The 72089-nt window shown below is 42.5% G+C and overlaps 2 protein-coding genes across 6 annotated transcripts; both read right to left on the reverse strand.

Annotated features, from left to right (window-relative positions):
- Positions 1-9453: 9453 nt before the first annotated feature.
- LOC142585605 (uncharacterized) lies at positions 9454-26069 on the reverse strand. 3 transcript variants are annotated; one of them, XM_075696495.1, is made up of 8 exons: positions 25780-26068; positions 22377-22494; positions 21072-21118; positions 16370-16565; positions 13014-13256; positions 11901-11972; positions 9842-9930; positions 9454-9742 (listed from the first exon to the last, which is right to left on the reverse strand). In XM_075696495.1, the coding sequence occupies exons 1-8, from the start codon at positions 25933-25935 to the stop codon at positions 9719-9721; spliced, it is 945 nt and encodes a 314-aa protein (XP_075552610.1). In that variant the 5' UTR covers positions 25936-26068; the 3' UTR covers positions 9454-9718. The 3 variants fall into 3 exon arrangements, with proteins under 3 accessions (XP_075552610.1, XP_075552627.1, XP_075552618.1); XM_075696512.1 differs by lacking the exon at positions 25780-26068 and adding an exon at positions 25662-25748; XM_075696503.1 differs by lacking the exons at positions 21072-21118; positions 22377-22494 and having other exon boundaries at positions 25780-26069.
- Positions 26070-44486: 18417 nt separating this feature from the next.
- On the reverse strand, positions 44487-61073 carry LOC142585617 (uncharacterized). Of its 3 annotated transcripts, none has more exons than XM_075696527.1 (8): positions 60786-61073; positions 57384-57501; positions 56079-56125; positions 51379-51574; positions 48048-48290; positions 46932-47003; positions 44873-44961; positions 44487-44773 (listed from the first exon to the last, which is right to left on the reverse strand). In XM_075696527.1, exons 1-8 carry the CDS (start codon positions 60939-60941, stop codon positions 44750-44752), a joined length of 945 nt encoding a protein of 314 aa, XP_075552642.1. In that variant the 5' UTR covers positions 60942-61073; the 3' UTR covers positions 44487-44749. The 3 variants fall into 3 exon arrangements, with proteins under 3 accessions (XP_075552642.1, XP_075552658.1, XP_075552649.1); XM_075696543.1 differs by lacking the exon at positions 60786-61073 and adding an exon at positions 60668-60752; XM_075696534.1 differs by lacking the exons at positions 56079-56125; positions 57384-57501.
- Positions 61074-72089: the final 11016 nt, after the last annotated feature.

A 72089-nucleotide genomic window follows, 5' to 3' on the forward strand; every position in this document is an offset into this window, starting at 1 on the left:
CTAGCCGGCCACGGACGCGCCACTGGTGGCGGCCTTGCTATGTGCACTCTAGCAGGAACGTAGCTGTCCGTCGTAGACTGTAGTAGTTTTGTGGATCGTAGCTCGTACTTGATCCCTGTTTGATTCACATTTTCGTAGCGATCTAAGCAGTGCCCTTCTCATGTATCTGGTGGCCAATGCTTCAGGGCTTGTCGAAAAACAACTATTGTGCGGTAGTTTCTTGAATACCTGGACAAACTTGCCAGCGACACGGTTCTAATCATTTCCCACGACGTCTTATGAGCGGGAGCAACGACAGCAATCGCATGAAACACGGAAGCAGCTATTTGCTGTCCAAAGGATGTCTTGAACAGCTATTCAAAAGTGTGATACCTGTTTTGATTAATACAGTTTGTAGCCGTGCACGTCTAAAAGTACTCCAGTAAGCCCTGCTAAGGTTACGCTAAAGGTTGGCTAACGGACAGCTTGACAAGAACAACTGAAGGATTTTATTAGAAATTCCCACAAATTTTTGTGGATGAGAAAAAAAATTATATGGTCGGATAGAGTGATGCGCAGGTGTTATTCTCAGATGTGAACCATGGGAATAGTTTAGTACAGCTTATTGGTCGATTAGTGCATTTTGCTCAGAGCAAAAAATTGAGTGCCGCCTGTCGGAATTATTTTGCGAATAAAACAAGATATATATTGCATGCTGATAACACGCCAATGTGCGCCCACTGACTGAAACAAGAATGCCACCTCCGCATGAAGCCCATTATTGTGAACAAAACTTTGCTTTGCGGGGTCTCCACCTAAATGAAATAGTTTCTAGCTGGGAAACATTTTGTCAGTGATGCTGCAGTTCAGGCAAAAATTACACCCTTGCTTCAGTTACAGGTGGCAGGATAGTATACGAAACCAGTATACGTAAAACCAGTATACGTAAAAACAGTAAAACCAGTATACGAAACAGAACGCCGTGCTATGAAGTCTTAAAAAATAAAAAATAAAATAGGTCACATTTGGAAAAACGCTCTGTGCACCACTCTATCCTGCAATAGAAATATTTTTTATTTTGATGTCCATGCCTGATTTAAAAGTAAATTGCAACTTTGTGGGTGCCCCTTCTAAGGTATCGCCATATGCTTGCATAGCACACCGCCGAAATAATGGCCAGTTCTTGGGCATACAACCCATTAGTGAATTCCTTGCATGTTACATGCTACCAGAACTGAAAGATAAATCATACTGTGCTGTTATTTTTTGTTTTTTGATACAGTGTACGTTGAGGTTATGCAGAGCGTAAAACATGATCGCAAGTGAAAAGGCAGCAAGACATCGGCTTCACAATGTGACATAATGAAACTTTACCTAAAAATAAGAAAAGAAGCAGAAAGTGTAATTAACAAGAGCGACAAATAGCAGCAAAGGTGGTCATGCAGGAAGCTTGAAGGTGATTGGCGCCGCTGGCAGAGCAGGCCAGCCTTCGCAGGAGAGCACTGGTTGCCCAAAAAGCTTGGTGTCACAGGCCACGAGTGCAGGTTCTTGTGTCTCGACACAACAGTTCTTGCAGGCACAGGCAAGCAATATCTGCACAGAAGAGAAAAAAAGGCGAGGGAGGAAATGAGGGTGTGCAAATTGTAACTTCAATTAGCAATATGTGCCAAGCAAGAAGTTTGGCTCACATTAAGAATAATTTGAAGCATTCCATTCTCTTAAATTACGGGGCTCTTAAGGTATGTATGTGATGATGTTTGAAATTACTAGTATATTTCCTGGCATATAGTTTTAAATTGCAGAGTATCGCCAGCCTTCAAATTAATATATAGTGTTTTGCGGCTACGAAGGCACTTATCAACTTGTCAAACAAGTCTGAGAACCTGCCTGCTAAATATAATCATTTTAATACAGTTATCCATTTTGCAAATAAATGATGTATTATCTTGATTAAAAGTTAGTATGTTATATTGTTAAACCAAAAGCAAGGTCGGCATTTTGCACTGTCTAGCTGTTGCTTGTTTTTCAAACTTAAACATGACGTGTTACAGGGTAAGCACGTAGCTTGCAAATGACTGGTGATAATGTAGTATCCCAAAGCAACATTTCTAGGGCTGGATCAATCACTTTTGTTGACATATCTTTATGTGACTTTAATTGGCTTAGGGTAATAGCTCACACTAATGACACATCACCTTGGATGATACGTCATACAGACTTGAAATTATCTCATGATGTGATCAAACGAGAACATTGCTCCCTGTCTTGGAAGTGTTAACACGCTGTTTGCGCCAGAAAGTGCAAAGTGATTTATAGAGGTAGCAAATTCATCAGTGCATTTATAGCCTCAAGTCATTCTGCGCATCTTCATTGACTCGCAATCGAAAAGTCACTACACACAAAAGATGTATTAAAGTAATGGTTCATGTTGAATACAAATAATGTTGAATGTTCACCTGGTGAAAGGTCAAATGAGGCAGCCTAATAATTAAGCCAAGACAAACACGTAAGTTGCAAAATTCTGATAACACCTCCAATGATATTACTGAAATAGATGACAAAAAACAGCACAGATAAAGTAGGTGCACTGGCATCACACAAATAATAGATATGATTTCAATACGCAGGTGAAGGCACTGCTGTCTCATTTCAAAACATTGTTCTTGCCTTTTGTTCTCCTGTTCGTAAGCGCTGTATATCAAGGCTCGATGTTTAGTGCAATGCCTTTGTCACTGGTTAAGCACTAACAATGAGGTGCATATATCAGCTTTAGAGCGTACTCTTCAGCCTCTACTTTGTGGCTGATGAGCCGGCTGTGTTTCTGTAAGGCCAGATCCAGTTCCACTGGGTCACTACTAAATTGCAGTTTCTTACAGGAGCAAGGACACCTGCGTAAATATTGTTTTTTTGTTTTACACACTGCAAGAGCCAAAAGTAAGATAATGGGTCTATAGTTTTATAATTCTTTAAAGTCTCCCTTCTTGTGGATTAGTATAATGTTGGTATTCTTTCAGTTCTCTGGAACCCTTGAAGTCACGAGACATTTCGTGTAAAGGGCCGCAAGCTTAATTTTCAAGCATATCTCCTCTATCTGCGATTAAATTGATTGTTATTCCATCTTCTCCTGCTGCTTTTCCCCGGTTCATGTCTAGCAAGGCCCTTCTAACTTCATCGCCACTTATAGAAGGAGCCCCTGTACCCTGTTCATTACTACTTCAAATAGAGGTAGTGTGGCTGCTCTGGGTACCTTGCAGCTTCAAAGTTGCTAATGATATTACCCTGCTTATCTTTCAGTGCATACATTTCGGCCTGTCCTATTCCAAGTTTTCTTCTCACAGATTTCCTGCTGTGTTCATTATTTTACTGCTTCAATCCAGTCTTTCTCACATTAAAATTTTGAATATCTCTTACTTTCTCCTAGTTGAACAGTTTTGATCATTCCATGAATTCTATATCATTCATCTCTTGAGTTGGACAGTTTCAATCTTTGTCATTTCTTTATTAGGTCCTTCATGTAACGACATTACAGTGTAAAACATGGCACTACAATCTCGGCATATCTCCGTACGCATCGCCATGAGCCAAGCGCAGTACGAGCTAGCATATTAAAATTGGATTTAACCGCTCTTTCTGCGCATGCGTAAGGAGTAATGGTTTTGAGAGAGAAATGTGGGGACTTCCGGTCCTTGAGATTTGTCTTCACCTAGATACTACGGGGGAGAACGCTGTTTGCTCCGTTCGTCCTTAGCTAGCAGCACGAAATCGACAGAATGTGTGATGATGTGGCTGGTGTGGCAAAGAAGCCGTGTCCGTGGTGAGTCTGTTGAGTTTTGTTGTGACGGTAACATATTAAATTCTGATAGCTGCAGGGAGATACGTTTGGAAGTGAGGTTTCTTCTCGGATGACTTTAATGGCAAACCATTACATTGTGCCAGTGAATTGCTCATTAGTGTTGTTGAGCATACTGCACAATTCAGGAGATTTGTGCGGGAATGGAAATAGTTGAGTTCAACTGTTTGTAAGTAATAAAACTGAACGTCGCTGGGCACTTTATAAGCCGTAAATCATTGCGACAGCTCTCCAGCAACACTGGCAAAGCATTACGCTGCGTCGATGTTCACCAAAATGCTTTGATGAATTGAAACACATTTCGTGTCCTGTATGCTAAAGTACGAAAAATGGACGTTGCCATGCAATATTTCATAGCCTTATATAGACCTTTCTGAAAGCCGTACAGGAACACTGATCGCCTACGTGGTACAAATTCATAGTACTGTATTGCATAAAATATTCACCAAGATAACTTCCAATAGAATAAAGGCAACACTTCAGTCAACCACAAGTACAGGCTGGCTTCTGGAAGGGATACTCTACAATGGATCACATCCATGTCACCATTCAGGTAATCGAGAAATCTGCAGAGTACAATCAACCTCTCTATAAGGCTTTCATAGATAATGAAAAGGTATTTGATTCAGTAGAGAGACCAGCAGTCATAGTGGTATTACGTAATCAAGGTGTACAAGAGGCATACATAAATATAATGGAAACTATCTAAAAAGATTCCAAAGCTACCTTGATTATCCACAAGTAGAAATACACCTATAACGGGGTCAGGCGAGGAGACAATCTCTCCACTGCTATTCATTGCATGCTTAGAAAAAGTACTCAAGCTATTAAACTGGGAAGGCTTAGGAGTGAGGATTAACAGCAAATATCTCGGCAACCTTCGGTTTGCAGATGACATTGTCCTGTTCAGCCAGGCAAGAGAACAAGAGTTCAGGATCGCCAGTCAGCCTCTAGAGTCTGTGAACGAGTATGTTTACCTAGGTCAATTAATCACAGAGAAACCTGATCATGAGAAGGAATTTCACAGAATAAAAATGGGTTGGAGTGTATATGGCAGACATTGCCAGCTCCTGACTGGAAGCCCGTTCCACTATCATTGAAAAGAAAGTTGTACAATCAATGCATTCTACTGGTGCTAACATATGGGGCAGAAAATTGGAGCCTGACAAAGCAGCTCAAAAACATAAGGACCGCTCAAAGAGCAATGGAACAAGGAATGCTAGGCGTAACATTAAGAGGCAGAAGGAGAGTGGTGTGGATCAGAGAGCAAACAGGGATGACCGAAATCCTAATTGACATTAAGAGATAAAAATGTAACTGGGCACGATATGTAATACGTAGGATAGATAACCGGCAGAATGGGTGCCAAGAGAAGGTAAGCGCAGTCGAGGACGGCAGAAGACTAGCTGGGGTGATGAAATTAAGAAATTTGCAGCGCTAGTTGGAATCGGTTGGCGCAGGACAGGGGTAATTGGAGACCGTAGGGAGAGGCTTTCATCCTGCAGTGGACATAAAATAAGCTGATGATGATGTCGAAAAACTTTCTTATGTGCAGCCATAAAAGGTAATGGCAAAATATGTAGTTTTAGCCTTAGAGGATTTACCAGTAACTGTTTTTCTACAGTCTTCTCACTAAATATTTTGTTTTAGCTCTCTTCAGCACCAGAGAAATACTTCAGGCTATGCGTGCTGTGTTAGTGAACATTAAAGTGTGGTTTTGTGAATTATTTTAATGCAATGTTGATTTTATCTTAACACCGAAATAACAGATGTGTTTTGGTACTAAAGACACATGCACGTGTGTTACAGCCAACCACATGCATCCAGGTATAGTTGGTTTCAGTGCTTCTAGTTTGTGCAAAACCAGCCGTCGGGATGCTGTGTTTGGCAGCTGTGAAACAAGACACAGAAGGTGCTTCTTGCCATGTGACAGGGACATACATGTTTACTAATTTTGATCCGGTTATCATGCGGCAGGAAGTACGTCGGCCAGACCGGTCAATGTTTGAATGTTCGACTTTGGGAGAGCTTAAATAATGCGCGCAATGTTGCAGCCGGCCATCCAAGCTCTCATTGCAGGAACTGCGGTTGCGAGTTGTCGGTTGAACAGTGCAACGTCATACGCAGGAGTGGTGCACAAACAAGAGATTAAGGTAAGCAGCAGAAATTACAAGATTTGGTAACACATGTTACACCTTACATTGAGCTGTCAGAGAGCTGTTTTTGAGCCATACGCAGAGGTGGGTTTTCCCAGTGTGCCAAAAGATAAAATACATAGGAGGATGAGAAGGCACGAAAGAACCATACGTTTCAGAGCTTCTAGATTTTCGCTTGATTTCTTTTGCTGTGTCTTGAGGCAAGTAGCCAACTACACGTGCGCAGGCTGCAATATTTCGTGTATGTGCCATTTGTTTCATGTAATTTGAACCAAATCTTAATAATAGAATAGTAGGTCCTCCCCAGAAATTTTTGAGGGGTGGACATCTTGCAACCAAGGGGTTACACATCAGCTAAGCCCTTTGTTTTTTCCCCCCAATACAAGCATACCGCCGTAATGAATTCTAAATTCATAAATATTGCACTTTGGATGCATTATTGAATTTAATGCCGAATCAGTGACTTTACCGCAATCACCAAACTTCATTACTGAAGAAAGCACAGCTCGCCGCCCTTAAAATGCACCTTGAACATGCCCTCATGAAACATGCGCCCGTGACTCAATCTGTGTAACGCTTTCTGTGTCCGCATGGGAGCAGCATTGAAATACAACACTAATTTTTTTCATATTTCATTTTCTGGTTTCGCCAATATTTTTGCGGATGCCAAAGCTGCGACTCGGTAGACAAAGTGAGGGTTTCAATGGGAATGGGGGGACATTATTTCGCCCAGGTCATTCCAGTGGTTAAGGCCCAAAAGCCCTAAGTTCACCCAAATAGACGCTAAGTAATGATTTGACTAATACCAAAGCTTACCTTTAGATAGGTGGCAGTAAAGGGATGATCATGACTAAAGCTCTGGGTGAAGTTTGAGAAGTTATTTGATGTCGTTAAATGTGAGAGCTTATGGCAAAGTATAGAGTGTGGCTGTTCTGGAGTGGAGGTCAAAAGTGAAGCAAGTCGTTGCCATCTAAATTGCTAGAGGCAAGAAGCCCGAACCACCATAGAAGTCGTTGCAGAGCAGAGTATGTTCGTCGTGTTTATTGGTTGTGTCGTGTTGCAACAGTGTTTGATTGTGGCATGCTTTCCGAGGGCAGTGCAAGGCCTCATAAGGTCATAGATGCACCAGTCGCATAAAAAAAAGCCGGGTGTAACATTTCACTTGTGACATAAGCTCGCGTTGTCTGCTCAGGTCTGTCATATGTCGTGTGTATGCTTTCTCCAGTTGCCAAAGGTTGGGAAGGTGCTCGTAAGATACGCGTACATCAATATTAAATTTACACTTACGTCCTATAACTACTCCTTGGCATGTCACTCATGCGGTTTTTATGCAATGCATTCATGGGCTACATGTTACCGAGAGAATGGGATTTCGCTGCTAGCTTGCAGCGGTCTCAGGTTGTGGTCGAGGACATGTGCTGTGTGCTTGTACGACATACCCTGGTTTGGACTGTGTATGTTCCGTGCAGCGACTGTGCTTTAATGGGGAAAACCAGTGAGACAAACGCATTCGTAGGAGAACACGTGTGGACTGGACGAGCACTGGATTTACAAGGGAAGAGTTGCAAGTTCAGTGCTCGTTCTGACCACTTCTTCTGCATACACGTTTTTGTTTCGTAGGTTTCTTGTTCAATAATTTCCACCAACTAGCGCATCAATAATAATAATAATATTTGGGGTTTTACGTGCCAAAACCACTTTCTGATTATGAGGCACGCCGTAGTGGAGGACTCCGGAAATTTTGACCACCTGGGGTTCTTTAACGTGCACCTAAATCTAAGCACACGGGTATTTTCACATTTCGCCCCCATCGAAATGCGGCCGCCGTGGCCGGGATTCGATCCCGCGACCTCGTGCTCAGCAGCCCAACACCATAGCCACAACTAGCGCATCAAGAAGTTATGTTGTAAAAGGTGGGCTTGAACATAAAGAACATGTGGGCCCTTTTACAGGAATATTAGAGAATTTTGTGTTTTTGGGAGCACTGCGTTACTAAGAATTCTGAACAAGCACTATTCAAAGAAAACGCATGAACACTGCTTTCAAGATACGAATATTTAAAACTTCATGAACGCAGAACCTGAGCTACCAACTTAGCTTGTATAGTGAAGCATTATGCATTGCAAAAGTTCATGTATCAATTGGAAATCGTTTCTGCTGTACCTAACGTGTACCATTTCTGACTGATGTTTTCAGTTGTGTGTGTTACAAGAAGTTGTAGACGGGTTGGATGTGTGGCATAAATTTTTCTAAGCACATATGATATATAGAAGAACGTCCACAGTGAAGTTCTTGATGCAAACACTGTCTTCAGAACATTATTAGACTACTAACGCTGCCTTCAGCATATGACTATAAAGTTGTTCAGTATGTTAAATGCATAGCTTGCAGTGCATGGTGAAAACAAGCTGGACAAGGTGTACTATAATAGATAGTAAATACTGCATTTGCACATTTATAATGCTACCACGAATAACGCGAGGGGGACTTTGTTTCTCAGAAAGAAAAAAAAATAAAAGAACTGCTTACTCTGGAAGTTACTATACCAGCAGAAATTATTACTGTAAAAACGGGAAACAACGCAAGAAAGCCGATGCCCCCAAGGCTTCATTCATCGTAACATTGAACTGCCATCAAAAAATAAAGGGAAAGGGCAAGTGCTGACATTTATACCTATCGGCGAGAACGCCATCGCCATCCATAACATCCACCAAGGTTAGTTGACAAACATTACTTCATAAATGTCCGCGACAATTGAACACGCCAAAACCTTGGGCGGAGTGCATGGTGACATACCGTGCGACTCCTAAGACCGTTCACTTGATATGCTGCACAGCTGCACCTATCGCATCTTTCATGTCAATTAGTAGGTAAACAGTGATGAATGTTCATTACGCATTCACATCACACAAGCTTAATTTGTATGGAGAGACCATAATTTAACCAAGCGAGGAACACCGAGCGGTAACATCACAATCACTACGAGTTGCAACGCACCCCTCGATCGAGCTGGTGGTGCTGACTTGCCACGTCCATGGTAGATGTTGGTACATGTTTTTCAGACATATGTACGGCCCAAGTCAGCACCTTATTGCCTAATACAGTGGAATCTCAATAAACGGGAATCGCATAAACGGAACACCATCCTCATGATCGGTTGGTTTTGTATTCATACAATTGTATTGAGCTTTATCGCTCAGTAAATGAAACTCCTGATAAATGGAACCAATTTCCCTGGTCTCTTGAGGTTCCTTTTAAAGAGCAGGTTCTGTAGAAGAGTTTGCTAAACACATACTTGGTTTGTATGCACAAATTTTCAACCTAAGGTTATATACTACATTTTTGCTTGTGTGCACATGAAGCAGGCGGAATAAAAAAATTGCACAAGAAGTTTTAAATGAACATTCAGTTATACTGCTCTCATATGAGAAAGAAAAGTTGGTAGAAACTGACACACACAATGACAAATAGACATTTGTAGGATGACAACAGCCTATCCCACGTGTAATGGGAAGCAGCCTTTATTTTAGTGCGTGTTCCCTTAAACCGCTAGTGGTAAAAAAAAAAAAATGTTGGGCGCAAAAACCCAAGTCAAGTTAAGCATGGCTATTGCTTATCCTTGCTTCAGTTGCCCTTGTCTTTCTTGACCGTATCTCCCTGGATGAGCTCTCCAGGTGTGATGCAGACAGCCTCACTCTGGGGGTGCCAGAGGAAGACGGGGTCCCGAATCATCTCAGTCTTCGGACCCTACCTCATCCTGCACAACGGCCATCACAGAAGCTTCAACGTGTTGAAAGGCACAGCTTAGGTAGGGGCAGAAAGAGTACTCTCCACCAACTGATTAGCTGTGGCCTACCTTCTTGGGTTCTTCGGACTCTTCTGTCTCCATGGGCTCGTCCTTGACCACTGCTGCAGGTTTCCCCCCTGCAGATGGACTGTCCGACTCTGCATGAGCGAAATTACCCATGGCACAGTGAGGCCATGGTGGCTTGGTTTGTTTTTATACAGAGTAGGTTTCAAGACTTGACACTCAAATACTTTAAAGATACAGGACGTGAAGCAGAGGCCTTAAAGGGGGAATGGGGGGGGGGGGGCGGCCTTAAAGATCCGAACACCTGGCATTGGCTTAAACTCCAGGATCCCCTTTTCCCCAGACACAGCTAAGCCGCGCACGGCTACACGCGGCAGGGTCCAACCCTCGTGTGCTTGGGTATGTGGTGTCAACACACACCAGATGTCTGTTGACACAGACGTCCCTGCGGTGCTTATTTAGATGATATAGTTTGCTTATGTTGACGGCAACTGATTTTTTAGTGCAAAAAGTTATATGTATGTTCCACAAGGCACAATGATTCTACAGTAGAGGTTGGTAAATCAGTGTGAACTGAAACAGCAGTGTTGAAGGCTAAAGTGGGCAACACAAAGCATACACTGCACATACCAGTTTCAATATAGCCCTACAAAATATTACAGAGATATTGGGGGCGAGGAGTTACGAAGTCGCCATCTGTCGGAAGCGCCTCCCTTGCGTAGTATGAGGGATCACGCAACGCTATCCCCATAGGTTTCACTTATGGCGCTCAATAAAAACACATGGCAGCCCTCCTGGACATTTATTTAGGTACTCTCAAAACGAGGGAAGTTTCTGACTGTCACTATAATCATTTTGGGCAAACTTAAAGCACAGAATCGCTTACAGACGCTATCTTTTTAACGAATGTGTACAGTGAACGCCACTACGCGCGGTCGCCGCGATGGAGTTTCCCAAACCGGCTTCTTGCGTGATAGGTAGGCAAACGCTGTGAGTAAACTATGTGAAATATGTTCTTATAGTAGGCTGTCTGTATAACCAAATGGGGCACAACAGAATGAAGCCTCAATGCAGCGATCGCACGGGTTCACAGCTACCGACTGCGCGTCTGCACGCAGGTCCCCGCACAATGTTTTGCTTTCGCTGTGAGTGCGTTATCGCAGCGTGTGTGTGTGTGTGCGTGCCTTGAGCTTTAGGCCGCAGCATATGAGCATTCGACAGTACACAAGCAACCATTGTTGCGTGGACGCTATCAAAACTGTTGAAAAATAATTGCGTTGTGGACACGTCGACTGTGATGTACCGTCACGACGATTCAATTTTTTTTTTTGTCTTCTAAATTCTTGGATATTTCAATATTATTTCTCAAGTTGCGTCGCACTGTATGTTTATTGGTCTTCTCAGCGTGCCATTTCCTTCTGCTTCTTTTTCGTAATCGAGTGCATTCATAACACAAACTTGACCGTATGCCATGCCTTTTTTTTTAATGTGCGTCTTACCGCTCCCTTTCCGTTCATGTTGCCTTCATGTTCACTCCCTTTCCTTTCCGTTCAATTTTCATGTAAATATAATAAATAAGGAGTTGATTAGTTAACACTAATTATCTAGTTAAGCAGAATGCGCAAAATAATTTGAGTATCTCCAAGCAACGACAAACAACATTACCTTGGTTTGGTCTAGCCATGAGCAATTGCATATTTTTAAAGCATGGCTCAAGTTATGTGGGAGACCCTGTATACATACGCAGCATACTGTAAACTAGTACAGGCTCATCAATTTTAAATAAATAAATAACTGAAAACTAGCAGTGCTACAAAGTAATTGTATGATAAGCAGGAGCATCAATGTATCTGCAAAACGCATTCTTGTCTCTTGCACATCTGTTTTGAAGTGATAACACAAGGAACTGTTAATAGTAGTGTTTTTCGTCTGCGAATGAGCTACACTAGCAAATAGCACTCATGTGATATGGTAAGCAGATGACAAAAAAGCAGCTTTCCCGGGCCCCCACATTTTTACATGCAGAAAGTTACAGAAAATATGAAAAAACAAAATAAAAAGTTCTAACTTTCAACTCTTAACTCCTTATTTGGTCAATTCTCACCATGCCGTTTTGCTTCATCCTCATTGCAGACTGTCACCTTATCCTCCAAGTCAGGCGGGAAAGTCGGCGTATCTGCACAATACATTATTGTTGTGTCTTACTCATCCTTTTTAAAGTGACAACACTAGGAATTGTAAATAGAAGTTGCATTTCTCCTCTTCAAATTAGTTGTAGTATGTGACAATTAGCTTTCATTTGAAATAGTAAGCAGATGACCAAAATAGCAGTTTCTTTATTAAAAAAGATAAGCAGGAAGCTAGAGAAAAATAAAAAACATTAAACGATTATCCATATCCAACCCACAACTTCTATGTGAAGCGAAGCTTTCCCGATGTGAAGAGCTTGACAAAATGTCTGGTTGTGGAGTAACGATCAGACATTTACGAGGTTACCAGAGTTCTCTATACTCTGGGTACCATAACAGGGAGAAAAACAGAACGCCTACCAGGATGGAGTTGTCTAAAAATTCTTAAACGTTTCAGCTTCCACATGGAAGCCTTGTTCACAGTTTTTAATTGGCCATATGCCTGTCGTACTTGAATGAAATCAAGAGTTTCACGAAATCTCATCTGGTCGGGAAGTAAAGGCTTAAGAGGCTTCATAGGCATATAATGAACAAGGCTTTCGTGTGGAAGCCAAAACCATGAAGAAATTTTAGACAACGCCACTTAGGTTGGCGTTCTGTTTTTCCTCCTATTATGCCTATCCTAGTGATTAATGCTATAAATTTGCCCATTTCATTCCTGAGTCTGGCATTAAGGAAACTAGCATGCACGTATGTGCTCTCACATTCTCATGCTACACAATGACACACAAGGTGATCATCTGAAAGAGCAAGTTGGCACTGGTATGGTAAAAGTATGCATGTGATTATGGCCTAATAGAAGCATTGGACCGGGGATGGGGATGGGGGGGGGCTTGAGGTTCGATCCCACCATGCGGGCATGTAATTCAATTTTTTAAGTACAAGCTATTCGGCAAGAGAGTAGAATCCAACAGCCAATGTCAGGTACGTCCGGGAGGGTTTGCAAAGAAAAAAAAAAAAGAAAGCTCCACATTAAAATAAGATACAATATTTTACCCCATAAATCTCCTTAACTGATCCATTCTCACCACATTGCTGTGCTTCAGCATCTCTGCAGATGGTCAGATCACCCTCCGAGTCATCAACGGGGTCATGAGTAACACCTTTGGTGAGGAACTCTGCCCATGAGCTGTGGTCCTTAGAATGGCTCAAGGAGTCTGGGCCAAAAGCGGCCTTCTTGGCAGGAGGCTGTGCCTTTGGAGACCGAGACACGCCTTGTCCTCTATTTGGAGATGTTGCCGGCATTTTTCTTCGTGCACCTCCATGACAATCTGCATAGTCAAATCCTGTCTTTGGACGCAGCACTTGTATGACGGTATCTACTCTGTATAAACCTTACTCTTGTGTAGAAGACGCACATCATAACTTAACAGGGCATTGACAATCTTGCATATTGATTATTTCGGTTTAATAAGCAGATGTCAACTTGTCTGAAGGCTCAACTCCTCGAGTGCAACAACCATCACTAATTAAAAATGTACTACTTAAGCAAACAGAAAATTGGGCAAGTTGGCACAGATAAATCATGATCACTAATTGCATCTTTTCACACTACCTGTTTCAAATGCACTCCAAGTCCAGTGCCGTGGTGAGGAAACTTGCAGGTTATGTCATTGAAACAGCAGGCTGGTAGTTTATGTCATTACAAACAAGTGACACATGTGCCAGTCAGCTTGCTGTGGCTAACCCGATCGTGTCATCGAAAGCAGCATATGATCAATCTATTTCCCTATCAGTGCAGGTTGATGTAAGGCGCGAGGCTAAATAAAAAAAAAGACACTGTGTGGGTCTTGCACCTCACATTTATTTATTTGCACCTCTGCATACTGATATCCACAGCAAAACTGGTCCTTTCATTTTTCTTCAATTTGTGCTTATTTGCATTCAACATGAGATAAGCCTGGCCTCCTTCCAATCCTTCCGTGAATACACAGCATCTTTTTCTCCCACCTTATTTCAAGTACTCAATGGAAGAAATGGACTTGTCCTTGGCAGTTTCTCTTAAAAATTGTCTGCACAATTGACACTTTTCGTCCTCACTTCAAAGGTTCCTTAGCTGCAACAAGACAAGCAAATAAATTAAATTCTATGATAAAGTGCAGTCTTTCCAAGGTAACGGCCTTTCAATGACACTAAGAGATGAAATGATCACAGACACAGTGACTGAGTGCTGCACCAGTTCTAAATATTACTGAGAACTTTGTTAAATGGTGCACAAGATTTGACACGAGCTGAGGCCACACCATATTGTCTACCTGGCCACCTTTTCCAAAACAAAAAAAATTCCTTCTACTCAAAGTTTTACTGCATTTTATACTACAATTTCCTGCACTACAGTGGGTTAGATTAGGTGGCCCACACAACGTTCATCAGCTACACCATTTTTCACACAATTTTTGAATCTTATGCATATAGAGGTGCTTATGTCCGTGTATTGGATAATGAAAAAGAATAAGAGAGCAAAAATCTAAGCACCAGAGTATGTGTATATACACTGACACATGCAGCCAATGGAAGTTCACAGATGCAAGTTGACGAGGTGCACATGAAGGCGACAGTTCTCCCTTTGTATGGCATTATGCAGACATGCAAACCCAGAAAGGCCTTCACAGTACGATCAGAGAGGCAGAACTGAGATCGAGCCACACCTTGGGTATTAAGCAAAGGAGCACAGCATCCCCAAAGCAAGCAATTCATGTGGAGGTGTGGTTTTAGAACTTAATCAAGGTGGTCACACCACTCTTATATTTCAGAGAAAGGTGTAGTACATGCAACAGCAATGCAGCAGTGCATGACGTCCCAGTCAAAAATAAAAAATAAAAGAGAGAGAAGAAACAATCTATTTCAGTTGGATTTTCTAATGAGACCCAGCTCGTTCCAATTGGACATCATGGGAGGGACAAGTTCCTATTGGTCTTCATGCTAAATCCAGTTCAAATTGGGCATCATGAGATGTCCAGTTGGCTCCATTTGGACATTGCTAGAGCTTGGTATGCGAAGTGGTCCCAATTGGAAGTCACAAGTAACCTCATGAAACAACAAAATAGTTAAATAATAATAGCAGAATTATTCATGTTAGTTTTCAAGTAGACGATTTTTGTACTTTGGCGTGATCAATGGAATTTAGTATTTAGCTTTCTATCAAGGTAAAAATCTCTCGAAATTTTAACAATGTCTCATGAACAACTGGCACAACTTAGTCAACCAAATATTACTTACATATATAGCCCCTGACATCTATCCCTCGTATAGTGAAGTGGTGAATTCTGGTTATGTCAATGAAGAGAACTGCCATAGTGTGTAAATGCATGAGTATGCTTCTTGAAAGGAGTTTTGAGAATGCTGGTGTCAGCTCAAGCTGAGGGCCCATCTTTTTTTTTCCCCTTTTCTTTGTTTTTCATGTTAATCCCAACGAGTCCAATTCAGAGACCAATTGGGTACAATTGTGTTTAAACAACCACATGGTGCAATTGGACCTGTCTATTTTTCCTATGGGTGTCTCAAAAAGGAATGGGAAATTTCCAATTGGTTCGAGCAATTTTTTTTTACTGGAGTTTGTAGCAAAATTTTTCTGAATGAAAGCTTAATGCTATTGATATTGGTAAAAAAACCTGAAAAGTGTGCTAGCTGGAGATACATGTACTGCCAGCATCACTGAAGCTGTGAGCGAGTTATTCGAATGCTATTCTGGTCTTATGTTCACATTGTAAGGATGCTGAGGTCAGTATATAAATGTAATTGTCAGTTGACTTAGACTGAATAGTTATCTGCACAAGATATAACTCCATGACAGAATGCAATGACCTGAAGACCCCACACACACATATAATATATATATATATATATATATATATATATATATATATATATATATATATATATATATATATATATAAAAGAACAGCTGAATAAAGGAAAAGTAGTGTAGTTCATGCAGTAGTTGATACAGCAGGGCAGTTGCTGTTCATATACATTCACATGTATGGAGTTTTTCAGGAGTGCCACCACCATCATGAGATATGGGCAAGTGAAATCACAAAAATGCAAAAATATACAGCATGCCCAATCAAATAAAAACAAACAACAAATAGAAGTCAATATGCACATTTGCATGAACCATTTAAGAATATCTATGTTGCACAGAGATGACAATGGGAAAATGATAGTGCTGCAGCAACCACCACACCTTTATGTCTTATGTACATGGGTCACCAGTGACATTTCACAACGAACCTTTTTTTAAATCTGCTGATGCCTCTAAATGTTTGACTGAAATTTATACAAAATGTCAATTTTCTTGCATTTCATTAGTTCACTGAGAATGGCAAAAGGCAAGCAAGGCAAAAGGCAAGCAGAGCGACAAAAGGCAAGCAATTAAGCTCACCAGACCCCGATGGTCCCTTTGGCAAGCTTTTCACTGGAAGCACAAAGTGGCACTGCTTGCTGGTTGATGGAGATGGCTGAATTGAATGACGACTGGGCCTGTCCGTTTGGTTGTGAGAGGGAGTTGGTGGACCAGACGTGTGTGGCATGTAGTGGTGTCGGTCAGCCAAGTGCAAAGATTGGGGCCCTGGTGACTGCTATAGCATTTGATCAAGGAGAGTCAACATAGTAAGCACCATATCAAGTAAAAAAGGGGGAGTGGCATGCAAGCACAACAGCTCAAACAGCATGCACAATATATCAACCACATGCTCACAGCAAATGACATATCGAAATGCGGAAAACCAGGGTCAGTATATGGTAATGTAGCGATTCCTTCACCTTGATTCTAATTCTTTGTTATCATTCACTGCTCAAATCCGGCCAATCGTGGTGATTATACAGGAGGAGTGGCACTAGGACCTCTGACAAATCGTATAAAGGAAAAGAAGTGGAATAGAATCGTTAAGATTATCTATGGCCCAGCATGCATATGCGATCGTTCATGTATGACACTGGTAAATGGAGTTTTTTTCGAATGGGCATAAAAGCCAGAAGTGTTACTTGAGCTCTAAATATCTTGATCAGTGCAGTCAGGATTTACTCCGACTATAACATTTGCTCTTTGATATGACATGCCTCTTTAGGACCAACGTTAATTATTAAAACTAGTATGAGATGATTCCCGACATTGACAGAGTTTCATTTCCTCTTGCCACACTATCATATTTAGGCAGCTTCTATAGTTTGTTGCATACAAGAAAACATACATGTATGCCTGTTTTTTCAGAAGCTTCGTCTGCAGTTATCACTGCATAAACTTAAGTCTTAAATAGCGTAATGTGCACATAAATAAATACACAGCTAGAATTTGATAAATAAATGCTTTCTAATGATGTTCCAAATTTGTATTGCCTGTATTTCAGAACCCCTCTAAGATTCTTCCGACCCCGCACCTCCCACCCACACTTGTATAACAGGTGTCGCTATTCAGATGCGCAAAGTCTTAAAAATTGTGACGTAAGTACACATTGGACTATCATTCAGAGAGACTGGCATACTTGCATGAGGAATTATATGTTCAGCAAGTTAATATTTACTATTAACTTTTTAATTACTCACTTTACCGCAAATGTTGCAGCAACAATTTGAAAACGATCAGCACTTGAGGCCCGTCTAAGTAGGAATTGGAGACTACCAGCAGATTCATCTATTCTGCCATTAAACTTAAGTGAAAAGCCTCCCCCTACCTCCCAATTTCGCATCCTTTCTTTCTTTTTTTTTTTGCACTATGACACAAAACGGATTGCCCCTGTATTTCAAGGTGCACTTAGGCAGACAGGCCCTCCACTAAATGTTGCTTGCCCACGTGCACATACTGTCACCTTTTTGTCATTCTTTAAGGAAATTAAGAAAATGAAATGGACAATTTTTTCAAACTGGTTCCAGCAAGCTTTTCGACAATATATATCAAAATGCTTTGTTCACTGAATGCCTTCAAGCTCCACTTCAAAAGTGCGGTCCAGCCTTGAATTTCCAAAAACTAGAGTGCAATATAGAGAATTTTAAAAATAATGACATTTGACCTTGATCCTATATTAACTAATCATAAGGTAAAAGTACTCTGAGACTCAATGAGAGTAAAGTGATTAATAAATAAAGTTCTTGACTCATATACCGGGTGTTTCAGCAAACACTTAAAAAAAAATTGCCTGTCGCAGCTAGATAGCACAGTTCTAGTCCACAAGCTGGTCTACTCGAACAGGTGGACATTACTTGCACAAAAAATTGAAGTGCATAATCGACTAATTAACAAGTGTTCACAAATTACATTTTTAACTAATGACCTTAAAGTAAAGTAATTACCTTAAAGGTAAAGTAAGCCCGAAAACAATCAAGCCAAAATTGGAAACTCAATCATAGGAAGAAATGTCTTTTGACAGACAGTTACTACTACTTTGGTGTGACACCAGAGTATGGTTTTCATGAAAGCATGCACCAGAATTGGCATTAAAATTATGAGGCACTGTACTCTGGGAACCTCATTTTGTTTAACTAGGGATGCACAAGACAGCAGTAGAAGAATTCAGAGGTTCAAAATAAGAGAGGTGCTAGTGAATTTGTTGCCATTCTGCAGGGCACTGCTACTAGGGAACTGCATATCTTGGTATAAAAATGCAGTTGCTATGTGAGCCCACTTAATAAAAAGAACAGTGCTTAAGTTGAAAGTAAACAAGATATGTCAGAGTAAGAAGAAGTGGGAGCTACCTTACAGAGGTATTGTACACTAACAAAAAAGCTTCTGAAACAAAAGTTACGTCAATTTCATTTCAAGTGTGCTAAGAATACAGGCAGACAATTATCATTTTCTAAACTGTGTTTTTGCATTACCTGTATATGACAAGACGTTTGCATGAACATTAGTTTTTCTGGCGATAAGAGAAACTTTACCCCAACCAGTCTAGTCATTTTTCATGGATGCCACATGGTTGCAGAGCTTCATGGACAACACCCAGGCTAAATAAAATATATGCCTAATCATCAACATATATGGTCTGAACGACTATGCACTGTTCATTTTGACCTGGAAACTGTGTTGCACCTAGGTCGCACAGGCGAATTCAGCGAAGCTGCAGCAAATGTCACTTTGACAGCACACTGCTACACATGAAAGGAGTGTCATATGGAATTGAGTGTCCAAAAATAAATCCATAGGCACATCTAATTATTTTAGGCAGTATTAATTGAACAACAATCTGATCAATAATCACAAGCTGAGAAAAGACTGCATTGCACCTGACACTCGTGCAAAGCACTGTGCATTTGAAAGTGAAGTGCTGAGGGTGGTTAAGTATTGGCGGTTTCTATTACAAGTGGCATGGGAACATTGATATTTGAAATCTAAAAAAAGTCGCAGTTTCACCTGAATAATTGCTATCACAATAAAGGATAGTTTTACCTGCATTATTTCTGAATCACTGCTATTGATGCTACATACTTTGACACAGCAAATGGCAGACGCACTCACTGGTGAGTATTTTAGTGTCTACTGCGATTTGGTTAACCGTGCTAGGATTTTTACACAAAGTACAATAAGAAGGAGACAGGATTCTTTTTTATTGTCCTTCGTGTAAAAATTCTAGTGCAGTCAACAAAACGATGCTGTAGCAACTAGCTCCAATTGAAGCCATATTGCACACTTACTAAACTAGACATATTACTAAAGCTATCTATGTGATAGCCTCCAAATGGCACTAATGATCAAGTGCACTAGCTCAAAGTAACGCCGAATTTGCCTACCTGACAGGAGTATTAGTGTGTCAAAGCAAAAATATCTCGGCAATTAGCACTTTCTGGCATATTCAGATGAGAACAGCGCTAAAGACATGGACACAGGTGAAGTCTCATGGAAAATGACATGTTGCACCGATTGCGCGCTTCCAGAAACGACACGTATCTGTTATGTCGATGTGGCCGGGTACGCCCGGACAGCGGCCTGAAGGGAGATGAAGACATGGACGGGGACGGAGGGTGCGAGTACGTTCACTGAAAGTGCAGCAGCTTTATAAATAGGGTCGGCGTCACTACGTCAGCACCCTCTGAGGGCGAGGAAAGTTGCTGTTTCGAAACCAAATCCCTAATGTAACAGTATCCATATGCCTTCACCTTTGCCTGTGTCTTAAGGCTGTTCTCACATAAGTTTAAATAACCATGATAGAGTGTATAAGCTTGACTGAAGGAGGACGTAGAAAGAAACAGATACACAGAGACAGCGCTGTCTCTGTTTCTTTTTACATCCTCGTTCAGTCATGCTTACACACTCTATCATGGATTCAAACCAACTAGCCCACCAACATGATTTACCCAGTTCCTGAATAACCAACTAGCCTATGATTTCATGTATAGCTTTTTTATATATAAATGGAAGTTGGGGAAGGTCGTCCCGCTGCAGAAGTGCAATAACATTTGATCCTTCATTAACTGCAGCCTAGTTTCCCTTATACACATACTTTTCAGAAAACAATAGCAGTCATTATTTAGCTCTTTAGAAGATCTTTTTTCTTTCCTTGCTAATATGGCTCAAAAAAATTTTCCTTTCAAACACAGCTTTACAAATTACATCCTTTACAAATCCCTTATCCTCTGCCATAGATCACTCATCTTAAATAGGTTTTAGGTTTTCCGGGTACAATTGGCTAGAATTCATCAGACTGCAGAACATAGCAGTGTCAAGGTTTTGCATTATTGAAGATGGCTAACTTCACAGATGGTAGGATTTAAGTCTTGCAATTAGCATTACTCGTCGGGCTCTCTTGGTGAAATTCTAATTTGCACGATCACTTGTATAGTTACTGCCTCCAACTATATTAAAATGCATGCCTCTGTGGCAAAAGCAATCCTGAGGAAATCATTTATCTCATATTATATCCATATTTAAGAAATTTCAAAAACATTTTCTGAAACACCATGTGTATATGTGCTTCACGGCCTGAAAATAAATATATAGCTATGTGGTTCTTCAATCAAAGCATGCAGGCATCATGCAGGCAACCATGCAAGGTACTGAACAAGCAAAATAAAGCAAATAGGCATGCATGAATGCATATGCATCTTCATAGGATAGGACACACAGTTCCCTGTCTACAAGAAGAAACTAGCAAAACCTGTGAGGTTGATGGCTGACACAGGACTTCACTCCTTTCTTGGGCAGCTGTTAAATTAACAGTATTAAACAGAGCACCACGAACACTTATAACTTACAAAAGCATTGCCGAGTTTGTAACATAAATATGACAAGCCTCTCAGACATTATAAATCAGTACTTATATAAATCAAGCAGCTTGTTAAGTTTCATCTATTCACCTTGCAAAACTGTGTTAATGAAGCTTGTTCTTTTAAAACATATTTGTTAACTCAATCTGTGCTCAAAAATTATAATATAGTAGTATCAATATCCATTTTGTTTGTCTTGTAGTCCCTTGGCAGTCCCATATGTTAACAGACCACTGATGCAACCCTTCAAAGGGTTCTGCGGTTGATCCTGACTAAATTAAAAGATTGATTGATTGAAATGGGCACTATATGACACCACAGCAGAATTATGATGCGAGTGATGCCATAAATCTTGGAATTTCACACTTTCCCAAAACTGTTCTGGTGAAGTGACTGACAGGACAAAACCTCATTTAAAGTAAAGCACACCAAGTAAGCAATGCATTAGAATGATTGAGGTTTCTGTGCAAATGTGAACACATGCATGCCATGAGAACCTTGAACTACCTAAACAGTGCAGCTCCAGGAAAAATAAAGCATCAAGGAGATAAGCAGAACCAAAGCAATTGTGACAGAACTTATAAATACTATACTGCAAACACATGAATGTCATGGGAAAACAGGGGGAAGGTGGGAGATGGAAATTCAAGACAATGAGCAAAACAAGAACAAGTTGAAAGCGGGAGTTATCGTTTCGAAAAGTGGACTTTTCTTCAAGGCCTTGAAGAAGACAAATCCACTTGTCGAAACGTTGGGTCCTGCTTTCACCTTGTTCTCGTTTTGCTCACCGTCATGAATGTCATGGGAAGCATAAGCTATCCATGCTGTAGAACTCCAGGCAAAGATAAAGCATAAGGGAGTGAAGCAGTACCAAAGGCAAATTTTATTAATGAACATGCTTACTATTCTGTAAACCCATGAATATCACAGGAAGCTTGAGCTATCTATGCAGCACAACTTCAGACAAAAGAAAGCAAAGAATGAAACAGAACCACAGCCTTTGACTAATACATTCTATTCTGCCCATTTCATGCGAATTTTCATTGCCATCAGTCTCAAAGACAGAAACAAATGCATCTAAAGAAGGAGAGACTACAAGGCAATGAACTTGAGAAAAGGGCAGCCTGTTCACCAATTGAGTTCTACCTAACATGAAAAAAGTAACTCTATATTACACTACGAAATGAAAAACTTACGTTGCATTAGTTCCAAGCCAACTTTCAAAGCTGGTGCACAAAGTGGCACCTCATGGGAGCCATCAGAACTACCAACATCCTTATTGTGCTCCGCATCAGATAATTGATCTGCTGAATGCTGTTGAGAGATGAATAATCAATTATCAAGCGATTTATTTATGGGAAATAGAGTTCAAAAACAGTGCTAATGAGTTTACAATGCACAGTATAATTAAACGTTCATTAGACACAAAACTTTTCCAATTAAACACCTTAAGTTATAGAATGCATGGTGCAGAAGGAGTCACAAATAGCACACTGCTGCCATTATTGCCAACAATTTTAAAAATGGTTCGTGCACCAGAATACAACCTTCCATGTAAAGACGTGCATGCAGGATCTGCTGACATACATGAGCCGCAGAACTCCACTCACGACACACAACATAAGCTTGGCATTACTCATTTAGCTGCAACCACTGCTTGAAGCTATTCAGAAAGCTTGCTCAAATGATAGGTCTGGGACCACATGTCATAATGATTCCTTTCATGGTTTATTCTTTTTTCACTTCATCAATGGCTCACGTGAAGCCTTGGGCAGAACGTTGCAGGTTTGAGCCATCGGTACGACAAATGGCAAGTCTAACAAACAAAGCCAGAAGAATGTTCACAGAACATGACCCTTTTGCGTGAAATGTTTGCGTGCTTTAAGAGCAGGACACAGCTGACATTGCAGTAATAAAACCATACTGTCTTGGTGCTCTCATAGCAATTAGTTTTGCATACAGAGTATTACACACAACGCTGACTCTCATATGTGCCACCAAAGTATCATACATAGTGAGGAAATATGGCAAAGCCCTTTTTCCTATGCACTGTAAAACTGTGGGTATGTCTTCTGCTACTAGCCGAGCAAAATGCACGACCTGGTATGCAATGAAAAAAGCTTGCACATATTCGGTTTTACATGGCTACTGCAGATGTACCGACAGATGGTCGTTCTTTATAATGCTGTATGATCGAGCTTACGATTTCCTAAAGGCCCCGGACACTGCCCAGGAGGTGGGTCGGAGCAAGAGCTCTCAGCACCTTACATGGCAAGTTGTGGCAACATTGGTATGGAGGGTCCGGTCCACCAGTGTTGTTTTAGCACCAAAACTAGGTATGCGCTCTTGCTACAGAAAGGGTGCAACTTTTGCTTTGCAACTTCAAGCCAATGGCAAAGTTATTCGCTTCCGCCTAAGAAATTTACACCGCTAGACATGTGCTCACCGTGAAAATCACTGTCATTTTTGTGCTGGAGTGCGTCAGTGATAGAAACACACAAAGTGTTTCTTCGGAAGCTGCCATGGCCTATATAAAATCATGCTTTGACATAGAGGTTCAGCAGAGTCTATGAGCACAATCAGCTCACTATTCCAGTTGCTTGCTCTTTGGTGGCACTGCTTTGATGCTCTTGTGAGCCCTCAATTTTCACTTACTTTAGCGTGCTCAAAGTGATTAACCGCTTCTCGAGCTAATGCACAGAGGTAATGTTGAAGTGTGCCCATTATATTCAAGCCATCGGAATGTCAATGTCTTTCGCTGAATCACTAACTGCGACCATGCTTTAAAGAAAACAAAATGCAAACAAACTCTGCGGGGCACAAAAGGCGACCTAAATCCAGATTTTTTTAATACGGGCCGCCTCACGGTAGACTTCTGGTGCACTATTACTATTATGCATTGCAGTGCTATTGCAACTCAGCAAGAGGCTTCACACTAACCAAAGGTAACTGAGAAATCTGACTGGAATTAACTCGTCTTGAGTTGCTAATCAGAGAGAATTGCTCCGGTTAGCTGTCATCACTGCTGCATGTGAGCAGCACCTACCAGGTGCATACCTTCACCGGATGCTGAAGTAACAGAAACCTGCTCTGACCGCCAGTGAGAGAACAGAGAGGGGTTGTAGCCTATGAAGCATCGGCGAGAAAATCGAGCAAGGCATAAAATCGACCAGAGCAACAACCTATATAAGATGTATATATGTTAAGCTTGATTTCTTGAACAATTTTCTAGCCCCAACACGGCAACGAGGACATCTTGACCAAGCCTCTTTTGAAGGGCAAAATTATGACACAAATGTCCAGCGATGCCATTAAGAATGTCAACATACAACCAAAAACAGAGTCGCCGGTGATTCGACAACTGCACACGTGAAATCACCGATGACACGGAATGGAAGGCATAAGCGTAGGCTCACATTTCAAAAAGATTCATTGTTATTGAACATGCCAATTCCATGCTGTGCCATCGGCAGTTTCAAAGCCATGAACTGCCCTGTCTCACAGGATGTCTATACGTCCTTAAGGCCCTTAGTAGCACTTCCACTGTGACAGGTGGTACAGTCGGCCCCCACCGGGAAACTCGACTGTCAGGAGCTTATACAGTGAATATTGGATTTTATTTTGTACATAGTTACAGATTGCATTAGTTTGATTTGCGTAAAATTATCTACGACTAGCCGAGAAGAAGCCTTTTCCTAATGCAAATCATATATTCGCAAGTCACAATGGTTGACAATGCCCATCTTGCATCATGACCATTGCTGTGCAAAATATGGTAGTCCAATAGCCAGAAACGAAAACATATGTATTACATTGACATAAGCACAGGATGAAAACCATCAAGCTTGATAATGAAATAATTCTGCTATGTCTCCTATTCCACCAAGTTTTCCCATTAACAAGGAACGCAACATTAAAAATCGACGTACACACTCCGTTGCAAACTGCCGGGCCTTCACGAACATATCGCGGTAATGCAGACGTGGTCGATCTTTTAAATATTTATTTAATGTTTTTTTTTTATCATCCGCGGCGTAGTGGTGGCCGATCCACACAACAATGCATGATGGCGGCGCAATGGCGGCACAACGGCATCCGAGTGTTCATTTCACGAACAGTAAAAAGATGGAAAGAGTGGAATAGAAATATTGTACGCATGCAGGAACATGAGAACACCGGTCGTCATGCCATGACATTTCCGGCAGACGACTGCTTCTATGCCCTTGCGGTGCTTACGTTGATCAATGCTCGCAAATGGTTAGGCCTAGCCTAGCACATTGTTTTACGACAAAGCTGTGAAGTACAGCGTGGAAAAAATGTTGCACCGTACAACATCGGCTAATCTAGCTCACTTTCGAATGCATATGAGCGCATGCTCCAAAAAATTAAAATGTTTAAGTCTCGACGTTTAGCGATGCAGCATGCGGTTATTGTACGCATCGCGATTATAGGATCGGCTACAAAAGCTATTGTAGGCTTACACGGTGCTTCTGAGGTGGGCGCCCTCGTTCTTCGGCAACTTGTAAAACACGTACAGGTTAAGGAACAGTTTAAACCAAGGAGCACGTTCTGAGAGCTCAACTAACACATGAAACTCACCGCTCCCCCTTGTAAAGCAGCCTGTCGCTTGAGGTACTGGAATAACGGCAGCTCATCCAAGGGAATCAGTTTGGAGCCGCGGCCATAACACGGCAGTGGTATTACTTTGATCTCATCAACAGGGGGTTTACCAGACTGACTGGGCTGATGCTCCATTATGTTAAAACCTTCGTCTTGAGCGTCAACTGCACGATGTTAGAGGATCCACGTAGGCTGTTCAACGTGAAATGGAACTCTAGCCCGTGCTCTAACCCTAGCTGCAACAAGTGCACCGAGTGGCGCTGATGCTCATTACGATGATGATGATGTCTGTTATGATTATAATGCACGCAAATGTACGCTTACACTGATCAGTGCAGCAAAGCCATATCAATTGACAAGTAATAATTCAAATTATTACGAGTCTCGATGCACTCTCTTCGGTATATGTCCCGCGATTATCCACTCTTACCCTCTAAAAGAAGTTTGCATCCGTTATCGCGTATATCTGCCACACAACGATAATCATCATCTGCCTTGATGATTTTCCTTTCTTCAAAATACCGGGCCCGCTACTTTCCTGTCGGGAATGCTATGGTAACGCGCATGCCGTTCGTTACTGGAAAGTACCGGGCTTGCAGCGTTAAAGAAAGGAAACACATCAAGGCATATGACGATTATCGCTGTGTGGCAGATATACACCCCAAAGGGTGCAAACTTTTTTTTAGAGTGTGCTGATAACGCGCATGCCGTTCGTTACTGGGAAGTACCGGGTTCGCATCGTTAAAGAAAGGAAATGCGGACAAGACAAATGACGTTTACCGTTGTGTGGCAAGATGGACCCAAAGGGTGTGATTTTGCTTTAGTGTCGTTGTGGGACAAGATAAGCCCCAAAGGGTGCAAACTGTCTCAGAGTGCGCTATCAAAAAAATTGTTATGACTGCATGTGAAACGTGCTGGAAAGTTGGATGCTGCTTTTATACAGCTAGACAAATTAAGGTGCACCCTTCGGAGTGTATATCTGCCACACAACGATAATCGTCGTCTGCCTTCCTTGCGTTTCCTTTCTTGAAAACGCCGCGCCCGGTACTTTCCTGTCGGGGAATGCTATATGTCATGCTAATAACGCACATGCCGTTCGTTACTGGGATCGAAGTACCGGGCTCGCAGCGTTAAAGAAAGGAAATGCGGACAAGAGAGATGACATTTATCGTTGTGTGGGTAGATACAACGCAAAAGGTGTAATTCTGTGTTGTAGTTTAATGATATACTAATTCCGTACACTCTTGAAAAATGTTACACCCTGTGAGGCTTTTCTTCTCCCACAACGTTAGATAATCGTCATCTGTCCTGCCCGCATTTCCTTTCTTTAACGCTTCGAGCCCGGTACTTCCAAGTCACGAACGGCTTGGGCGTTATTAGCGTAACACAGCATTCTCGGCAGAAAAGTAGTGAGCGCTGAGTTTTCAAGGAAGAAAACGCAAGCAAAGGCAAATGACGATTATCGTTGTGGTACAAGCCCCAAAGAATGCAAAAATTTTTAAGAGTGTATAGGTAGCACGTACGCACTCAATCACATCATACTGGTGTTCTGCTTAAATATATGGCGTTAAATTATATTCGGGGGTTTTAAGTGCTAAAACCACGATTTGATTATGAGGCACGCCGTAGTGGTGGACTCCGGATTAATTCTGACCACCAGGGGATCTTTAACATGCTGCCAATGCACGGGACCGAGGCGTTTTACTGCGACAGCAATTATATGGACAGTCCATGCGCATTTCCAACGTCGGCGTCGCCGTGATGTTCGCTATAAAGTCCAAGTGCGATATCCTCGTCAAAGCGTTCCGTATGCTGTATGTGCGAGTGAAAGCGTGTCACGGCTAGCCAACGATGGTGGCTCAATCTCGCGCGCGCGAGGGAGGAACGTGGGGTGGGAGAGCGCCGTGTTCGTTCTATTCGTTCTAGGCGTTCTACTCCAGTGGCGTGAAGTGTCGTGAAGACCCTGATGTCACTCTATACACACAAAAATTCAGTACTTAATGAACTATATTCCGTCTTGTGTAAAGCGTATAGATCTAACCAGCATATCATTATATGCTGGGTGCCTGGCCATAGGAGCATCGAGGGTAACGTTCTGGCGGACGAGATGGCCACGTCAATCGCATCGCAAGCTGTTAACCCTACCGCTGAGGTGCCTGTCACAGATCTGAGGCCTTTCTTGCCAAGGAGGCTGCGAGACCACTGGCAACGCATGTGGGATGCGGAAACGGATAAGCTCCACCTGATAAAACCACAGTTAGGATTCTCGCCCTCTGTAACAAAATCACGCCGTACAGATGTCCTATTCTGTCGTATCAGAATAGGACACACATTTGGCACCCATAATTTTCTACTTACCGGAAGTGAACCTCCAACCTGTGGTAGATGCGGGGAGAGGCTGACCGTACTCCACGTCCTCCTGGAGTGTCGGGAATCCGAATCTGAGAGAAAGAGACATTTTTCCTTAGCATACCGGCAGCACATTCCTCTTCATCCTGCAATGTTTCTTGGTCCAGAACCGCTTTTTAATACAGACACAGTCCTAGGTTTCCTCAGAGATGTGGTCTTACATGTTATTAGTCCAATGCATTCGTAGCGCCTCCTCTGTCCAGAGGATGCCACTGCGATAATTGTTTTGCATAGCACATGCCTCCAGGCCCTTGTGTTTCAAGGGCTCTAAGGAGGTAGTAGTGCTCCAGCATGTTTTATAATCGTATCATTCTTTTTAAATGCATCTAAATGTTCATAGTACAAGTCATACATCATCGCCATAATTTTATTATACAGATTATACGCACTTTAGAGCGTATCTTTTAAGGCCCCTTTACAGCCATGTCACACCAATTTCATAGTAATCATAATTAAACTGCAAACTCACTACCTCAGACATGGCGCTCTTTGGCCATACCTGGCCCTTCCCAGGTAGCACACAAAATCTTGAAAACGTCGTATTAAGGGATTCAACGTCTGAAACGGATTTTTGACCAAAATCGACGCATCAAAGACGTTCCAAACAAGATAGCTTAAAAACGAGGGGTGAATACGTTTTGATAACGTTGGAAGCCAGACAGCTTAAAAACGAGGGGTGAATACGTTTTGCAAACGACTCAAAACGCCACCGCCACGCCACGGCGCGTCAGCCTCTTTAGCGGCTTCTACAATGTTCAACAACCCATCAACGCGATCCAACCTTGCGCAAGGTGGCGATACCGTCGTCAAATCATGTGACCAAGGTGGCCACGTGATTCGTGATGCCGGGCAGCCGGGCGAGCCGGGGCTTAGTCGCGTCGTCATGGCGTCGTCACGTCACCGCACTCGCATTGCGCTGTGGTGTGTTTGCGGCTGTTCTGAACGTGCTGCCGCTGCCCTTTGCTATGTAAGTGCTGCAGTGTTTTGCTGTCAAGAAAACGATATTCTATGATCAGTTTGGGTTGTGCGATATGTTTGTGTGGTTTTAATTTGGAAATCAGTAGTGTTTTCAATTGTTATGTGATCAAGGCGGCCACGTTATTCGTGAAGCCGGGCATAGTTACGTTATCGCACTCGCATGGCACTATGGTCTGTTTGCGACTGTTCTGAATGTGCTGCCGCTGCCCTTTGTCATGTAAGTGTTGCAGTGCTTTGCTGTCAAGAAAACGACATTCTGTGATTAGTTTGGGTTGTGCGATCTGTTTGAGCCGGGCATAATAACGTTATCGCACTTGCATTGCGCTGTGGTATGATAGCGGCTGTTCTGAATGTGCTGCCGCTGCCCTTTGTCATGTAAGTGTTGCAGGGTTTTGCCGTCAAGAAAACGACGTTCTGTGATTAGTTTGGGTTGTGCGATCTGTTTGTGTAGTTTAATTTGGAAATCAGTAGTGTTTTCAATTGGAGGGCGCGGAGTGGAGGGCACTAATCAGCTCTTCAAGTTCATTGTCATGTCAGGTGAGGCGCCTTTTCACTGACGCTGTAATTAAGGCGTTAAGGGCAGTATAAGGACGAAAGTTAGAGGGACGAAATCGTGCCTGTGTGTCCCTAGCGTCGGGGTCGGCTGCTATGCGTGATCCTAACAAGAAAGCATTTTGCAGAATGCGAAGAAAGGCGGCAAAATTTCTGTCTGTGCGCACCTTGCCGATCTCCGCAATAGAGCCATCATCGTGGTATTTTAGTCTCCCGTTTAGCAAGAGTGTTGCAGACAAGGGAACTGGTTCAAACAGGCTTTTTTTTTAATGATTCACTACTAGTGCGGTATCCCAAAAGGTGAGGTCAAGTGCTCCCCCTATTTTCTTCCCTCGCGCTACAGCGCACTGACAGAATTTTGCGTGCACCATACCGTGCTTTTATCGTTTGCGCTTCAGTTTCTCGATAGTGTTTTCGCCCCCTTTACCCACGTGATGGGTATTTCATGGTATTACCGTGTACCACATGTGTCCATATATTGTGTCCAATATATGAAACGGCCAAATTCGATTTTATTTGACGCCTCAACTGGTAGTAATGTATTGAGTCCCTTGTAGCTTTGTGCTTGTTATCAATTTTACTATTTGGCGAATGGATACAGCATGTACGCTGCATAACTCGCTTGTGCATACTGCATACGTGAGTCGAGTATGCCCTTGGTATAAAATAACTTGTATACTTTAGGTAGTACGATTGTTTGCAGTTTGGGACATGTGTCGGAATGTACGCTGTGCGCCCTTCGCGCTTTACGGCGGCCTGCCGAGTTCGTGCGGGTGCCATGTGTGCGCATGGAGTTCGCGAAGCGCTCTCGCAGTTTTTTTTAATATATATATACATGTGTTCTGTTCGCGCGCTTCGCACAACAGGGCATGTCGCAGTTCTTTGTCCTTGTGCAACACATTTTCCTAGCGTACGTCTGTGCATTATTTGGTACCGGTTTCACACGGGGCTCTTTTAGCCGCTATCCAGTCCGTTACAAATCGAATTTCTCGGTCGTGATGGCTCCTCTGCGCAAGCTACGAGAGTGAGCCAGTCGCATCGATAATTTCGATCCGGATCGGGTTTGATCGCGATCGAGAGTGGTCGTGTGACATCGGTTTTACACGTGGCTCCCACATAGGGAACACTTTAAGTTCAATGCTACTGAGTGAAGAGCAAGTGCATATATATGCCAGTGGTGGTATGTGGGCAAGTCTTTCTGGTGAAGCCAATACTTGTGCATTCAAAACATTTCAATTACCAGCGTAGTGCATCAATGTGTCTACTTCGACAAAATGGAGCACCAGTGCAGATATCTGAACATACCTGTCCAGGGCAGCAAGTGTGTCTAGATTGAAACCACTACCAGCATGTGCGGCAGTTCTATTTCCAGCAGCGGGACTGCACAATAATCAGTATGCTCTCAAGCTGTTTTTCTATGAAGCTCTGCCTGGACTGTGTGTCAAATATTTTTGGACGTGAAAGTGGGGGTGAATTGGTAAACATCAGTGGAACTGTGCCTGGACTTTGTGGCAAATGTTTTTGGATGTGAAAGTGTGAGTGAACTGGCAAAGAATTTGCTCTGGGCTACATGTGTTAAACGTTTTTCTCATTCAGAGTGCTTTTTTTTACTTTAGGAGACTGGAGATGTGCGCAAAGTGTGACATGTCAGTGTGCTAATTAATGTATTTGCTGGTTTGCAAATTATTCGTTGCAACTTTATTTTTGCCAGAGAGGTACAACTTTGCCTCTTGTAAAGGGCTTTTTAGATAACACACTTACTATTTATTATGACCATTGCTTCCTTTGTTACACAAATGCAGCTTCCAGTGCATTCCAGTTTATTTCCATGTTTATGTAAGTTTCTAATATGAGGCTTGCACATTCATTTCTCGTGTTCTGGAGTGGCAAGATGCAGCATTACTGTCTCATCGTTCGCTGTACTACAGTAGTGTTCACTTGTTACACTGAATCCCCCGTTTAAGTATTCTGTACTAATTTCACTTTATTGCTTTTTTGTTGTATGGTTATTTTTTCTCGCCATTACCTTCTTTGATATATCCTAAAGGCAATATTTCCAATTTTGCATTGTTCCCATTTTTTATTTCTGTCACAGGATTGTTTTATGATGGTATGCGGTGGTATTTCTTTTTGTGCTCTTTTCAAGCTTCTAGATGATTGGTAACATTGCTTGGAGGCAGTTACCATCCAATTCATACTATTGCATTTTTCAGTCTACTTCTTCCATTCGCTCCGATGTCACTTCTGCACAACTCTAGTCCATCTAATAGCACGCGCACTTTACTATGATAAATTAGACACTTTAGTACACTCCAGGTTTTTCTGTTCATTTTTGTGTGTGTACTTGGAATTTTGTTTATGTGCTAGTGAATGTTCACTTTCGAGTTCATTACGAATCTTTTCTGCGATTTTTGGCATTGTTGATGTACTTTTATTTCTATTTGCATTTCTCACACAGTTTGTTCGAACCTTGCATAAGCATTACATTTTAATAAAGTGTTCTTGCTTTGTCAGAATGTTCTCATTTCATGCACTCTTGGCATGAAGGGCTTGGTCTGGCCACCTGCCAAGACGTGGCCATTTGTTCTTTGCAGGATGTCATTCCCATTGTGGTTGTAAGCATCGTAGCTTACTAAAGGCGGTATTAAGGATTTATTATTCCTAACAGGCTCATTTTCGTGCGACTTGGTAGACGATGCGCCGGCCATGCGGGGAACAGTGCTTGGCACTGCGCCATGGCTCTTACAGTCAACACCGACGCTTCTACTCATCTGGGGCGCGATTCGAGATCGTTGTTCGAAACGCCCGATCAGTTTCACCTCACGCAATTGGCCTAGGCCGTGCCAACGGGTGCGGCTGACGTCTGCGCGGCATAGGCCAGTCGCGTGAGGCGAAACTAAACGCGTGTTTTGAACAACGATGTCTCATCGCGCCCGTCACCCGCGAAAATTAGCTTCAGATGATCGTAAACCTTTCAAGACCGCTTCTAGACCAGCTTTTTGATAACGTCCTAAAAACGTTTAGAAATTGGTTACGAATAGTTTTGGCAAAGGGATTACTTGTGTCTTTCCCAATCCTATTTCTAGACCAGCTTTTCGAATACGTCTTGCAGACCTGTTCTAGATCGTCTCAAGAAAGTGATTAAGCCGGACATTAGCAGAGATATCCGACGTTTTCCCGCCGAAGTTCTCTCATTCGTGTCTTCTTTAACCCGTTTTTATCGTCTTGGATAAACGCTACGAAAACGTTACGTATCTCTTTTGTGCTACCTGGGTTGCGCCATAAAACCCCATACATCATCATCACCATCCAGTGGCGGCTGCGCACGGCGCCGCCCCGTGGTCCCTGTCTTGAAAGCGATGAGCGATGGGAGCGGTAGGTTCGTGTGCGCTTCGTTCTAGCCTCTTAGGGTTGAAACGAGAGGCAGCCCAAAGGTCAATTCGCTCGCTGCTGCAATGCCACGCTTCCTCACTCCAGCGTTTTGACAGTGAGCGTGTTCAGTCACCGAATGAGAGGTGTTCATGTTTACTTGTGAACGCGTGACACCATGGTTGTTAATTTTGACACCATGTTTACTAGTAATTCAGTAGTAAGCGAATGTTTATACGGCTGATAAAACTATATATTCTTAACCCTTACTTCGTATAGCTGTCTATTAATCTGCAATCGCATTCGATGCTTCTCCTTCCGGGCGAAACTGCGGCTTTTTTTTATTTCGCTCCCACCGAAACGCGGCTGCCGCGACCGGGATGTGCTCCCGCGACCTCGTGCTTGGAAGCGCTATACCATAGCCACTAAGCCGTGGCGGCGGGTAAATACATGGCGTTGCCGTATCTTACCAGGAAAAAATGAATGGCAATATCGAATCATATCCGTCGGATGGCGTGTCGGAAAAATGACTGCTCCAGATGAAATTTGTCGGATTTGATGGAAAATTGCACGCACGTTGTTGGTGCTACCCATATAATACAAAACTCTTTATACCTATGTCCCACGGCCACTTTCGATCGCGATCAAGTACGATCCGGACCGAAATTCTCGACCGCGATTGGCTCCTTCCAGTAGATTCCGCACCGGAAGCAAATGCAAACGAGAAAGTCGATCTCGATGGAGCTCGGTCGCGATGGAAAGTGCGCCGTGTGACAGCCGTATTAAGATGCGTCTGGAAACGGCTAAGAACAGCTATTATTGGTCTATGTCAAGACGTCTGATAAACGCATTTGTCAAAACGTCTAAAATACGTCGTGTTTGAAGCTAACAAAAACATATTCCCAAAACTCGCAATAGCAAACTTTGTGCCGTTCGTACTGTGGCCGCCCCCTTATGTTAAGCTTGGCCAAAGTAGTTATCAGAAGCCCATTCTGTAGCGTACGAGCATATGGCGAAGAAATGTGCAGTTTACGAACGCGTTGCACCTAAAGTCCAAAGAAAAACAAGTTTTCGAGCTAGCGACACTCCTCCTTTTCTGCTTGTTTCCTCTTCGTCACGGTATTGAAGCGCCCCCAGAAAAGCTCAAAACCAATCAGGGCATGTAGAAAAATGAGAATGTTTGTTGTTTACTTTGACAGGCGATGTACCACCGAAACTGAGATCCCGCTGCGCGTTCGTCCCGACGGCCTGGTAATACGGCCGTTTCAGAGTTCCAATGCGGGCTGTGTTCCAAGCCAAAAAAAAAAGAAAAACAAGAACGTTGTCTTGAGTGCACTATACTCTGTCTCACAAGCAACGTTTAGCAGAGACAAGGCTCTAATGTATGGGACTACAGGTGCTTGCGCAAAACAAATATAACTCGCATGTCTGCTCGTACGCCGCTTTTGCATAGTGCTGTGCAACGACGGACTCTCCGGACTCTTCGTATGCTACAGCCGTCGGTAGCAGGCGACGAAACGCGGGCAAAAACATTTTGGTGGGTTTGCGTTCCTCATTGGCCCAGGCGCCTGTGGCAGCTGCTGCATCGAGCTTCTGATACAGAATAGTACAGCGTGGTGTGCCTTTTTATGCAGCTGCCGTGCAGTCTAAAATTACGTCCTATGTCTTGCCTACGACTTCGGAAAAAAGCCGACCGGATTACTTGCGCATGCGCATTAGTTTTGACCCTTCCTGGTCTAGAGTCTAGAGGTGTTATCATCTCTAGCCATTTAGAACATCACGTGCAAGCAATGCACAAATCACAGACTCGAATGAAGGAGAATTGAGAGTAAGCGCGAGAGTAAGGAAGATAGCACAAATGACTATGAGTCTCGCCACCTTAGAAACTTTTTTATTTAGGGATCTTAAGTGCTCCTAAACGCGAACTAGCCGGCCACGGACGCGCCACTGGTGGCGGCCTTGCTATGTGCACTCTAGCAGGAACGTAGCTGTCCGTCGTAGACTGTAGTAGTTTTGTGGATCGTAGCTCGTACTTGATCCCTGTTTGATTCACATTTTCGTAGCGATCTAAGCAGTGCCCTTCTCATGTATCTGGTGGCCAATGCTTCAGGGCTTGTCGAAAAACAACTATTGTGCGGTAGTTTCTTGAATACCTGGACAAACTTGCCAGCGACACGGTTCTAATCATTTCCCACGACGTCTTATGAGCGGGAGCAACGACAGCAATCGCATGAAACACGGAAGCAGCTATTTGCTGTCCAAAGGATGTCTTGAACAGCTATTCAAAAGTGTGATACCTGTTTTGATTAATACAGTTTGTAGCCGTGCACGTCTAAAAGTACTCCAGTAAGCCCTGCTAAGGTTACGCTAAAGGTTGGCTAACGGACAGCTTGACAAGAACAACTGAAGGATTTTATTAGAAATTCCCACAAATTTTTGTGGATGAGAAAAAAAATTATATGGTCGGATAGAGTGATGCGCAGGTGTTATTCTCAGATGTGAACCATGGGAATAGTTTAGTACAGCTTATTGGTCGATTAGTGCATTTTGCTCAGAGCAAAAAATTGAGTGCCGCCTGTCGGAATTATTTTGCGAATAAAACAAGATATATATTGCATGCTGATAACACGCCAATGTGCGCCCACTGACTGAAACAAGAATGCCACCTCCGCATGAAGCCCATTATTGTGAACAAAACTTTGCTTTGCGGGGTCTCCACCTAAATGAAATAGTTTCTAGCTGGGAAACATTTTGTCAGTGATGCTGCAGTTCAGGCAAAAATTACACCCTTGCTTCAGTTACAGGTGGCAGGATAGTATACGAAACCAGTATACGTAAAACCAGTATACGTAAAAACAGTAAAACCAGTATACGAAACAGAACGCCGTGCTATGAAGTCTTAAAAAATAAAAAATAAAATAGGTCACATTTGGAAAAACGCTCTGTGCACCACTCTATCCTGCAATAGAAATATTTTTTATTTTGATGTCCATGCCTGATTTAAAAGTAAATTGCAACTTTGTGGGTGCCCCTTCTAAGGTATCGCCATATGCTTGCATAGCACACCGCCGAAATAATGGCCAGTTCTTGGGCATACAACCCATTAGTGAATTCCTTGCATGTTACATGCTACCAGAACTGAAAGATAAATCATACTGTGCTGTTATTTTTTGTTTTTTGATACAGTGTACGTTGAGGTTATGCAGAGCGTAAAACATGATCGCAAGTGAAAAGGCAGCAAGACATCGGCTTCACAATGTGACATAATGAAACTTTACCTAAAAATAAGAAAAGAAGCAGAAAGTGTAATTAACAAGAGCGACAAATAGCAGCAAAGGTGGTCATGCAGGAAGCTTGAAGGTGATTGGCGCCGCTGGCAGAGCAGGCCAGCCTTCGCAGGAGAGCACTGGTTGCCCAAAAAGCTTGGTGTCACAGGCCACGAGTGCAGGTTCTTGTGTCTCGACACAACAGTTCTTGCAGGCACAGGCAAGCAATATCTGCACAGAAGAGAAAAAAAGGCGAGGGAGGAAATGAGGGTGTGCAAATTGTAACTTCAATTAGCAATATGTGCCAAGCAAGAAGTTTGGCTCACATTAAGAATAATTTGAAGCATTCCATTCTCTTAAATTACGGGGCTCTTAAGGTATGTATGTGATGATGTTTGAAATTACTAGTATATTTCCTGGCATATAGTTTTAAATTGCAGAGTATCGCCAGCCTTCAAATTAATATATAGTGTTTTGCGGCTACGAAGGCACTTATCAACTTGTCAAACAAGTCTGAGAACCTGCCTGCTAAATATAATCATTTTAATACAGTTATCCATTTTGCAAATAAATGATGTATTATCTTGATTAAAAGTTAGTATGTTATATTGTTAAACCAAAAGCAAGGTCGGCATTTTGCACTGTCTAGCTGTTGCTTGTTTTTCAAACTTAAACATGACGTGTTACAGGGTAAGCACGTAGCTTGCAAATGACTGGTGATAATGTAGTATCCCAAAGCAACATTTCTAGGGCTGGATCAATCACTTTTGTTGACATATCTTTGTGACTTTAATTGGCTTAGGGTAATAGCTTACACTAATGACACATCACCTTGGATGATACGTCATACAGACTTGAAATTATCTCATGATGTGATCAAACGAGAACATTGCTCCCTGTCTTGGAAGTGTTAACACGCTGTTTGCGCCAGAAAGTGCAAAGTGATTTATAGAGGTAGCAAATTCATCAGTGCATTTATAGCCTCAAGTCATTCTGCGCATCTTCATTGACTCGCAATCGAAAAGTCACTACACACAAAAGATGTATTAAAGTAATGGTTCATGTTGAATACAAATAATGTTGAATGTTCACCTGGTGAAAGGTCAAATGAGGCAGCCTAATAATTAAGCCAAGACAAACACGTAAGTTGCAAAATTCTGATAACACCTCCAATGATATTACTGAAATAGATGACAAAAAACAGCACAGATAAAGTAGGTGCACTGGCATCACACAAATAATAGATATGATTTCAATACGCAGGTGAAGGCACTGCTGTCTCATTTCAAAACATTGTTCTTGCCTTTTGTTCTCCTGTTCGTAAGCGCTGTATATCAAGGCTCGATGTTTAGTGCAATGCCTTTGTCACTGGTTAAGCACTAACAATGAGGTGCATATATCAGCTTTAGAGCGTACTCTTCAGCCTCTACTTTGTGGCTGATGAGCCGGCTGTGTTTCTGTAAGGCCAGATCCAGTTCCACTGGGTCACTACTAAATTGCAGTTTCTTACAGGAGCAAGGACACCTGCGTAAATATTGTTTTTTTGTTTTACACACTGCAAGAGCCAAAAGTAAGATAATGGGTCTATAGTTTTATAATTCTTTAAAGTCTCCCTTCTTGTGGATTAGTATAATGTTGGTATTCTTTCAGTTCTCTGGAACCCTTGAAGTCACGAGACATTTCGTGTAAAGGGCCGCAAGCTTAATTTTCAAGCATATCTCCTCTATCTGCGATTAAATTGATTGTTATTCCATCTTCTCCTGCTGCTTTTCCCCGGTTCATGTCTAGCAAGGCCCTTCTAACTTCATCGCCACTTATAGAAGGAGCCCCTGTACCCTGTTCATTACTACTTCAAATAGAGGTAGTGTGGCTGCTCTGGGTACCTTGCAGCTTCAAAGTTGCTAATGATATTACCCTGCTTATCTTTCAGTGCATACATTTCGGCCTGTCCTATTCCAAGTTTTCTTCTCACAGATTTCCTGCTGTGTTCATTATTTTACTGCTTCAATCCAGTCTTTCTCACATTAAAATTTTGAATATCTCTTACTTTCTCCTAGTTGAACAGTTTTGATCATTCCATGAATTCTATATCATTCATCTCTTGAGTTGGACAGTTTCAATCTTTGTCATTTCTTTATTAGGTCCTTCATGTAACGACATTACAGTGTAAAACATGGCACTACAATCTCGGCATATCTCCGTACGCATCGCCATGAGCCAAGCGCAGTACGAGCTAGCATATTAAAATTGGATTTAACCGCTCTTTCTGCGCATGCGTAAGGAGTAATGGTTTTGAGAGAGAAATGTGGGGACTTCCGGTCCTTGAGATTTGTCTTCACCTAGATACTACGGGGGAGAACGCTGTTTGCTCCGTTCGTCCTTAGCTAGCAGCACGAAATCGACAGAATGTGTGATGATGTGGCTGGTGTGGCAAAGAAGCCGTGTCCGTGGTGAGTCTGTTGAGTTTTGTTGTGACGGTAACATATTAAATTCTGATAGCTGCAGGGAGATACGTTTGGAAGTGAGGTTTCTTCTCGGATGACTTTAATGGCAAACCATTACATTGTGCCAGTGAATTGCTCATTAGTGTTGTTGAGCATACTGCACAATTCAGGAGATTTGTGCGGGAATGGAAATAGTTGAGTTCAACTGTTTGTAAGTAATAAAACTGAACGTCGCTGGGCACTTTATAAGCCGTAAATCATTGCGACAGCTCTCCAGCAACACTGGCAAAGCATTACGCTGCGTCGATGTTCACCAAAATGCTTTGATGAATTGAAACACATTTCGTGTCCTGTATGCTAAAGTACGAAAAATGGACGTTGCCATGCAATATTTCATAGCCTTATATAGACCTTTCTGAAAGCCGTACAGGAACACTGATCGCCTACGTGGTACAAATTCATAGTACTGTATTGCATAAAATATTCACCAAGATAACTTCCAATAGAATAAAGGCAACACTTCAGTCAACCACAAGTACAGGCTGGCTTCTGGAAGGGATACTCTACAATGGATCACATCCATGTCACCATTCAGGTAATCGAGAAATCTGCAGAGTACAATCAACCTCTCTATAAGGCTTTCATAGATAATGAAAAGGTATTTGATTCAGTAGAGAGACCAGCAGTCATAGTGGTATTACGTAATCAAGGTGTACAAGAGGCATACATAAATATAATGGAAACTATCTAAAAAGATTCCAAAGCTACCTTGATTATCCACAAGTAGAAATACACCTATAACGGGGTCAGGCGAGGAGACAATCTCTCCACTGCTATTCATTGCATGCTTAGAAAAAGTACTCAAGCTATTAAACTGGGAAGGCTTAGGAGTGAGGATTAACAGCAAATATCTCGGCAACCTTCGGTTTGCAGATGACATTGTCCTGTTCAGCCAGGCAAGAGAACAAGAGTTCAGGATCGCCAGTCAGCCTCTAGAGTCTGTGAACGAGTATGTTTACCTAGGTCAATTAATCACAGAGAAACCTGATCATGAGAAGGAATTTCACAGAATAAAAATGGGTTGGAGTGTATATGGCAGACATTGCCAGCTCCTGACTGGAAGCCCGTTCCACTATCATTGAAAAGAAAGTTGTACAATCAATGCATTCTACTGGTGCTAACATATGGGGCAGAAAATTGGAGCCTGACAAAGCAGCTCAAAAACATAAGGACCGCTCAAAGAGCAATGGAACAAGGAATGCTAGGCGTAACATTAAGAGGCAGAAGGAGAGTGGTGTGGATCAGAGAGCAAACAGGGATGACCGAAATCCTAATTGACATTAAGAGATAAAAATGTAACTGGGCACGATATGTAATACGTAGGATAGATAACCGGCAGAATGGGTGCCAAGAGAAGGTAAGCGCAGTCGAGGACGGCAGAAGACTAGCTGGGGTGATGAAATTAAGAAATTTGCAGCGCTAGTTGGAATCGGTTGGCGCAGGACAGGGGTAATTGGAGACCGTAGGGAGAGGCTTTCATCCTGCAGTGGACATAAAATAAGCTGATGATGATGTCGAAAAACTTTCTTATGTGCAGCCATAAAAGGTAATGGCAAAATATGTAGTTTTAGCCTTAGAGGATTTACCAGTAACTGTTTTTCTACAGTCTTCTCACTAAATATTTTGTTTTAGCTCTCTTCAGCACCAGAGAAATACTTCAGGCTATGCGTGCTGTGTTAGTGAACATTAAAGTGTGGTTTTGTGAATTATTTTAATGCAATGTTGATTTTATCTTAACACCGAAATAACAGATGTGTTTTGGTACTAAAGACACATGCACGTGTGTTACAGCCAACCACATGCATCCAGGTATAGTTGGTTTCAGTGCTTCTAGTTTGTGCAAAACCAGCCGTCGGGATGCTGTGTTTGGCAGCTGTGAAACAAGACACAGAAGGTGCTTCTTGCCATGTGACAGGGACATACATGTTTACTAATTTTGATCCGGTTATCATGCGGCAGGAAGTACGTCGGCCAGACCGGTCAATGTTTGAATGTTCGACTTTGGGAGAGCTTAAATAATGCGCGCAATGTTGCAGCCGGCCATCCAAGCTCTCATTGCAGGAACTGCGGTTGCGAGTTGTCGGTTGAACAGTGCAACGTCATACGCAGGAGTGGTGCACAAACAAGAGATTAAGGTAAGCAGCAGAAATTACAAGATTTGGTAACACATGTTACACCTTACATTGAGCTGTCAGAGAGCTGTTTTTGAGCCATACGCAGAGGTGGGTTTTCCCAGTGTGCCAAAAGATAAAATACATAGGAGGATGAGAAGGCACGAAAGAACCATACGTTTCAGAGCTTCTAGATTTTCGCTTGATTTCTTTTGCTGTGTCTTGAGGCAAGTAGCCAACTACACGTGCGCAGGCTGCAATATTTCGTGTATGTGCCATTTGTTTCATGTAATTTGAACCAAATCTTAATAATAGAATAGTAGGTCCTCCCCAGAAATTTTTGAGGGGTGGACATCTTGCAACCAAGGGGTTACACATCAGCTAAGCCCTTTGTTTTTTCCCCCCAATACAAGCATACCGCCGTAATGAATTCTAAATTCATAAATATTGCACTTTGGATGCATTATTGAATTTAATGCCGAATCAGTGACTTTACCGCAATCACCAAACTTCATTACTGAAGAAAGCACAGCTCGCCGCCCTTAAAATGCACCTTGAACATGCCCTCATGAAACATGCGCCCGTGACTCAATCTGTGTAACGCTTTCTGTGTCCGCATGGGAGCAGCATTGAAATACAACACTAATTTTTTTCATATTTCATTTTCTGGTTTCGCCAATATTTTTGCGGATGCCAAAGCTGCGACTCGGTAGACAAAGTGAGGGTTTCAATGGGAATGGGGGGACATTATTTCGCCCAGGTCATTCCAGTGGTTAAGGCCCAAAAGCCCTAAGTTCACCCAAATAGACGCTAAGTAATGATTTGACTAATACCAAAGCTTACCTTTAGATAGGTGGCAGTAAAGGGATGATCATGACTAAAGCTCTGGGTGAAGTTTGAGAAGTTATTTGATGTCGTTAAATGTGAGAGCTTATGGCAAAGTATAGAGTGTGGCTGTTCTGGAGTGGAGGTCAAAAGTGAAGCAAGTCGTTGCCATCTAAATTGCTAGAGGCAAGAAGCCCGAACCACCATAGAAGTCGTTGCAGAGCAGAGTATGTTCGTCGTGTTTATTGGTTGTGTCGTGTTGCAACAGTGTTTGATTGTGGCATGCTTTCCGAGGGCAGTGCAAGGCCTCATAAGGTCATAGATGCACCAGTCGCATAAAAAAAAGCCGGGTGTAACATTTCACTTGTGACATAAGCTCGCGTTGTCTGCTCAGGTCTGTCATATGTCGTGTGTATGCTTTCTCCAGTTGCCAAAGGTTGGGAAGGTGCTCGTAAGATACGCGTACATCAATATTAAATTTACACTTACGTCCTATAACTACTCCTTGGCATGTCACTCATGCGGTTTTTATGCAATGCATTCATGGGCTACATGTTACCGAGAGAATGGGATTTCGCTGCTAGCTTGCAGCGGTCTCAGGTTGTGGTCGAGGACATGTGCTGTGTGCTTGTACGACATACCCTGGTTTGGACTGTGTATGTTCCGTGCAGCGACTGTGCTTTAATGGGGAAAACCAGTGAGACAAACGCATTCGTAGGAGAACACGTGTGGACTGGACGAGCACTGGATTTACAAGGGAAGAGTTGCAAGTTCAGTGCTCGTTCTGACCACTTCTTCTGCATACACGTTTTTGTTTCGTAGGTTTCTTGTTCAATAATTTCCACCAACTAGCGCATCAATAATAATAATAATATTTGGGGTTTTACGTGCCAAAACCACTTTCTGATTATGAGGCACGCCGTAGTGGAGGACTCCGGAAATTTTGACCACCTGGGGTTCTTTAACGTGCACCTAAATCTAAGCACACGGGTATTTTCACATTTCGCCCCCATCGAAATGCGGCCGCCGTGGCCGGGATTCGATCCCGCGACCTCGTGCTCAGCAGCCCAACACCATAGCCACAACTAGCGCATCAAGAAGTTATGTTGTAAAAGGTGGGCTTGAACATAAAGAACATGTGGGCCCTTTTACAGGAATATTAGAGAATTTTGTGTTTTTGGGAGCACTGCGTTACTAAGAATTCTGAACAAGCACTATTCAAAGAAAACGCATGAACACTGCTTTCAAGATACGAATATTTAAAACTTCATGAACGCAGAACCTGAGCTACCAACTTAGCTTGTATAGTGAAGCATTATGCATTGCAAAAGTTCATGTATCAATTGGAAATCGTTTCTGCTGTACCTAACGTGTACCATTTCTGACTGATGTTTTCAGTTGTGTGTGTTACAAGAAGTTGTAGACGGGTTGGATGTGTGGCATAAATTTTTCTAAGCACATATGATATATAGAAGAACGTCCACAGTGAAGTTCTTGATGCAAACACTGTCTTCAGAACATTATTAGACTACTAACGCTGCCTTCAGCATATGACTATAAAGTTGTTCAGTATGTTAAATGCATAGCTTGCAGTGCATGGTGAAAACAAGCTGGACAAGGTGTACTATAATAGATAGTAAATACTGCATTTGCACATTTATAATGCTACCACGAATAACGCGAGGGGGACTTTGTTTCTCAGAAAGAAAAAAAAATAAAAGAACTGCTTACTCTGGAAGTTACTATACCAGCAGAAATTATTACTGTAAAAACGGGAAACAACGCAAGAAAGCCGATGCCCCCAAGGCTTCATTCATCGTAACATTGAACTGCCATCAAAAAATAAAGGGAAAGGGCAAGTGCTGACATTTATACCTATCGGCGAGAACGCCATCGCCATCCATAACATCCACCAAGGTTAGTTGACAAACATTACTTCATAAATGTCCGCGACAATTGAACACGCCAAAACCTTGGGCGGAGTGCATGGTGACATACCGTGCGACTCCTAAGACCGTTCACTTGATATGCTGCACAGCTGCACCTATCGCATCTTTCATGTCAATTAGTAGGTAAACAGTGATGAATGTTCATTACGCATTCACATCACACAAGCTTAATTTGTATGGAGAGACCATAATTTAACCAAGCGAGGAACACCGAGCGGTAACATCACAATCACTACGAGTTGCAACGCACCCCTCGATCGAGCTGGTGGTGCTGACTTGCCACGTCCATGGTAGATGTTGGTACATGTTTTTCAGACATATGTACGGCCCAAGTCAGCACCTTATTGCCTAATACAGTGGAATCTCAATAAACGGGAATCGCATAAACGGAACACCATCCTCATGATCGGTTGGTTTTGTATTCATACAATTGTATTGAGCTTTATCGCTCAGTAAATGAAACTCCTGATAAATGGAACCAATTTCCCTGGTCTCTTGAGGTTCCTTTTAAAGAGCAGGTTCTGTAGAAGAGTTTGCTAAACACATACTTGGTTTGTATGCACAAATTTTCAACCTAAGGTTATATACTACATTTTTGCTTGTGTGCACATGAAGCAGGCGGAATAAAAAAATTGCACAAGAAGTTTTAAATGAACATTCAGTTATACTGCTCTCATATGAGAAAGAAAAGTTGGTAGAAACTGACACACACAATGACAAATAGACATTTGTAGGATGACAACAGCCTATCCCACGTGTAATGGGAAGCAGCCTTTATTTTAGTGCGTGTTCCCTTAAACCGCTAGTGGTAAAAAAAAAAAAATGTTGGGCGCAAAAACCCAAGTCAAGTTAAGCATGGCTATTGCTTATCCTTGCTTCAGTTGCCCTTGTCTTTCTTGACCGTATCTCCCTGGATGAGCTCTCCAGGTGTGATGCAGACAGCCTCACTCTGGGGGTGCCAGAGGAAGACGGGGTCCCGAATCATCTCAGTCTTCGGACCCTACCTCATCCTGCACAACGGCCATCACAGAAGCTTCAACGTGTTGAAAGGCACAGCTTAGGTAGGGGCAGAAAGAGTACTCTCCACCAACTGATTAGCTGTGGCCTACCTTCTTGGGTTCTTCGGACTCTTCTGTCTCCATGGGCTCGTCCTTGACCACTGCTGCAGGTTTCCCCCCTGCAGATGGACTGTCCGACTCTGCATGAGCGAAATTACCCATGGCACAGTGAGGCCATGGTGGCTTGGTTTGTTTTTATACAGAGTAGGTTTCAAGACTTGACACTCAAATACTTTAAAGATACAGGACGTGAAGCAGAGGCCTTAAAGGGGGAATGGGGGGGGGGGGGCGGCCTTAAAGATCCGAACACCTGGCATTGGCTTAAACTCCAGGATCCCCTTTTCCCCAGACACAGCTAAGCCGCGCACGGCTACACGCGGCAGGGTCCAACCCTCGTGTGCTTGGGTATGTGGTGTCAACACACACCAGATGTCTGTTGACACAGACGTCCCTGCGGTGCTTATTTAGATGATATAGTTTGCTTATGTTGACGGCAACTGATTTTTTAGTGCAAAAAGTTATATGTATGTTCCACAAGGCACAATGATTCTACAGTAGAGGTTGGTAAATCAGTGTGAACTGAAACAGCAGTGTTGAAGGCTAAAGTGGGCAACACAAAGCATACACTGCACATACCAGTTTCAATATAGCCCTACAAAATATTACAGAGATATTGGGGGCGAGGAGTTACGAAGTCGCCATCTGTCGGAAGCGCCTCCCTTGCGTAGTATGAGGGATCACGCAACGCTATCCCCATAGGTTTCACTTATGGCGCTCAATAAAAACACATGGCAGCCCTCCTGGACATTTATTTAGGTACTCTCAAAACGAGGGAAGTTTCTGACTGTCACTATAATCATTTTGGGCAAACTTAAAGCACAGAATCGCTTACAGACGCTATCTTTTTAACGAATGTGTACAGTGAACGCCACTACGCGCGGTCGCCGCGATGGAGTTTCCCAAACCGGCTTCTTGCGTGATAGGTAGGCAAACGCTGTGAGTAAACTATGTGAAATATGTTCTTATAGTAGGCTGTCTGTATAACCAAATGGGGCACAACAGAATGAAGCCTCAATGCAGCGATCGCACGGGTTCACAGCTACCGACTGCGCGTCTGCACGCAGGTCCCCGCACAATGTTTTGCTTTCGCTGTGAGTGCGTTATCGCAGCGTGTGTGTGTGTGTGCGTGCCTTGAGCTTTAGGCCGCAGCATATGAGCATTCGACAGTACACAAGCAACCATTGTTGCGTGGACGCTATCAAAACTGTTGAAAAATAATTGCGTTGTGGACACGTCGACTGTGATGTACCGTCACGACGATTCAATTTTTTTTTTTGTCTTCTAAATTCTTGGATATTTCAATATTATTTCTCAAGTTGCGTCGCACTGTATGTTTATTGGTCTTCTCAGCGTGCCATTTCCTTCTGCTTCTTTTTCGTAATCGAGTGCATTCATAACACAAACTTGACCGTATGCCATGCCTTTTTTTTTAATGTGCGTCTTACCGCTCCCTTTCCGTTCATGTTGCCTTCATGTTCACTCCCTTTCCTTTCCGTTCAATTTTCATGTAAATATAATAAATAAGGAGTTGATTAGTTAACACTAATTATCTAGTTAAGCAGAATGCGCAAAATAATTTGAGTATCTCCAAGCAACGACAAACAACATTACCTTGGTTTGGTCTAGCCATGAGCAATTGCATATTTTTAAAGCATGGCTCAAGTTATGTGGGAGACCCTGTATACATACGCAGCATACTGTAAACTAGTACAGGCTCATCAATTTTAAATAAATAAATAACTGAAAACTAGCAGTGCTACAAAGTAATTGTATGATAAGCAGGAGCATCAATGTATCTGCAAAACGCATTCTTGTCTCTTGCACATCTGTTTTGAAGTGATAACACAAGGAACTGTTAATAGTAGTGTTTTTCGTCTGCGAATGAGCTACACTAGCAAATAGCACTCATGTGATATGGTAAGCAGATGACAAAAAAGCAGCTTTCCCGGGCCCCCACATTTTTACATGCAGAAAGTTACAGAAAATATGAAAAAACAAAATAAAAAGTTCTAACTTTCAACTCTTAACTCCTTATTTGGTCAATTCTCACCATGCCGTTTTGCTTCATCCTCATTGCAGACTGTCACCTTATCCTCCAAGTCAGGCGGGAAAGTCGGCGTATCTGCACAATACATTATTGTTGTGTCTTACTCATCCTTTTTAAAGTGACAACACTAGGAATTGTAAATAGAAGTTGCATTTCTCCTCTTCAAATTAGTTGTAGTATGTGACAATTAGCTTTCATTTGAAATAGTAAGCAGATGACCAAAATAGCAGTTTCTTTATTAAAAAAGATTATAAGCAGGAAGCTAGAGAAAAATAAAAAACATTAAACGATTATCCATATCCAACCCACAACTTCTATGTGAAGCGAAGCTTTCCCGATGTGAAGAGCTTGACAAAATGTCTGGTTGTGGAGTAACGATCAGACATTTACGAGGTTACCAGAGTTCTCTATACTCTGGGTACCATAACAGGGAGAAAAACAGAACGCCTACCAGGATGGAGTTGTCTAAAAATTCTTAAACGTTTCAGCTTCCACATGGAAGCCTTGTTCACAGTTTTTAATTGGCCATATGCCTGTCGTACTTGAATGAAATCAAGAGTTTCACGAAATCTCATCTGGTCGGGAAGTAAAGGCTTAAGAGGCTTCATAGGCATATAATGAACAAGGCTTTCGTGTGGAAGCCAAAACCATGAAGAAATTTTAGACAACGCCACTTAGGTTGGCGTTCTGTTTTTCCTCCTATTATGCCTATCCTAGTGATTAATGCTATAAATTTGCCCATTTCATTCCTGAGTCTGGCATTAAGGAAACTAGCATGCACGTATGTGCTCTCACATTCTCATGCTACACAATGACACACAAGGTGATCATCTGAAAGAGCAAGTTGGCACTGGTATGGTAAAAGTATGCATGTGATTATGGCCTAATAGAAGCATTGGACCGGGGATGGGGATGGGGGGGGGCTTGAGGTTCGATCCCACCATGCGGGCATGTAATTCAATTTTTTAAGTACAAGCTATTCGGCAAGAGAGTAGAATCCAACAGCCAATGTCAGGTACGTCCGGGAGGGTTTGCAAAGAAAAAAAAAAAAGAAAGCTCCACATTAAAATAAGATACAATATTTTACCCCATAAATCTCCTTAACTGATCCATTCTCACCACAGTGCTGTGCTTCAGCATCTCTGCAGATGGTCAGATCACCCTCCGAGTCATCAACGGGGTCATGAGTAACACCTTTGGTGAGGAACTCTGCCCATGAGCTGTGGTCCTTAGAATGGCTCAAGGAGTCTGGGCCAAAAGCGGCCTTCTTGGCAGGAGGCTGTGCCTTTGGAGACCGAGACACGCCTTGTCCTCTATTTGGAGATGTTGCCGGCATTTTTCTTCGTGCACCTCCATGACAATCTGCATAGTCAAATCCTGTCTTTGGACGCAGCACTTGTATGACGGTATCTACTCTGTATAAACCTTACTCTTGTGTAGAAGACGCACATCATAACTTAACAGGGCATTGACAATCTTGCATATTGATTATTTCGGTTTAATAAGCAGATGTCAACTTGTCTGAAGGCTCAACTCCTCGAGTGCAACAACCATCACTAATTAAAAATGTACTACTTAAGCAAACAGAAAATTGGGCAAGTTGGCACAGATAAATCATGATCACTAATTGCATCTTTTCACACTACCTGTTTCAAATGCACTCCAAGTCCAGTGCCGTGGTGAGGAAACTTGCAGGTTATGTCATTGAAACAGCAGGCTGGTAGTTTATGTCATTACAAACAAGTGACACATGTGCCAGTCAGCTTGCTGTGGCTAACCCGATCGTGTCATCGAAAGCAGCATATGATCAATCTATTTCCCTATCAGTGCAGGTTGATGTAAGGCGCGAGGCTAAATAAAAAAAAAGACACTGTGTGGGTCTTGCACCTCACATTTATTTATTTGCACCTCTGCATACTGATATCCACAGCAAAACTGGTCCTTTCATTTTTCTTCAATTTGTGCTTATTTGCATTCAACATGAGATAAGCCTGGCCTCCTTCCAATCCTTCCGTGAATACACAGCATCTTTTTCTCCCACCTTATTTCAAGTACTCAATGGAAGAAATGGACTTGTCCTTGGCAGTTTCTCTTAAAAATTGTCTGCACAATTGACACTTTTCGTCCTCACTTCAAAGGTTCCTTAGCTGCAACAAGACAAGCAAATAAATTAAATTCTATGATAAAGTGCAGTCTTTCCAAGGTAACGGCCTTTCAATGACACTAAGAGATGAAATGATCACAGACACAGTGACTGAGTGCTGCACCAGTTCTAAATATTACTGAGAACTTTGTTAAATGGTGCACAAGATTTGACACACCATATTGTCTACCTGGCCACCTTTTCCAAAACAAAAAAAATTCCTTCTACTCAAAGTTTTACTGCATTTTATACTACAATTTCCTGCACTACAGTGGGTTAGATTAGGTGGCCCACACAACGTTCATCAGCTACACCATTTTTCACGCAATTTTTGAATCTTATGCATATAGAGGTGCTTATGTCCGTGTATTGGATAATGAAAAAGAATAAGAGAGCAAAAATCTAAGCACCAGAGTATGTGTATATACACTGACACATGCAGCCAATGGAAGTTCACAGATGCAAGTTGACGAGGTGCACATGAAGGCGACAGTTCTCCCTTTGTATGGCATTATGCAGACATGCAAACCCAGAAAGGCCTTCACAGTACGATCAGAGAGGCAGAACTGAGATCGAGCCACACCTTGGGTATTAAGCAAAGGAGCACAGCATCCCCAAAGCAAGCAATTCATGTGGAGGTGTGGTTTTAGAACTTAATCAAGGTGGTCACACCACTCTTATATTTCAGAGAAAGGTGTAGTACATGCAACAGCAATGCAGCAGTGCATGACGTCCCAGTCAAAAATAAAAAATAAAAGAGAGAGAAGAAACAATCTATTTCAGTTGGATTTTCTAATGAGACCCAGCTCGTTCCAATTGGACATCATGGGAGGGACAAGTTCCTATTGGTCTTCATGCTAAATCCAGTTCAAATTGGGCATCATGAGATGTCCAGTTGGCTCCATTTGGACATTGCTAGAGCTTGGTATGCGAAGTGGTCCCAATTGGAAGTCACAAGTAACCTCATGAAACAACAAAATAGTTAAATAATAATAGCAGAATTATTCATGTTAGTTTTCAAGTAGACGATTTTTGTACTTTGGCGTGATCAATGGAATTTAGTATTTAGCTTTCTATCAAGGTAAAAATCTCTCGAAATTTTACCAATGTCTCATGAACAACTGGCACAACTTAGTCAACCAAATATTACTTACATATATAGCCCCTGACATCTATCCCTCGTATAGTGAAGTGGTGAATTCTGGTTATGTCAATGAAGAGAACTGCCATAGTGTGTAAATGCATGAGTATGCTTCTTGAAAGGAGTTTTGAGAATGCTGGTGTCAGCTCAAGCTGAGGGCCCATCTTTTTTTTTCCCCTTTTCTTTGTTTTTCATGTTAATCCCAACGAGTCCAATTCAGAGACCAATTGGGTACAATTGTGTTTAAACAACCACATGGTGCAATTGGACCTGTCTATTTTTCCTATGGGTGTCTCAAAAAGGAATGGGAAATTTCCAATTGGTTCGAGCAATTTTTTTTTACTGGAGTTTGTGGCAAAATTTTTCTGAATGAAAGCTTAATGCTATTGATATTGGTAAAAAAACCTGAAAAGTGTGCTAGCTGGAGATACATGTACTGCCAGCATCACTGAAGCTGTGAGCGAGTTATTCGAATGCTATTCTGGTCTTATGTTCACATTGTAAGGATGCTGAGGTCAGTATATAAATGTAATTGTCAGTTGACTTAGACTGAATAGTTATCTGCACAAGATATAACTCCATGACAGAATGCAATGACCTGAAGACCCCACACACACATATAATATATATATATATATATATATATATATATATATATATATATATATATATATAAAAAAGAAAAGCTGAATAAAGGAAAAGTAGTGTAGTTCATGCAGTAGTTGATACAGCAGGGCAGTTGCTGTTCATATACATTCACATGTATGGAGTTTTTCAGGAGTGCCACCACCATCATGAGATATGGGCAAGTGAAATCACAAAAATGCAAAAATATACAGCATGCCCAATCAAATAAAAACAAACAACAAATAGAAGTCAATATGCACATTTGCATGAACCATTTAAGAATATCTATGTTGCACAGAGATGACAATGGGAAAATGATAGTGCTGCAGCAACCACCACACCTTTATGTCTTATGTACATGGGTCACCAGTGACATTTCACAACGAACCTTTTTTTAAATCTGCTGATGCCTCTAAATGTTTGACTGAAATTTATACAAAATGTCAATTTTCTTGCATTTCATTAGTTCACTGAGAATGGCAAAAGGCAAGCAAGGCAAAAGGCAAGCAGAGCGACAAAAGGCAAGCAATTAAGCTCACCAGACCCCGATGGTCCCTTTGGCAAGCTTTTCACTGGAAGCACAAAGTGGCACTGCTTGCTGGTTGATGGAGATGGCTGAATTGAATGACGACTGGGCCTGTCCGTTTGGTTGTGAGAGGGAGTTGGTGGACCAGACGTGTGTGGCATGTAGTGGTGTCGGTCAGCCAAGTGCAAAGATTGGGGCCCTGGTGACTGCTATAGCATTTGATCAAGGAGAGTCAACATAGTAAGCACCATATCAAGTAAAAAAGGGGGAGTGGCATGCAAGCACAACAGCTCAAACAGCATGCACAATATATCAACCACATGCTCACAGCAAATGACATATCGAAATGCGGAAAACCAGGGTCAGTATATGGTAATGTAGCGATTCCTTCACCTTGATTCTAATTCTTTGTTATCATTCACTGCTCAAATCCGGCCAATCGTGGTGATTATACAGGAGGAGTGGCACTAGGACCTCTGACAAATCGTATAAAGGAAAAGAAGTGGAATAGAATCGTTAAGATTATCTATGGCCCAGCATGCATATGCGATCGTTCATGTATGACACTGGTAAATGGAGTTTTTTTCGAATGGGCATAAAAGCCAGAAGTGTTACTTGAGCTCTAAATATCTTGATCAGTGCAGTCAGGATTTACTCCGACTATAACATTTGCTCTTTGATATGACATGCCTCTTTAGGACCAACGTTAATTATTAAAACTAGTATGAGATGATTCCCGACATTGACAGAGTTTCATTTCCTCTTGCCACACTATCATATTTAGGCAGCTTCTATAGTTTGTTGCATACAAGAAAACATACATGTATGCCTGTTTTTTCAGAAGCTTCGTCTGCAGTTATCACTGCATAAACTTAAGTCTTAAATAGCGTAATGTGCACATAAATAAATACACAGCTAGAATTTGATAAATAAATGCTTTCTAATGATGTTCCAAATTTGTATTGCCTGTATTTCAGAACCCCTCTAAGATTCTTCCGACCCCGCACCTCCCACCCACACTTGTATAACAGGTGTCGCTATTCAGATGCGCAAAGTCTTAAAAATTGTGACGTAAGTACACATTGGACTATCATTCAGAGAGACTGGCATACTTGCATGAGGAATTATATGTTCAGCAAGTTAATATTTACTATTAACTTTTTAATTACTCACTTTACCGCAAATGTTGCAGCAACAATTTGAAAACGATCAGCACTTGAGGCCCGTCTAAGTAGGAATTGGAGACTACCAGCAGATTCATCTATTCTGCCATTAAACTTAAGTGAAAAGCCTCCCCCTACCTCCCAATTTTGCATCCTTTCTTTTTTTTTTTTTGCACTATGACACAAAACGGATTGCCCCTGTATTTCAAGGTGCACTTAGGCAGACAGGCCCTCCACTAAATGTTGCTTGCCCACGTGCACATACTGTCACCTTTTTGTCATTCTTTAAGGAAATTAAGAAAATGAAATGGACAATTTTTTCAAACTGGTTCCAGCAAGCTTTTCGACAATATATATCAAAATGCTTTGTTCACTGAATGCCTTCAAGCTCCACTTCAAAAGTGCGGTCCAGCCTTGAATTTCCAAAAACTAGAGTGCAATATAGAGAATTTTAAAAATAATGACATTTGACCTTGATCCTATATTAACTAATCATAAGGTAAAAGTACTCTGAGACTCAATGAGAGTAAAGTGATTAATAAATAAAGTTCTTGACTCATATACCGGGTGTTTCAGCAAACACTTAAAAAAAAATTGCCTGTCGCAGCTAGATAGCACAGTTCTAGTCCACAAGCTGGTCTACTCGAACAGGTGGACATTACTTGCACAAAAAATTGAAGTGCATAATCGACTAATTAACAAGTGTTCACAAATTACATTTTTAACTAATGACCTTAAAGTAAAGTAATTACCTTAAAGGTAAAGTAAGCCCGAAAACAATCAAGCCAAAATTGGAAACTCAATCATAGGAAGAAATGTCTTTTGACAGACAGTTACTACTACTTTGGTGTGACACCAGAGTATGGTTTTCATGAAAGCATGCACCAGAATTGGCATTAAAATTATGAGGCACTGTACTCTGGGAACCTCATTTTGTTTAACTAGGGATGCACAAGACAGCAGTAGAAGAATTCAGAGGTTCAAAATAAGAGAGGTGCTAGTGAATTTGTTGCCATTCTGCAGGGCACTGCTACTAGGGAACTGCATATCTTGGTATAAAAATGCAGTTGCTATGTGAGCCCACTTAATAAAAAGAACAGTGCTTAAGTTGAAAGTAAACAAGATATGTCAGAGTAAGAAGAAGTGGGAGCTACCTTACAGAGGTATTGTACACTAACAAAAAAGCTTCTGAAACAAAAGTTACGTCAATTTCATTTCAAGTGTGCTAAGAATACAGGCAGACAATTATCATTTTCTAAACTGTGTTTTTGCATTACCTGTATATGACAAGACGTTTGCATGAACATTAGTTTTTCTGGCGATAAGAGAAACTTTACCCCAACCAGTCTAGTCATTTTTCATGGATGCCACATGGTTGCAGAGCTTCATGGACAACACCCAGGCTAAATAAAATATATGCCTAATCATCAACATATATGGTCTGAACGACTATGCACTGTTCATTTTGACCTGGAAACTGTGTTGCACCTAGGTCGCACAGGCGAATTCAGCGAAGCTGCAGCAAATGTCACTTTGACAGCACACTGCTACACATGAAAGGAGTGTCATATGGAATTGAGTGTCCAAAAATAAATCCATAGGCACATCTAATTATTTTAGGCAGTATTAATTGAACAACAATCTGATCAATAATCACAAGCTGAGAAAAGACTGCATTGCACCTGACACTCGTGCAAAGCACTGTGCATTTGAAAGTGAAGTGCTGAGGGTGGTTAAGTATTGGCGGTTTCTATTACAAGTGGCATGGGAACATTGATATTTGAAATCTAAAAAAAGTCGCAGTTTCACCTGAATAATTGCTATCACAATAAAGGATAGTTTTACCTGCATTATTTCTGAATCACTGCTATTGATGCTACATACTTTGACACAGCAAATGGCAGACGCACTCACTGGTGAGTATTTTAGTGTCTACTGCGATTTGGTTAACCGTGCTAGGATTTTTACACAAAGTACAATAAGAAGGAGACAGGATTCTTTTTTATTGTCCTTCGTGTAAAAATTCTAGTGCAGTCAACAAAACGATGCTGTAGCAACTAGCTCCAATTGAAGCCATATTGCACACTTACTAAACTAGACATATTACTAAAGCTATCTATGTGATAGCCTCCAAATGGCACTAATGATCAAGTGCACTAGCTCAAAGTAACGCCGAATTTGCCTACCTGACAGGAGTATTAGTGTGTCAAAGCAAAAATATCTCGGCAATTAGCACTTTCTGGCATATTCAGATGAGAACAGCGCTAAAGACATGGACACAGGTGAAGTCTCATGGAAAATGACATGTTGCACCGATTGCGCGCTTCCAGAAACGACACGTATCTGTTATGTCGATGTGGCCGGGTACGCCCGGACAGCGGCCTGAAGGGAGATGAAGACATGGACGGGGACGGAGGGTGCGAGTACGTTCACTGAAAGTGCAGCAGCTTTATAAATAGGGTCGGCGTCACTACGTCAGCACCCTCTGAGGGCGAGGAAAGTTGCTGTTTCGAAACCAAATCCCTAATGTAACAGTATCCATATGCCTTCACCTTTGCCTGTGTCTTAAGGCTGTTCTCACATAAGTTTAAATAACCATGATAGAGTGTATAAGCTTGACTGAAGGAGGACGTAGAAAGAAACAGATACACAGAGACAGCGCTGTCTCTGTTTCTTTTTACATCCTCGTTCAGTCATGCTTACACACTCTATCATGGATTCAAACCAACTAGCCCACCAACATGATTTACCCAGTTCCTGAATAACCAACTAGCCTATGATTTCATGTATAGCTTTTTTATATATAAATGGAAGTTGGGGAAGGTCGTCCCGCTGCAGAAGTGCAATAACATTTGATCCTTCATTAACTGCAGCCTAGTTTCCCTTATACACATACTTTTCAGAAAACAATAGCAGTCATTATTTAGCTCTTTAGAAGATCTTTTTTCTTTCCTTGCTAATATGGCTCAAAAAAATTTTCCTTTCAAACACAGCTTTACAAATTACATCCTTTACAAATCCCTTATCCTCTGCCATAGATCACTCATCTTAAATAGGTTTTAGGTTTTCCGGGTACAATTGGCTAGAATTCATCAGACTGCAGAACATAGCAGTGTCAAGGTTTTGCATTATTGAAGATGGCTAACTTCACAGATGGTAGGATTTAAGTCTTGCAATTAGCATTACTCGTCGGGCTCTCTTGGTGAAATTCTAATTTGCACGATCACTTGTATAGTTACTGCCTCCAACTATATTAAAATGCATGCCTCTGTGGCAAAAGCAATCCTGAGGAAATCATTTATCTCATATTATATCCATATTTAAGAAATTTCAAAAACATTTTCTGAAACACCATGTGTATATGTGCTTCACGGCCTGAAAATAAATATATAGCTATGTGGTTCTTCAATCAAAGCATGCAGGCATCATGCAGGCAACCATGCAAGGTACTGAACAAGCAAAATAAAGCAAATAGGCATGCATGAATGCATATGCATCTTCATAGGATAGGACACACAGTTCCCTGTCTACAAGAAGAAACTAGCAAAACCTGTGAGGTTGATGGCTGACACAGGACTTCACTCCTTTCTTGGGCAGCTGTTAAATTAACAGTATTAAACAGAGCACCACGAACACTTATAACTTACAAAAGCATTGCCGAGTTTGTAACATAAATATGACAAGCCTCTCAGACATTATAAATCAGTACTTATATAAATCAAGCAGCTTGTTAAGTTTCATCTATTCACCTTGCAAAACTGTGTTAATGAAGCTTGTTCTTTTAAAACATATTTGTTAACTCAATCTGTGCTCAAAAATTATAATATAGTAGTATCAATATCCATTTTGTTTGTCTTGTAGTCCCTTGGCAGTCCCATATGTTAACAGACCACTGATGCAACCCTTCAAAGGGTTCTGCGGTTGATCCTGACTAAATTAAAAGATTGATTGATTGAAATGGGCACTATATGACACCACAGCAGAATTATGATGCGAGTGATGCCATAAATCTTGGAATTTCACACTTTCCCAAAACTGTTCTGGTGAAGTGACTGACAGGACAAAACCTCATTTAAAGTAAAGCACACCAAGTAAGCAATGCATTAGAATGATTGAGGTTTCTGTGCAAATGTGAACACATGCATGCCATGAGAACCTTGAACTACCTAAACAGTGCAGCTCCAGGAAAAATAAAGCATCAAGGAGATAAGCAGAACCAAAGCAATTGTGACAGAACTTATAAATACTATTCTGCAAACACATGAATGTCATGGGAAAACAGGGGGAAGGTGGGAGATGGAAATTCAAGACAATGAGCAAAACAAGAACAAGTTGAAAGCGGGAGTTATCGTTTCGAAAAGTGGACTTTTCTTCAAGGCCTTGAAGAAGACAAATCCACTTGTCGAAACGTTGGGTCCTGCTTTCACCTTGTTCTCGTTTTGCTCACCGTCATGAATGTCATGGGAAGCATAAGCTATCCATGCTGTAGAACTCCAGGCAAAGATAAAGCATAAGGGAGTGAAGCAGTACCAAAGGCAAATTTTATTAATGAACATGCTTACTATTCTGTAAACCCATGAATATCACAGGAAGCTTGAGCTATCTATGCAGCACAACTTCAGACAAAAGAAAGCAAAGAATGAAACAGAACCACAGCCTTTGACTAATACATTCTATTCTGCCCATTTCATGCGAATTTTCATTGCCATCAGTCTCAAAGACAGAAACAAATGCATCTAAAGAAGGAGAGACTACAAGGCAATGAACTTGAGAAAAGGGCAGCCTGTTCACCAATTGAGTTCTACCTAACATGAAAAAAGTAACTCTATATTACACTACGAAATGAAAAACTTACGTTGCATTAGTTCCAAGCCAACTTTCAAAGCTGGTGCACAAAGTGGCACCTCATGGGAGCCATCAGAACTACCAACATCCTTATTGTGCTCCGCATCAGATAATTGATCTGCTGAATGCTGTTGAGAGATGAATAATCAATTATCAAGCGATTTATTTATGGGAAATAGAGTTCAAAAACAGTGCTAATGAGTTTACAATGCACAGTATAATTAAACGTTCATTAGACACAAAACTTTTCCAATTAAACACCTTAAGTTATAGAATGCATGGTGCAGAAGGAGTCACAAATAGCACACTGCTGCCATTATTGCCAACAATTTTAAAAATGGTTCGTGCACCAGAATACAACCTTCCATGTAAAGACGTGCATGCAGGATCTGCTGACATACATGAGCCGCAGAACTCCACTCACGACACACAACATAAGCTTGGCATTACTCATTTAGCTGCAACCACTGCTTGAAGCTATTCAGAAAGCTTGCTCAAATGATAGGTCTGGGACCACATGTCATAATGATTCCTTTCATGGTTTATTCTTTTTTCACTTCATCAATGGCTCACGTGAAGCCTTGGGCAGAACGTTGCAGGTTTGAGCCATCGGTACGACAAATGGCAAGTCTAACAAACAAAGCCAGAAGAATGTTCACAGAACATGACCCTTTTGCGTGAAATGTTTGCGTGCTTTAAGAGCAGGACACAGCTGACATTGCAGTAATAAAACCATACTGTCTTGGTGCTCTCATAGCAATTAGTTTTGCATACAGAGTATTACACACAACGCTGACTCTCATATGTGCCACCAAAGTATCATACATAGTGAGGAAATATGGCAAAGCCCTTTTTCCTATGCACTGTAAAACTGTGGGTATGTCTTCTGCTACTAGCCGAGCAAAATGCACGACCTGGTATGCAATGAAAAAAGCTTGCACATATTCGGTTTTACATGGCTACTGCAGATGTACCGACAGATGGTCGTTCTTTATAATGCTGTATGATCGAGCTTACGATTTCCTAAAGGCCCCGGACACTGCCCAGGAGGTGGGTCGGAGCAAGAGCTCTCAGCACCTTACATGGCAAGTTGTGGCAACATTGGTATGGAGGGTCCGGTCCACCAGTGTTGTTTTAGCACCAAAACTAGGTATGCGCTCTTGCTACAGAAAGGGTGCAACTTTTGCTTTGCAACTTCAAGCCAATGGCAAAGTTATTCGATCCGCCTAAGAAATTTACACCGCTAGACATGTGCTCACCGTGAAAATCACTGTCATTTTTGTGCTGGAGTGCGTCAGTGATAGAAACACACAAAGTGTTTCTTCGGAAGCTGCCATGGCCTATATAAAATCATGCTTTGACATAGAGGTTCAGCAGAGTCTATGAGCACAATCAGCTCACTATTCCAGTTGCTTGCTCTTTGGTGGCACTGCTTTGATGCTCTTGTGAGCCCTCAATTTTCACTTACTTTAGCATGCTCAAAGTGATTAACCGCTTCTCGAGCTAATGCACAGAGGTAATGTTGAAGTGTGCCCATTATATTCAAGCCATCGGAATGTCAATGTCTTTCGCTGAATCACTAACTGCGACCATGCTTTAAAGAAAACAAAATGCAAACAAACTCTGCGGGGCACAAAAGGCGACCTAAATCCAGATTTTTTTAATACGGGCCGCCTCACGGTAGACTTCTGGTGCACTATTACTATTATGCATTGCAGTGCTATTGCAACTCAGCAAGAGGCTTCACACTAACCAAAGGTAACTGAGAAATCTGACTGGAATTAACTCGTCTTGAGTTGCTAATCAGAGAGAATTGCTCCGGTTAGCTGTCATCACTGCTGCATGTGAGCAGCACCTACCAGGTGCATACCTTCACCGGATGCTGAAGTAACAGAAACCTGCTCTGACCGCCAGTGAGAGAACAGAGAGGGGTTGTAGCCTATGAAGCATCGGCGAGAAAATCGAGCAAGGCATAAAATCGACCAGAGCAACAACCTATATAAGATGTATATATGTTAAGCTTGATTTCTTGAACAATTTTCTAGCCCCAACACGGCAACGAGGACATCTTGACCAAGCCTCTTTTGAAGGGCAAAATTATGAAACAAATGTCCAGCGATGCCATTAAGAATGTCAACATACAACCAAAAACAGAGTCGCCGGTGATTCGACAACTGCACACGTGAAATCACCGATGACACGGAATGGAAGGCATAAGCGTAGGCTCACATTTCAAAAAGATTCATTGTTATTGAACATGCCAATTCCATGCTGTGCCATCGGCAGTTTCAAAGCCATGAACTGCCCTGTCTCACAGGATGTCTATACGTCCTTAAGGCCCTTAGTAGCACTTCCACTGTGACAGGTGGTACAGTCGGCCCCCACCGGGAAACTCGACTGTCAGGAGCTTATACAGTGAATATTGGATTTTATTTTGTACATAGTTACAGATTGCATTCGTTTGATTTGCGTAAAATTATCTACGACTAGCCGAGAAGAAGCCTTTTCCTAATGCAAATCATATATTCGCAAGTCACAATGGTTGACAATGCCCATCTTGCATCATGACCATTGCTGTGCAAAATATGGTAGTCCAATAGCCAGAAACGAAAACATATGTATTACATTGACATAAGCACAGGATGAAAACCATCAAGCTTGATAATGAAATAATTCTGCTATGTCTCCTATTCCACCAAGTTTTCCCATTAACAAGGAACGCAACATTAAAAATCGACGTACACACTCCGTTGCAAACTGCCGGGCCTTCACGAACATATCGCGGTAATGCAGACGTGGTCGATCTTTTAAATATTTATTTAATGTTTTTTTTTTATCATCCGCGGCGTAGTGGTGGCCGATCCACACAACAATGCATGATGGCGGCGCAATGGCGGCATAACGGCATCCGAGTGTTCATTTCACGAACAGTAAAAAGATGGAAAGAGTGGAATAGAAATATTGTACGCATGCAGGAACATGAGAACACCGGTCGTCATGCCATGACATTTCCGGCAGACGACTGCTTCTATGCCCTTGCGGTGCTTACGTTGATCAATGCTCGCAAATGGTTAGGCCTAGCCTAGCACATTTTTTTACGACAAAGCTGTGAAGTACAGCGTGGAAAAAATGTTGCACCGTACAACATCGGCTAATCTAGCTCACTTTCGAATGCATATGAGCGCATGCTCCAAAAAATTAAAATGTTTAAGTCTCGACGTTTAGCGATGCAGCATGCGGTTATTGTACGCATCGCGATTATAGGATCGGCTACAAAAGCTATTGTAGGCTTACACGGTGCTTCTGAGGTGGGCGCCCTCGTTCTTCGGCAACTTGTAAAACACGTACAGGTTAAGGAACAGTTTAAACCAAGGAGCACGTTCTGAGAGCTCAACTAACACATGAAACTCACCGCTCCCCCTTGTAAAGCAGCCTGTCGCTTGAGGTACTGGAATAACGGCAGCTCATCCAAGGGAATCAGTTTGGAGCCGCGGCCATAACACGGCAGTGGTATTACTTTGATCTCATCAACAGGGGGTTTACCAGACTGACTGGGCTGATGCTCCATTATGTTAAAACCTTCGTCTTGAGCGTCAACTGCACGATGTTAGAGGATCCACGTAGGCTGTTCAACGTGAAATGGAACTCTAGCCCGTGCTCTAACCCTAGCTGCAACAAGTGCACCGAGTGGCGCTGATGCTCATTACGATGATGATGATGTCTGTTATGATTATAATGCACGCAAATGTACGCTTACACTGATCAGTGCAGCGAAGCCATATCAATTGACAAGTAATAATTCAAATTATTACGAGTCTCGATGCACTCTCTTCGGTATATGTCCCGCGATTATCCACTCTTACGCTCTAAAAGAAGTTTGCATCCGTTATCGCGTATATCTGCCACACAACGATAATCATCATCTGCCTTGATGATTTTCCTTTCTTCAAAATACCGGGCCCGCTACTTTCCTGTCGGGAATGCTATGGTAACGCGCATGCCGTTCGTTACTGGAAAGTACCGGGCTTGCAGCGTTAAAGAAAGGAAACACATCAAGGCATATGACGATTATCGCTGTGTGGCAGATATACACCCCAAAGGGTGCAAACTTTTTTTTAGAGTGTGCTGATAACGCGCATGCCGTTCGTTACTGGGAAGTACCGGGTTCGCATCGTTAAAGAAAGGAAATGCGGACAAGACAAATGACGTTTACCGTTGTGTGGCAAGATGGACCCAAAGGGTGTGATTTTGCTTTAGTGTCGTTGTGGGACAAGATAAGCCCCAAAGGGTGCAAACTGTCTCAGAGTGCGCTATCAAAAAAATTGTTATGACTGCATGTGAAACGTGCTGGAAAGTTGGATGCTGCTTTTATACAGCTAGACAAATTAAGGTGCACCCTTCGGAGTGTATATCTGCCACACAACGATAATCGTCGTCTGCCTTCCTTGCGTTTCCTTTCTTGAAAACGCCGCGCCCGGTACTTTCCTGTCGGGGAATGCTATATGTCATGCTAATAACGCACATGCCGTTCGTTACTGGGATCGAAGTACCGGGCTCGCAGCGTTAAAGAAAGGAAATGCGGACAAGAGAGATGACATTTATCGTTGTGTGGGTAGATACAACGCAAAAGGTGTAATTCTGTGTTGTAGTTTAATGATATACTAATTCCGTACACTCTTGAAAAATGTTACACCCTGTGAGGCTTTTCTTCTCCCACAACGTTAGATAATCGTCATCTGTCCTGCCCGCATTTCCTTTCTTTAACGCTTCGAGCCCGGTACTTCCAAGTCACGAACGGCTTGGGCGTTATTAGCGTAACACAGCATTCTCGGCAGAAAAGTAGTGAGCGCTGAGTTTTCAAGGAAGAAAACGCAAGCAAAGGCAAATGACGATTATCGTTGTGGTACAAGCCCCAAAGAATGCAAAAATTTTTAAGAGTGTATAGGTAGCACGTACGCACTCAATCACATCATACTGGTGTTCTGCTTAAATATATGGCGTTAAATTATATTCGGGGGTTTTAAGTGCTAAAACCACGATTTGATTATGAGGCACGCCGTAGTGGTGGACTCCGGATTAATTCTGACCACCAGGGGATCTTTAACATGCTGCCAATGCACGGGACCGAGGCGTTTTACTGCGACAGCAATTATATGGACAGTCCATGCGCATTTCCAACGTCGGCGTCGCCGTGATGTTCGCTATAAAGTCCAAGTGCGATATCCTCGTCAAAGCGTTCCGTATGCTGTATGTGCGAGTGAAAGCGTGTCACGGCTAGCCAACGATGGTGGCTCAATCTCGCGCGCGCGAGGGAGGAACGTGGGGTGGGAGAGCGCCGTGTTCGTTCTATTCGTTCTAGGCGTTCTACTCCAGTGGCGTGAAGTGTCGTGAAGACCCTGATGTCACTCTATACACACAAAAATTCAGTACTTAATGAACTATATTCCGTCTTGTGTAAAGCGTATAGATCTAACCAGCATATCATTATATGCTGGGTGCCTGGCCATAGGAGCATCGAGGGTAACGTTCTGGCGGACGAGATGGCCACGTCAATCGCATCGCAAGCTGTTAACCCTACCGCTGAGGTGCCTGTCACAGATCTGAGGCCTTTCTTGCCAAGGAGGCTGCGAGACCACTGGCAACGCATGTGGGATGCGGAAACGGATAAGCTCCACCTGATAAAACCACAGTTAGGATTCTCGCCCTCTGTAACAAAATCACGCCGTACAGATGTCCTATTCTGTCGTATCAGAATAGGACACACATTTGGCACCCATAATTTTCTACTTACCGGAAGTGAACCTCCAACCTGTGGTAGATGCGGGGAGAGGCTGACCGTACTCCACGTCCTCCTGGAGTGTCGGGAATCCGAATCTGAGAGAAAGAGACATTTTTCCTTAGCATACCGGCAGCACATTCCTCTTCATCCTGCAATGTTTCTTGGTCCAGAACCGCTTTTTAATACAGACACAGTCCTAGGTTTCCTCAGAGATGTGGTCTTACATGTTATTAGTCCAATGCATTCGTAGCGCCTCCTCTGTCCAGAGGATGCCACTGCGATAATTGTTTTGCATAGCACATGCCTCCAGGCCCTTGTGTTTCAAGGGCTCTAAGGAGGTAGTAGTGCTCCAGCATGTTTTATAATCGTATCATTCTTTTTAAATGCATCTAAATGTTCATAGTACAAGTCATACATCATCGCCATAATTTTATTATACAGATTATACGCACTTTAGAGCGTATCTTTTAAGGCCCCTTTACAGCCATGTCACACCAATTTCATAGTAATCATAATTAAACTGCAAACTCACTACCTCAGACATGGCGCTCTTTGGCCATACCTGGCCCTTCCCAGGTAGCACACAAAATCTTGAAAACGTCGTATTAAGGGATTCAACGTCTGAAACGGATTTTTGACCAAAATCGACGCATCAAAGACGTTCCAAACAAGATAGCTTAAAAACGAGGGGTGAATACGTTTTGATAACGTTGGAAGCCAGACAGCTTAAAAACGAGGGGTGAATACGTTTTGCAAACGACTCAAAACGCCACCGCCACGCCACGGCGCGTCAGCCTCTTTAGCGGCTTCTACAATGTTCAACAACCCATCAACGCGATCCAACCTTGCGCAAGGTGGCGATACCGTCGTCAAATCATGTGACCAAGGTGGCCACGTGATTCGTGATGCCGGGCAGCCGGGCGAGCCGGGGCTTAGTCGCGTCGTCATGGCGTCGTCACGTCACCGCACTCGCATTGCGCTGTGGTGTGTTTGCGGCTGTTCTGAACGTGCTGCCGCTGCCCTTTGCTATGTAAGTGCTGCAGTGTTTTGCTGTCAAGAAAACGATATTCTATGATCAGTTTGGGTTGTGCGATATGTTTGTGTGGTTTTAATTTGGAAATCAGTAGTGTTTTCAATTGTTATGTGATCAAGGCGGCCACGTTATTCGTGAAGCCGGGCATAGTTACGTTATCGCACTCGCATGGCACTATGGTCTGTTTGCGACTGTTCTGAATGTGCTGCCGCTGCCCTTTGTCATGTAAGTGTTGCAGTGCTTTGCTGTCAAGAAAACGACATTCTGTGATTAGTTTGGGTTGTGCGATCTGTTTGAGCCGGGCATAATAACGTTATCGCACTTGCATTGCGCTGTGGTATGATAGCGGCTGTTCTGAATGTGCTGCCGCTGCCCTTTGTCATGTAAGTGTTGCAGGGTTTTGCCGTCAAGAAAACGACGTTCTGTGATTAGTTTGGGTTGTGCGATCTGTTTGTGTAGTTTAATTTGGAAATCAGTAGTGTTTTCAATTGGAGGGCGCGGAGTGGAGGGCACTAATCAGCTCTTCAAGTTCATTGTCATGTCAGGTGAGGCGCCTTTTCACTGACGCTGTAATTAAGGCGTTAAGGGCAGTATAAGGACGAAAGTTAGAGGGACGAAATCGTGCCTGTGTGTCCCTAGCGTCGGGGTCGGCTGCTATGCGTGATCCTAACAAGAAAGCATTTTGCAGAATGCGAAGAAAGGCGGCAAAATTTCTGTCTGTGCGCACCTTGCCGATCTCCGCAATAGAGCCATCATCGTGGTATTTTAGTCTCCCGTTTAGCAAGAGTGTTGCAGACAAGGGAACTGGTTCAAACAGGCTTTTTTTTAATGATTCACTACTAGTGCGGTATCCCAAAAGGTGAGGTCAAGTGCTCCCCCTATTTTCTTCCCTCGCGCTACAGCGCACTGACAGAATTTTGCGTGCACCATACCGTGCTTTTATCGTTTGCGCTTCAGTTTCTCGATAGTGTTTTCGCCCCCTTTACCCACGTGATGGGTATTTCATGGTATTACCGTGTACCACATGTGTCCATATATTGTGTCCAATATATGAAACGGCCAAATTCGATTTTATTTGACGCCTCAACTGGTAGTAATGTATTGAGTCCCTTGTAGCTTTGTGCTTGTTATCAATTTTACTATTTGGCGAATGGATACAGCATGTACGCTGCATAACTCGCTTGTGCATACTGCATACGTGAGTCGAGTATGCCCTTGGTATAAAATAACTTGTATGCTTTAGGTAGTACGATTGTTTGCAGTTTGGGACATGTGTCGGAATGTACGCTGTGCGCCCTTCGCGCTTTACGGCGGCCTGCCGAGTTCGTGCGGGTGCCATGTGTGCGCATGGAGTTCGCGAAGCGCTCTCGCAGTTTTTTTTAATATATATATACATGTGTTCTGTTCGCGCGCTTCGCACAACAGGGCATGTCGCAGTTCTTTGTCCTTGTGCAACACATTTTCCTAGCGTACGTCTGTGCATTATTTGGTACCGGTTTCACACGGGGCTCTTTTAGCCGCTATCCAGTCCGTTACAAATCGAATTTCTCGGTCGTGATGGCTCCTCTGCGCAAGCTACGAGAGTGAGCCTGTCGCATCGATAATTTCGATCCGGATCGGGTTTGATCGCGATCGAGAGTGGTCGTGTGACATCGGTTTTACACGTGGCTCCCACATAGGGAACACTTTAAGTTCAATGCTACTGAGTGAAGAGCAAGTGCATATATATGCCAGTGGTGGTATGTGGGCAAGTCTTTCTGGTGAAGCCAATACTTGTGCATTCAAAACATTTCAATTACCAGCGTAGTGCATCAATGTGTCTACTTCGACAAAATGGAGCACCAGTGCAGATATCTGAACATACCTGTCCAGGGCAGCAAGTGTGTCTAGATTGAAACCACTACCAGCATGTGCGGCAGTTCTATTTCCAGCAGCGGGACTGCACAATAATCAGTATGCTCTCAAGCTGTTTTTCTATGAAGCTCTGCCTGGACTGTGTGTCAAATATTTTTGGACGTGAAAGTGGGGGTGAATTGGTAAACATCAGTGGAACTGTGCCTGGACTTTGTGGCAAATGTTTTTGGATGTGAAAGTGTGAGTGAACTGGCAAAGAATTTGCTCTGGGCTACATGTGTTAAACGTTTTTCTCATTCAGAGTGCTTTTTTTTACTTTAGGAGACTGGAGATGTGCGCAAAGTGTGACATGTCAGTGTGCTAATTAATGTATTTGCTGGTTTGCAAATTATTCGTTGCAACTTTATTTTTGCCAGAGAGGTACAACTTTGCCTCTTGTAAAGGGCTTTTTAGATAACACACTTACTATTTATTATGACCATTGCTTCCTTTGTTACACAAATGCAGCTTCCAGTGCATTCCAGTTTATTTCCATGTTTATGTAAGTTTCTAATATGAGGCTTGCACATTCATTTCTCGTGTTCTGGAGTGGCAAGATGCAGCATTACTGTCTCATCGTTCGCTGTACTACAGTAGTGTTCACTTGTTACACTGAATCCCCCGTTTAAGTATTCTGTACTAATTTCACTTTATTGCTTTTTTGTTGTATGGTTATTTTTTCTCGCCATTACCTTCTTTGATATATCCTAAAGGCAATATTTCCAATTTTGCATTGTTCCCATTTTTTATTTCTGTCACAGGATTGTTTTATGATGGTATGCGGTGGTATTTCTTTTTGTGCTCTTTTCAAGCTTCTAGATGATTGGTAACATTGCTTGGAGGCAGTTACCATCCAATTCATACTATTGCATTTTTCAGTCTACTTCTTCCATTCGCTCCGATGTCACTTCTGCACAACTCTAGTCCATCTAATAGCACGCGCACTTTACTATGATAAATTAGACACTTTAGTACACTCCAGGTTTTTCTGTTCATTTTTGTGTGTGTACTTGGAATTTTGTTTATGTGCTAGTGAATGTTCACTTTCGAGTTCATTACGAATCTTTTCTGCGATTTTTGGCATTGTTGATGTACTTTTATTTCTATTTGCATTTCTCACACAGTTTGTTCGAACCTTGCATAAGCATTACATTTTAATAAAGTGTTCTTGCTTTGTCAGAATGTTCTCATTTCATGCACTCTTGGCATGAAGGGCTTGGTCTGGCCACCTGCCAAGACGTGGCCATTTGTTCTTTGCAGGATGTCATTCCCATTGTGGTTGTAAGCATCGTAGCTTACTAAAGGCGGTATTAAGGATTTATTATTCCTAACAGGCTCATTTTCGTGCGACTTGGTAGACGATGCGCCGGCCATGCGGGGAACAGTGCTTGGCACTGCGCCATGGCTCTTACAGTCAACACCGACGCTTCTACTCATCTGGGGCGCGATTCGAGATCGTTGTTCGAAACGCCCGATCAGTTTCACCTCACGCAATTGGCCTAGGCCGTGCCAACGGGTGCGGCTGACGTCTGCGCGGCATAGGCCAGTCGCGTGAGGCGAAACTAAACGCGTGTTTTGAACAACGATGTCTCATCGCGCCCGTCACCCGCGAAAATTAGCTTCAGATGATCGTAAACCTTTCAAGACCGCTTCTAGACCAGCTTTTTGATAACGTCCTAAAAACGTTTAGAAATTGGTTACGAATAGTTTTGGCAAAGGGATTACTTGTGTCTTTCCCAATCCTATTTCTAGACCAGCTTTTCGAATACGTCTTGCAGACCTGTTCTAGATCGTCTCAAGAAAGTGATTAAGCCGGACATTAGCAGAGATATCCGACGTTTTCCCGCCGAAGTTCTCTCATTCGTGTCTTCTTTAACCCGTTTTTATCGTCTTGGATAAACGCTACGAAAACGTTACGTATCTCTTTTGTGCTACCTGGGTTGCGCCATAAAACCCCATACATCATCATCACCATCCAGTGGCGGCTGCGCACGGCGCCGCCCCGTGGTCCCTGTCTTGAAAGCGATGAGCGATGGGAGCGGTAGGTTCGTGTGCGCTTCGTTCTAGCCTCTTAGGGTTGAAACGAGAGGCAGCCCAAAGGTCAATTCGCTCGCTGCTGCAATGCCACGCTTCCTCACTCCAGCGTTTTGACAGTGAGCGTGTTCAGTCACCGAATGAGAGGTGTTCATGTTTACTTGTGAACGCGTGACACCATGGTTGTTAATTTTGACACCATGTTTACTAGTAATTCAGTAGTAAGCGAATGTTTATACGGCTGATAAAACTATATATTCTTAACCCTTACTTCGTATAGCTGTCTATTAATCTGCAATCGCATTCGATGCTTCTCCTTCCGGGCGAAACTGCGGCTTTTTTTTATTTCGCTCCCACCGAAACGCGGCTGCCGCGACCGGGATGTGCTCCCGCGACCTCGTGCTTGGAAGCGCTATACCATAGCCACTAAGCCGTGGCGGCGGGTAAATACATGGCGTTGCCGTATCTTACCAGGAAAAAATGAATGGCAATATCGAATCATATCCGTCGGATGGCGTGTCGGAAAAATGACTGCTCCAGATGAAATTTGTCGGATTTGATGGAAAATTGCACGCACGTTGTTGGTGCTACCCATATAATACAAAACTCTTTATACCTATGTCCCACGGCCACTTTCGATCGCGATCAAGTACGATCCGGACCGAAATTCTCGACCGCGATTGGCTCCTTCCAGTAGATTCCGCACCGGAAGCAAATGCAAACGAGAAAGTCGATCTCGATGGAGCTCGGTCGCGATGGAAAGTGCGCCGTGTGACAGCCGTATTAAGATGCGTCTGGAAACGGCTAAGAACAGCTATTATTGGTCTATGTCAAGACGTCTGATAAACGCATTTGTCAAAACGTCTAAAATACGTCTTGTGTTTGAAGCTAACAAAAACATATTCCCAAAACTCGCAATAGCAAACTTTGTGCCGTTCGTACTGTGGCCGCCCCCTTATGTTAAGCTTGGCCAAAGTAGTTATCAGAAGCCCATTCTGTAGCGTACGAGCATATGGCGAAGAAATGTGCAGTTTACGAACGCGTTGCACCTAAAGTCCAAAGAAAAACAAGTTTTCGAGCTAGCGACACTCCTCCTTTTCTGCTTGTTTCCTCTTCGTCACGGTATTGAAGCGCCCCCAGAAAAGCTCAAAACCAATCAGGGCATGTAGAAAAATGAGAATGTTTGTTGTTTACTTTGACAGGCGATGTACCACCGAAACTGAGATCCCGCTGCGCGTTCGTCCCGACGGCCTGGTAATACGGCCGTTTCAGAGTTCCAATGCGGGCTGTGTTCCAAGCCAAAAAAAAAAAAAGAAAAACAAGAACGTTGTCTTGAGTGCACTATACTCTGTCTCACAAGCAACGTTTAGCAGAGACAAGGCTCTAATGTATGGGACTACAGGTGCTTGCGCAAAACAAATATAACTCGCATGTCTGCTCGTACGCCGCTTTTGCATAGTGCTGTGCAACGACGGACTCTCCGGACTCTTCGTATGCTACAGCCGTCGGTAGCAGGCGACGAAACGCGGGCAAAAACATTTTGGTGGGTTTGCGTTCCTCATTGGCCCAGGCGCCTGTGGCAGCTGCTGCATCGAGCTTCTGATACAGAATAGTACAGCGTGGTGTGCCTTTTTATGCAGCTGCCGTGCAGTCTAAAACTACGTCCTATGTCTTGCCTACGACTTCGGAAAAAAGCCGACCGGATTACTTGCGCATGCGCATTAGTTTTGACCCTTCCTGGTCTAGAGTCTAGAGGTGTTATCATCTCTAGCCATTTAGAACATCACGTGCAAGCAATGCACAAATCACAGACTCGAATGAAGGAGAATTGAGAGTAAGCGCGAGAGTAAGGAAGATAGCACAAATGACTATGAGTCTCGCCACCTTAGAAACTTTTTTATTTAGGGATCTTAAGTGCTCCTAAACGCGAACTAGCCGGCCACGGACGCGCCACTGGTGGCGGCCTTGCTATGTGCACTCTAGCAGGAACGTAGCTGTCCGTCGTAGACTGTAGTAGTTTTGTGGATCGTAGCTCGTACTTGATCCCTGTTTGATTCACATTTTCGTAGCGATCTAAGCAGTGCCCTTCTCATGTATCTGGTGGCCAATGCTTCAGGGCTTGTCGAAAAACAACTATTGTGCGGTAGTTTCTTGAATACCTGGACAAACTTGCCAGCGACACGGTTCTAATCATTTCCCACGACGTCTTATGAGCGGGAGCAACGACAGCAATCGCATGAAACACGGAAGCAGCTATTTGCTGTCCAAAGGATGTCTTGAACAGCTATTCAAAAGTGTGATACCTGTTTTGATTAATACAGTTTGTAGCCGTGCACGTCTAAAAGTACTCCAGTAAGCCCTGCTAAGGTTACGCTAAAGGTTGGCTAACGGACAGCTTGACAAGAACAACTGAAGGATTTTATTAGAAATTCCCACAAATTTTTGTGGATGAGAAAAAAAATTATATGGTCGGATAGAGTGATGCGCAGGTGTTATTCTCAGATGTGAACCATGGGAATAGTTTAGTACAGCTTATTGGTCGATTAGTGCATTTTGCTCAGAGCAAAAAATTGAGTGCCGCCTGTCGGAATTATTTTGCGAATAAAACAAGATATATATTGCATGCTGATAACACGCCAATGTGCGCCCACTGACTGAAACAAGAATGCCACCTCCGCATGAAGCCCATTATTGTGAACAAAACTTTGCTTTGCGGGGTCTCCACCTAAATGAAATAGTTTCTAGCTGGGAAACATTTTGTCAGTGATGCTGCAGTTCAGGCAAAAATTACACCCTTGCTTCAGTTACAGGTGGCAGGATAGTATACGAAACCAGTATACGTAAAACCAGTATACGTAAAAACAGTAAAACCAGTATACGAAACAGAACGCCGTGCTATGAAGTCTTAAAAAATAAAAAATAAAATAGGTCACATTTGGAAAAACGCTCTGTGCACCACTCTATCCTGCAATAGAAATATTTTTTATTTTGATGTCCATGCCTGATTTAAAAGTAAATTGCAACTTTGTGGGTGCCCCTTCTAAGGTATCGCCATATGCTTGCATAGCACACCGCCGAAATAATGGCCAGTTCTTGGGCATACAACCCATTAGTGAATTCCTTGCATGTTACATGCTACCAGAACTGAAAGATAAATCATACTGTGCTGTTATTTTTTGTTTTTTGATACAGTGTACGTTGAGGTTATGCAGAGCGTAAAACATGATCGCAAGTGAAAAGGCAGCAAGACATCGGCTTCACAATGTGACATAATGAAACTTTACCTAAAAATAAGAAAAGAAGCAGAAAGTGTAATTAACAAGAGCGACAAATAGCAGCAAAGGTGGTCATGCAGGAAGCTTGAAGGTGATTGGCGCCGCTGGCAGAGCAGGCCAGCCTTCGCAGGAGAGCACTGGTTGCCCAAAAAGCTTGGTGTCACAGGCCACGAGTGCAGGTTCTTGTGTCTCGACACAACAGTTCTTGCAGGCACAGGCAAGCAATATCTGCACAGAAGAGAAAAAAAGGCGAGGGAGGAAATGAGGGTGTGCAAATTGTAACTTCAATTAGCAATATGTGCCAAGCAAGAAGTTTGGCTCACATTAAGAATAATTTGAAGCATTCCATTCTCTTAAATTACGGGGCTCTTAAGGTATGTATGTGATGATGTTTGAAATTACTAGTATATTTCCTGGCATATAGTTTTAAATTGCAGAGTATCGCCAGCCTTCAAATTAATATATAGTGTTTTGCGGCTACGAAGGCACTTATCAACTTGTCAAACAAGTCTGAGAACCTGCCTGCTAAATATAATCATTTTAATACAGTTATCCATTTTGCAAATAAATGATGTATTATCTTGATTAAAAGTTAGTATGTTATATTGTTAAACCAAAAGCAAGGTCGGCATTTTGCACTGTCTAGCTGTTGCTTGTTTTTCAAACTTAAACATGACGTGTTACAGGGTAAGCACGTAGCTT

The sequence above is a fragment of the Dermacentor variabilis genome, chromosome 1 (assembly GCF_050947875.1).
Source record: "Dermacentor variabilis isolate Ectoservices chromosome 1, ASM5094787v1, whole genome shotgun sequence".
Classification (NCBI taxonomy): Eukaryota; Metazoa; Arthropoda; class Arachnida; order Ixodida; family Ixodidae; genus Dermacentor; species Dermacentor variabilis.

Coding starts and splice junctions, on each gene's coding strand:
- LOC142585617 (XM_075696527.1), bottom strand. CDS start 60,941: ATGGAGCATCAGCCCAGTCAGTCTGGTAAACCCCCTGTTGATGAGATC. Junction 48,291..51,378: donor AAAGGGACCATCGGGGTCTG/GTGAGCTTAATT, acceptor TTGACTATGCAG/ATTGTCATGGAGGTGCACGA. Junction 47,004..48,047: donor TGCTGAAGCACAGCACTGTG/GTGAGAATGGAT, acceptor TGTATTGTGCAG/ATACGCCGACTTTCCCGCCT.
- LOC142585605 (XM_075696495.1), bottom strand. CDS start 25,935: ATGGAGCATCAGCCCAGTCAGTCTGGTAAACCCCCTGTTGATGAGATC. Junction 21,119..22,376: donor TGGCTTGGAACTAATGCAAC/GTAAGTTTTTCA, acceptor TTAATTTAACAG/CTGCCCAAGAAAGGAGTGAA. Junction 9,743..9,841: donor AGTCCGAAGAACCCAAGAAG/GTAGGCCACAGC, acceptor GCCGTTGTGCAG/GATGAGGTAGGGTCCGAAGA.